At 45.4% G+C, this 72089-nt stretch overlaps 1 protein-coding gene across 2 annotated transcripts; it reads left to right on the top strand.

Annotated features, from left to right (window-relative positions):
- Positions 1-54921: 54921 nt before the first annotated feature.
- On the top strand, positions 54922-61885 carry LOC127297003 (UDP-glucuronate:xylan alpha-glucuronosyltransferase 2). 2 transcript variants are annotated; one of them, XM_051327254.2, is made up of 3 exons: positions 54922-55516; positions 55678-56305; positions 60582-61885. In XM_051327254.2, the coding sequence occupies exons 1-3, from the start codon at positions 55298-55300 to the stop codon at positions 61520-61522; spliced, it is 1788 nt and encodes a 595-aa protein (XP_051183214.1). In that variant the 5' UTR covers positions 54922-55297; the 3' UTR covers positions 61523-61885. The 2 variants fall into 2 exon arrangements, with proteins under 2 accessions (XP_051183214.1, XP_051183215.1); XM_051327255.2 differs by having other exon boundaries at positions 55387-55521.
- The last annotated feature ends 10204 nt before the right edge of the window (positions 61886-72089 follow it).

The following is a 72089-nucleotide window of genomic DNA, read 5'->3' as shown; positions in this document are numbered from 1 at the left end:
GCGCCAGACCCGCCAAGATCTGCTGCTCGCGGGCCGCGCAACGGCTGCGGCGGCGGCGGCTGCGTGGAGGTGCTGATGGTTGCCGCTGGCAACGCCGGCAAAGAAGCTGCCGCGGAGGGCGTGGGACAGACCAAGTCCACGCGGCCAGCCAAGCCTCCTACCGAGCGCGACGAGATCGTCGGCAGAACATCTGCAGCGCCACCAGAGACTCCACTCCAAGCGGCCATGAGCGTGCTGGCAATGCCCATCGCGCAGAACATCGATCCGGGAGCGGCTCAGGCGGAGCTTGAGGCGCAGCGGCAGAAGTTTCTCTCCGAAGGAGCGGACATCATCAAGGCTCAGCGCGAGCTGAACTTAACCCTACGTGAGTATAATGCTGCCCATGGTTTTGCTTCCGTTAGCGCTCAGCCTGCTAGAGTAGCGGAAAACCGGCTCAGAGGTCGTAACTTAGATCAGGATTTGCGCCGGGAGGTTCTTGCCGGAAAGAGTTCGTCGGTATCATTGAGCATCGTAGAAAAACCTAAGTAGAGCAGTCCGGATAAAACGATAAAAGTTGCTAAGGATGCAGTAGAGATGTGTGACTCGCTTACTGGGGATGCTCTAGCGAAACAACAAGATCGAGTTAGAGAGTTGCTGGAAATGATACAGGAACAAAATGCTGAGCTTGCTAGGGCAAACAAAGTAGCTGCGACATCGAAATCGATGTGTTCGGCAAAGAATGCCGGAAGCAAGTCCCATGGGCAGGCATCGTCCCCCCATCCGGACAGAAGAAGAGAAAAAGACGCAAATGCGCAGCAAATGACTGTGTATGATCCGGTACTTGCCGGAAAGCAGCAGGCCGGGCAATACGATGCCGGTAGAAAAAGCCAAGGGGCAGGTCGTGGCTATGTCGGAAAAGGCTATGCCGGAAATGCTTATGCCGGTAAAGGGGAAACCGGGCAAAATTATCGAGCTGCAAGGGCAGCATATGCTGAGGAGGAAATGCCACCACCAAGGTACCGGCAGGCAAGAGCCGCGGTACCGGAACATTACGATGAAGCTGATTCAGGAATGGAAAGGGCTGGAGTTTACCGGAACCCGTTGGGAGAACGTGTCGGAGAAAGACTCCTGCCAGACCAGGATGCGAGGCACAGGCTGGACAGAGTGCATCTCTCTGAGATAATCGAAGCCGAGGGTCCTCCGGGTCCAAAGTGCTTTGGCCCGCGGATAATGAGGGAAGAGCCACCGGTGCGCAACTTCCAGTTGCCCGTTGATACAAAAACATACGATGGCACCACAAAGCTGGAAGACTGGCTTGCAGACTATGTGACCGCGGTGTACGTTGCAGGTGGCGGAGGTATCGCCACAGGCGGAGGAAACCGGCACTGGGCCGTGAGAATCATACCGTCCTTTCTGGTAGGACCGGCACACATTTGGCTCAACAACTTGCCAAAAGGAAGTATAAATGGTTGGCTTGATTTTGAGGAAGCCTTCGTGAGCAACTTCAGCAGCACATACCTGAATGACCAGATAACCAATTGCCGGCTAGCTGGTTTGTGCCGGCTCAGCCTGAACTGTTGTGGTCAGATCAGGAAATTACCTGGTCATTCAAGGATCACCCAAAGATAATGTCAAACCCGGGTGGTTATGCTCTAGTTGTGGATCCAATCATGCATGGGCCGACGACAACAGTCAAATTCAGCAAAGTGCTGATAGATAACGGGAGTAGCATAAACATCATGTACCGACACGCCATGCGAACGCTGGGCATAACAGAAAACATGTTGCAGCCAACTCACACAACTTTCCACGGGATTGTTCCGGCCTTGTCCTGCTCACCTATGGGAAAAATCCAGATGGATGTGTCCTTTGGAGGACGTGACAATTGCCGGGTCGAGAATCTTCTGTTCGAAGTGGTGGATTTGGACGGTCCTTACCATGCACTGCTGGGGAGACCGGCATTGGCGGCGTTCATGGCCTCCACTTATACCGCGTATCTCAAGATGAAAATGCCGGCATCTCGTGGACCCTTAAATGTGGTGGGAAACTTTAAAGTATCACTGGAAACCGCTTCCACCGGATCAAACCTGTCAGAATCGCTGGTGATAACAAAGGACATTGTGCTGGACCCGGCATACCCAGAGCGTACCGTTAGTATCGGTGCCGGCCCGAGCGAGGCATAGGAAAGCGCGCTCGTCAGCTTCCTCCGTGAGAATCGGAATATCTTCGCCTGGTCTACCGATGACTTGGTGGGTGTTCCGAGGGAGTTGGCTGAGCACTCTTTAAATGTCCGGAAGGATGCGAAGCCGGTGAGGCAACCTTTACGCCGGTTTGCTGAAGACAGGAGAAAAATCATAGGAGAAGAAATGACAAAGTTACTGGTTGCTGCTTTCATCGTGGAAGTGCTGCATACCGAGTGGCTGGCCAATCCGGTGCTGGTCGAGAAGAAAAAAGAGGAAGACCCCAAAGCTCCAAAGGTGTGGCGCATGTGCATTGACTACACCAACCTGAACAAGGCTTGCCCAAAAGATCCATTCCCTTTACCCCGGATTGATCAGGTGATCGATTCTACTACTGATTGTGAGTTGTTGTCTTTTCTGGATGCTTATTCCGGTTTCCATCAAATCCCCCTGAAAAAGGAAGATCAAATAAAGACTGCGTTCATTACCCCGCACGGGGCTTATTGCTATGTTACTATGCCTTTTGGGTTGCGCAACGCTGGTGCAACGTACCAGCGCTGTATGCAAAAATGCTTGTTCGATCAAATCGGAAAAAATGTGCAAGTCTATGTGGATGATGTCGTGATAAAAACTAAGGTAAAAGACACCTTGATCGACGATCTGAGGCAAACGTTTGACAACTTGAGAAGATTCCGAATGAAACTCAATCCGGCAAAATGCACCTTCGGTGTTCCGGCCGGAAAACTGCTTGGCTTTCTGGTATCGAGCCGCGGTATAGAAGTTAACCCGGTAAAAATCAGAGCCATAGAGATAATGACCATACCGCAAGATCTTAAGGATGTGCAAAAGTTTACCAGAAGCTTGGCGTCGCTGAGCCGGTTCATAAGCCAGTTGGGGGAGAAGGCCTTGCCGCTCTATGCCCTAATGAGAAAATCGGATACTTTCGTTTGGACCCCGCAGGCAGACGCAGCGTTCAAGGAGCTTAAGCAAATGCTGGCAACAGCTCCGGTATTGGCTTCGCCCTTGGAAAGAGAACCCATGTTGCTTTACATAGTCGCAACAAACCGGGTCATAAGTGTTGTGGTAGAAAGAGATGGGGAAGGAAAAACTGTGCAGAGGCCAGTATACTACCTGAGCGAGGTGCTCTCCCTCTCAAAACAAAACTACCCTCACTTCCAAAAAATGACATATGGCGTGTTCATGGCCTCCACGAAGCTCAAGCACTACTTCGAAGATCATCCCATGAAAGTGGTGAGCGAGGTGCCTATCTCGGAAATTATGGGCAACAAAGACGCCAGCGGCAGGATTGCTAAGTGGGCAATTCAGCTGTCACCTTACGTACCGGTGTACGAAAGGAGAGACGCCATAAAATCACAAGCCTTGGCGGATTTCCTGGTCGATTGGGCGGAGATGCAGTACAAACCGCCGGAACAAAAGATAGAGTACTGGAAGATGCATTTTGACGGATCCAAGCTCAAAGAGGGCCTAGGCGCCGGTGTAGTCCTCACCTCACCTAAGGGAGATCATCTCCGTTATGTTCTGCAAGTACATTTTAGGCATCAAACAATGTTGCTGAATATGAAGCTCTGGTTCACGGGCTCAAGGTCGCAAAAGAAATCGGCGTTCACCGGATCATTTGCTACGGTGATTCAGATCTTGTGGTACAGCAATGTTCCGGAGATTGGGATGCAAAAGATGCCAACATGGCTTCATACCGGTTTCATATGCAAAATATTGCCGGATTCTTTGAAGGGTGTGAGTTTCACCATGTGTCGCGGGCAGAAAACGAAGCTGCGGATGCTTTATCCAAGCTGGGCTCGTCCAGGCAGGAAATTCCTCCCGGAATAGCCCTGGCTCACTTAAGGACACCGTCGATCAAACTGAGTCCGGAGTGAGAATCAATTTTCGTACCGGAATCACACATTGTGCCAATGGATATTGACAAAGGAAACCTGGGGACTGTTCCGGCGAACCCGGGGACTTCGGGGTCAAAACCGGAAGAAGCTATGCTGGTGGATAGCATGGAGATAGATGCGCCGGTATTTACGGTTCGAGAAGTACCAACTTGGGTTGAACCTATTAAGGAATTCCTGGTCAACGGCACCTTGCTGGTTGACGAAACTGAGTCAAGGAGAATCCAGAGGAGGTCCAAGGCCTATACCATCATCAACGACGAGGTGTACAAGAGAAGTGTTACCGGTGTCCTCCAAAGGTGTGTGGAACCGGAAGAAGGAAAGGAAATGCTTGTGGAAATTCACCAAGGAGAGTGCGGGCACCATGCCTCATCCAGAGCGCTAGTGGCAAAAGTGTTCCGGCATGGGTTCTACTAGCCCACGGCGCTGGAAAATGCAGAGGATTTGGTGTGGAAATGCAATGGGTGCCAGAGGTACGCCAAGCAAAATCATACCCCAACATCCGGTTTAAAACTATACCGATAACTTGGCCTTTCACTGTTTGGTGCCTGGATATGGTTGGACCATTCAAAACAGCGAGAGGAAGAATGACTCACATCTTGGTGATGGTCGATAAATTTACTAAATGGCTTGAGGAGAAAACTATTGCAAAATGCGATGGGCATACTGCCGTGAAGTTCTTGAAAGATGTTATTTTGCGGTATGGATACCCGCATAGCATCATCACCTACAATGGGACAAACTTTGCCCAAGGAGAATTTAAGAGGTTCTGTGAGGACAACAACATCCGGTTGGATTTGTGTTCAGTGGCACACCCATAGGGCAATGGCCAAGTGGAAAGAACAAATGCGCTGGTGCTTTCCGGTATCAAACCCAGGCTCATTGAACCACTTGAAAAAACACCGGGATGCTGGCTCGATGAGTTACCATCAGTGCTGTGGAGCATAAGGACAACACCGAACTGGTCTACCGGATACACACCGTTCTTCACGGTTTATGGAGCAGAAGCGGTAATACCAACCGACATTATCCATGACTCACCACTGGTTCAGCTCTATACCGAAGAAGAGGTAAAAGAGGCCCGAGAGGATGATGTTGATTTACTGGATGAACAAAGAGAGATGGCTTTGTCAAGGTCATCCATATACCAGCAAAACCTCAGACGCTATCATAGCCAGAAGGTTAATCCGAGAGTGTTCCGGGAAGGGGATTTGGTGTTACGCCTGGTGCAGCGCACTGAGGGGCGGCACAAGCTCTCACCTCCGTGGGAAGGGCCATTCATCGTGAGCAAGGCTCTGCGCAATGATGCCTATTACTTGATCGACGCACAGGAATCGAAGAAGGGAAAGGCGGACAGGTCCGGAGAGGAAACCAAGCACCCATGGAACATAGCCTTGCTGCGCCCTTTCTATTCCTGAAGATATGATGTAAGGCGTTCCTTTTTTGTACCTTATTTGCTATGAATAAAAGATGCCGACACCTCAAATGAGACTCGGGGACTGCCTCTACTGGAATTGCATGCAATATGTTTATTTTTTTCAGTATACCGGTTTGATTGTTGGACAATTTCTTTTCCGGTTTAGTAACGTGCTAAACCTACCGGAGTCTTCGACTTTGCTGCTGTCCGAAACCCGGCTTCATGGCAAGCAAGATAAACCGGAAGGATCCAAACACGTGAAAAATGCGAAGAGAAATCGAAAACAAACAATCCGAACGAGGTTTAACTAACCCCAGTTGTACCGGTTTTTTGTGAAAAATTTCGAATTCTTTCTAAGTTCAAGAAAGTGCTTGCTTGGCAAAAGAACTTTGTGACTCATACGCCAAAACACCCAGAGAGGTAGGCAGAGCCAAAGCAAAAGAACCAAGTGTGCATCATATTGGACGCGGAAACATATCCGGAATCTTCACTGTGCAAGATCAAAGCAAATAGTAAGAACAAACTGCTAAAGTTGCACACTAACATAACATAATAAACTACCGGTATATCATATAAGATACCGGTATAGTTAAGGTAGCACATCCAATAGGACTTAATGTATGACATTACATCACACACCCGGCATACCGGGGGAATTTTACGGCAATTGTTTTATCGTGAGACAGGCAGGTGTGGCAAACAGAAAGTGAGACATTTTAAGCAGCAGGAGCTTCCGGGGCTTGCTCTGGGAGGACATCATCTTCAGGGGCCTCCTCCTCATCCTCGCCGGTGTCTTCTTCCTCCTCATAATCAGATATTTCATCCGCTAGGTCAGCGGGAGGAGGGATGAAGGTGCTGGTAGCAGCGGACTGAGCCACCCGGTACGCGCGATCCTTGCGCTTGGCGGTCTTGGAGGGGTCTGTGTCGGTAGGCACCCCGCCGCGCAAGCTATGGAGGGCGTCAAGGTCCAGCTCCTCATACCAGGAGCAGGCAACGCGAAGCGCTGCATCAGCTCCGGCACGGGCAGACGAGTGTTTCCACTCGCTGAACCTCTTATCGGCATCCCTCAGGCGCTGGGCGAGGAGCATCAAGTTCTCCGGTACAGCCTCCCCGGGCCACAGGAACTTAAAGACCTACATGGCCACTTCCGGCACGTCGCCGAGGTGCCGGTTGACATCCTTCATGTGGGAGACCCGGGCATGCAGCGCAACGAGATGCTCATATGGGCTCCAGGGGCCGTCCGGATTGCCGGTAGCTTGTTCAGCCCGCAGCTCCATCACTTTCTTGTGCGCCTGTGGCTGGGAGTCCGGGAAAAGCTCTGAAAGAAAAGGGGAAAAAGGAACCGGTATAAGGACACACTGCCGGAAGATAAAAGTTAATGAGCGAGAGAGAGAGGAAAAAAGGAACTTACTGAGTGCCAGCTCATCGGCTTGGATAACCTTCCGGTTAAACTGGCCCTGGTCCGCCGCAAGGGTGGCGTTCCGGTCCTCAGCCTCCTTCAACAGCCTGGTCTCCTCCTTCATCTCCTGCTGCAGCTGCCCGCTAGTGTCGCTGAAGTCCTTTAGGGCCTCATCGAGCTTGGCCTCGCCGGTAGCCTTGGCCTCTTTGAGCTCCTGCGTGTGCCGGAGTTCAGCTTGAATGAGCTTCTCCTTCAGCTCAGCGGTGATGCTCCGCTGAGCATCCAGAGCCTTCCGGTGCTCGAGGGCGAGCTGCTCCTTCTCCGCTGCGATCCAGAAGAGCAAAAGTTTGATACAAGAAGCTAAAGTGCTCAAATAAAGACAGAAAAAATGAACAAGATTTACCCTTGAGGGCGGAGAGTTGGACGGTAAGGTCCTCAAGCAAGGCTTCCGGAAGGGCAGCTGCACAAAAGGACTTGTGAATAAAGTTTGCCAAGAATAAACCAGTACAAGGTATGCCGGCAAGGAGAAACTGACCTTGGCATTTGCCATGAGCGAGCTCGAGGCTGGCGAAGGCCTCGGAGAGGTGCCGGTGATCCCATAGCAACTCCTCGAAGAGCTGCTTCCGGAGGTCGAGGGTGCCCTGTACAAGTCAAAAGTTGCAGTTAAGCTATGATGGTTTTTTGTAGTTTCGCGCTAAGTACTTTGTGCTTAACCTGAAACTCGGGGACTAGCTACGCCGGTTTTTTTGCAGTTTCGTGCTAAGTACTTTGTGCTTAACCTGAAACTCGGGGACTAGCTATGCCGGTTTTTTGTTTCAACAAAGTTTCGCGCTAAGTACTGCGTGCTCAACCCGAAACTCCGGGACTATGAGGATATATCTATAAGTTCGGAGTTCGAAAACCGGCATTGTTGAAGAAGAAAAAGTTTAAAGTTTGAGTATGGAGTTTACCACCACGTTGGCGCTGGTGTCGTGCCAGGCCGTGTTGAACTCCTTTACGGCACGCTTGAGCCGGCTAAGATGTTGAGCCGTGCTCCGCGGTCCGGAGTTGTCCACGACCAGCAGCTTGTCCTTGCCGAGGCCGCTGGTGATGGCGGACAGGTCCGGCCAGTTCCATTTCTCCGCGTACTCACGCAGAGGACCCAGGTCAGCCTCGCCGCGGCTGAGCTCGACGATCCGGCCCAGCTGAGCTGAAGCCTTTTCGCCGGCGGCTATTGCCGCGCACCCAGTGTGCAACACCAACGACTGCGAGCCGGAAGGGGGCGCAGTCGCTGCGGTGACCGCTGCAGCAAGTTGCTGAGTGGTGAGGGCCGCGCCTTCCGGGCGAAATGGCTCGGGGGCAGGAGTTGTGTCACCGGTAGGAGGTGCCGGAGGTGGCGCGTCCTTTACAGGCGAGGAAGTTGTTGGCGCGGAAGCTTTCGGCACTTCTTTGGCTGGCGAAGAGGTGGCTGGCGCGGAAGGTTCCGGCAAAGTCTTAGAGGGGGAGGCGGTGGCCTTCTTCTTCTTCTTCTTGGGAGTGGGAGGAGCCGGAGGTTCCGCCCGCTCAGCATCTTCGGTGCCGGCGCCGATGTTACTGGCGCCGGTGTCTTCGATATCTGGAGGGGATGTGAAATCCTCCTCCGCGCGGGGGTGTGAAAGTTTAGGGGCCGCGCTCCCCACACTTGTGTTTCCTCCCCGAGGGGAGGCTGGAGATTTGCTGGCACCCGAAGGTACCGGATTTGCTTGACGAGGAGGGGAGGTCCTAGCAGCGCCAGCATGAGCTTCCGGCTGCATGCCTGGTGCACTCCTGGAGAGAGTCAGGGGCTCCGTGAGAAAGAAAACATTTGGAAATTAGTAAAAAAGCAATGAGCAAGGAAAAAGGTCAACCGGAAAATAAAAGATAAGACAATCTGGAGTCTTACCCGGTAGCGACCGACATCTCATGCCTCCGCTTCCTCCCTGCGTAAGGCCCATCGCTCCCCTTCTTCTTGCGCTTGGCGGGTGGAGCTTCACTGGGGCCAGCCTCAGGGGTCAGAGACTTGTTTTTCCGCCCCCGGGAGGCCAAGTTGTCCAGGAATTCCTGGCCAACCTCGGCCGTCAGAGGAGCGGCATGCTCAACGACCTAAGGAGTTTCACCGGCTGAAGGAGGAGCTACAGAGAAACAACTTTATAAGGAAAAAAGAGATGGACAATATACCTCGAGGATAACAACCACTGGGACTCAGCGGGTTCTGGCAGATCTGCTTGGCCTTAAGGACCAAGTCAGTAGCACTCAACGTGTGAGTCGTAATCCTTGTCGGGTCCTTCGGGCCTGACATATGGCTGATCTTGCGGGCGCGGCGCTGAAGGGGCAGCACCCGGCATGAGAGAAAAACCCGGACAAGGTCTTCCGCATAGAGGTTGGTCTCCTCCTTGTTCGTTTCAACAAAAAGGCCACCCGCTGGGACTCCTTGTGATCCTTGGGGTTGTGAAGCCAATTCCTCATGGAAGGAGGCCTGGGAACGTATTCCGGAAGGTTGATGAAATCTTCCGGGCCACCGTTCCGGACGTAGAAAAAGGATCTCTGCCAGGTCCGGATAGATTCCAGACCGGAGAGTTTGTAAAAGCAGCTCCCTTGGCGGGGAGAAAGGATGCAGCCCCCGCACCGAACGAACGGCTTGGGGTGCGGAAGATTCTTATCTTGGATAGAATATTTCCGAAGATAGTAAAAGAAAGAGAAATTATCTACGGAAGGAGTGATACCGGTGTATCCCTCCATAAAAGCAGTAAAGGAAGAAAGATAGAAGATGGAACTGCCCGGAAGGTGATGGGGCTGGAGTTCGTAAAAATCAAGAAAGCGCCGGAAGAAATTCAACGCCGGGAGGCCTAAGCCGCGCTCAAAATGAGCGGCAAAGACCATGTATTCGCCTGGACGAGGTACAGGCTGCCGCTCCTTCCCAGGGATCCGGCAGAACACCTCTTCCGGTATTCTCCGGGACCGGTAGAGCCTATCGATTTCTGCTTGGGACACGTCGGAGCCCATCCAGGCCCCGCGTGTATAGGAATCCAGATCTATGCCGGCACCCTGGCTCGAGCTGCAGGCTCCTCCTTGGTTACCGGTAGCTTGAGCAGAGCTACCGGTATCTGCTTCACTCTGGGCGAGGTCCCCCTCGAGCCCGTCGTCAGCCCGATCGACCGGAGTTTCCTCTCCGGAAGAAACAGTGGGGCTCTCGCTATGGTGGGTGCTGGCGGAGAGTTCCGGAAGAGATTCTTCAGAAGACATACTTGACTAAGTTCGAAACCTAGCTACAAACTGTTTTCCCCAAATCTAGTCCCTCGCGAAGATCTACGAGTAAGAGAAAAAACAAAAGAAAAGAGGAAGTAAATACTCTACTAGCCCAAGAATAATGTGGCGAAGAGGGAGAGGGGTACAACGTCCGCAAAACCAACCTGAGGACGACGGTGGACCTAGTTTATATTTTCATAAAACTCACCAAATAGCCAAATAGGATGCAACCAGATGCAGTAGCAAGCTACTGAGGTCACATACTAGCCCAGGAAGCAAACATGCCACACAGTCAGAGTGTCTTCATCACCACATAGGTTCAGACAAGTAGATTCATTCCAAAAGCATATTGGAATTCATTTAGGCAACTGTTTATGTAATTGAATCACTACCAACACATGGTTCATCAAATAAATATGATAGAAATCCATCCATGATAACAGCATGACATGCACAGAAGGATTACTGAAGTAATGCCCATGTGGCTATCAAAACCATTTAACCAAGTATTACTGTAAGCATAAGTAGCTAAATTAACCACTAAGCATGCACATAAGCCACTGGTAAAGCACCAGTAGCATCACAAGCCATTCAGAGTGAGAGATAACCACCAATAAGCATCACATGCTAACCAATTGGCAACCAGCAAAAGCTGGAGTGCTTAGCCAATGGCTAGAGCAACAACCAAGCAAGACAGAGAGCCTAGGCACTAGTATCTATTGATCCAATGGATCAATTGGATCATGTGAAAGACACAGAAAGGCACCACAAGCATCACAAGTGTCAGGTTAATAGCCAACAATGACATCAAGCGTCACCAGCAAACAATTGAATTGCAGTAGACCTAGAAAAGCAAGAACATGGCACCAGTAAGCCTAGGCAGCACATTAAACATAGCATAGCATAGCATGGCAGAAGCAATGGAGCAGAGCAACCATGGCCATGAACAGAAGTAGCATACTATTAATTGGCCAGTGACCAGTGATGGTTTGGCTGGCCAGGGCTTGCAGAGAGGAAGAATAGGATGCAAGGGCATCAACAACAATGTCATGCATGATCCTATGATCATCAGGAAGCTTGGAGAGAAGAAGAAGAGGAGCAGCAGAGGCATGGAGGCGCACAGACAAGGAGATGAAAGGGAGGAGGACCTGGAGGATGTACCTGCGCCTGGAAGTAGAAGCTACGGCATGGCAAGGGAGTGCCCGCGCGGCCACAGCTGCTGCAAGTCCAGGGAGGACGCCGGCGTTACGCCGACAAACTCCACGAACAGCACAACACCCTGGGGACGACAGCACAGGCGATGCCACAACATCACCCGCGCCAGGTCAGTCCCATGCACTTGGTAGCATTGACGGCGGCGACCGCAGCTCGCCGGAGATAGCCAATCGCCGGAGGCGATTCGTCTCCAGATCCAGCATGGAGGCGATCTGGAGAAGGAGGAAGAAGTCGACGATTCTACACGGATCAATCGGCCGATTTTCGCGCGTCGGTTCGAACGCGACCGGTGGCATGGTCGGAGGTGGCCGGAGTGAGCCGGAGCGTGGCGGCGATGGTGGCGGCGGCGATTAGGGTTAGGGTTAGACGTGAACGAGAGAGAGTGGAATGGGCCGACGCGGTCGTTTCAGGCCAAGCTGGTCCGGTCCAACCCATTTGGACTGACCAGTGGGACCCAGGGGGTATTTTGGTCATTTCACTTAGGTTTCAATTCAATTCAAATTTAAATTTAAACCCTACACTTCAAAATTTTCAAATAAATTCAAAAAAACTCTAAAAATTCAAGAACAATATGAATAATATTCCTTAACCAGAATAAACATGAAGTATAATAAATAAGGTGAATTCAAATTTAAGAATTTTGAGGTGATTTTAAAAGGTAAAATTCAAATTTGCAATTTTCCTTGGATATATAAAATCAAAGAAAATTCCAAATAATTATAATATTTTCAAAAGTCAATATTTCCAAAAAGAGAAATATTCTATTATTCTAAACCCTTTTCATTTAAGGGGAATATTTTCCAAAGGATAATTCTATTAATCCTAAACTTTTTCTTTTACAAGAAAATAAAAAAATAGGATTATAAATTATTGCCAAAGGCATAAATATTCCAATCTAAACCATTTAAATTTAATAAGTACTTCGGGGAAAGGGATTCAACATAAAATAATGCACCCATTCATGCATCATTTGGATTTTATAACATTGTCCTTACCAGATAATGATGCTTCTTTACAGAACCCGAGGTCCAGGTTCCATCCAAACCATCCAACTGCATTATCTCGCAGTCACGAGGCAAGTTCACTCTTGCTCATGCCATCTTGATTACTTTCTATCAATTTACTCGCAAAGCTATATACTTATCATTCCTGAATTGAAAATAAAATGTTACTTTTCCAATTGTCAATATGACTATGTGGTTGGCAATGGAACCATGGTATGCGTTGATGGTGGAGGTTCCACTGCAATGGTTCTACTCATCTAGGACTAATCACCAATGTCGTCTAGTGATTCTAGCGACGTACATTTCGCGTTAACCATGAGATCTATAATGGCTCTGGGGAAGTCAGCTGTATCTTTTCCCTCTCGCATATTGTAATGTCCCAGGTTAAGAGACGATCGAGGGGTAGATGTTAGAAAGGGATGTGCATTGCATAGTAAATTCTGGGGAAATTTCGCGCTTTTAAACAAAAACTGCATCAAAGGGGGACAAGTTTCTCTCTCGACACCTTACAGGGTTAGGGTTTCGAGAGTGCGACAAACTTGCATCTCACTTCATAGTTTAGGGTTATTTAGAAGAGAGGGGAGAATTGCATAATTGAATTCTTGACAAATGACATTGTTGAATTTAAACCAATGTGGAATTTGAATTTCAAATTCAAACATTAAATAATAAACCTCAATAATTCAATTATGAGAGAATACATTAAGTAAAAAATCAATAATAAACAATATGAACAATTATAATGAAGAAAAGCTCATTAGGGAAAACTTTGGGCTTTATTGATTTTCACACAATATACATTGTCAATTACAATATCCAATAATGGAATTATCAACATTACAACACTTTACAGAAATTAAAGAAAAAGAGAAATAAAAAGGAAAATGAAAATATACAAAGATGATCACATGGCTAAACCCTAAACTAGTTTCTTCATGCAATCATGATCATCTTTCAACACCTTCTTTAATCCCTGAAATCCCCGACCATAACCAGGGAAACAAAAGTTAGGCCAAGTGGTATTACCACTTGGCAGGTTAGTAAACCACCTGGCAATGATGGATACGATCAAGTTCTGCCGAGCTGATCCATGCCACGGCCAAGTTTCAGGCTGATGCAAAGCATCAGGTTACACACACACACACTGCTCACCGGGCTTGGTGCATGCAAGACACACACATAGTGAGTCACTAAAGTGACAAGCTGGAGCTGTCGACCAGGGATGCAAGGGAGCACCACATAAAAGCTTTTCTGAAGCAAACCCTAAGTCATTCTCATCGACAGGCTTCACTGGTAAGAACACAAGAACACATGAACAGCCACTGCTGTTCAAACTGCTAACTCATCACAAAGATCAATCAAGCATAAGCCACAAGGAGGAGCAGGGCAAGCCAAGAAAGCGACACAGAAGCAAAACCTCTACACCAACACTCATTTTCTAGGAGCTGGAGTGAGGTATACACAAAAGAACCTGAGCAAACACATGCTTTGCTCATCAATAAGCATACACATGCATCACAGAATCAAATAAGGGTAGAAAACCCTGGATGTATCATCACTTGGTTGCAAAACCATTTGGTGCCAGTAAATAAAGCCAAGGCTAGAAGGAAAATAACCAAGGGAACATTGGTTGTGTCAACACAGTGACACAACCAGAGAAATCCATCATGGATTTGATCCTATTTAGCCATTTCAACTTACCTAGCACTACATGGTGCAGTAAACCATCGGACAGAATAGGCATCTGTGCCTATTTTAGTTTGTCAACAGCAAAGAGCCACTGGCAGTCCAATAAATGGATCACCCAGGAAGCTTTTGGTAAGCAACGCAAGCCAACAAGCATGGGGAGCTACCGACAAAGCACCAAGTGGCTGTCAAGGCCACCTCAACCCATAGTAAACATTTCAAGCCAGCACAAGAACCACACATCATTATCCATTTTGGATTCAGTAGAGGGCTAGGGTACACAACTGAGGTTGTCATCCAGCTAGCCCTAGCTAATTTAATCAACATGATCATCACTGCCAGGCAGTTCACATCATTCATCCAAATAATAAGGCAAATGAAGCAGATAAATGAAACAGATAAGCTACTAATGCACAGGGACTTGCAGATGATCCAATGGACCATTGCAAGCATTAAATGATGCTTGAGCAAGCCCCATCACACATCAGGCCAAGCTTGTGTGATGAACACACATCACACAGAGGGCAACTTGATGAAGCATAGACAGAAATCCAACCAAGTCCTAACTGAATAATCAGATAACTGAATTAATGACTTTATAATTGTATCCAGAAGCACATCAAAGGCTTGATGAACCACTGGATCATAATACACAAGCAAGGCACAGATCCAAGCAACAATTGAATCACAGACTAAGTCATAAACCATGTTATGTTTGTATCCAGAAGCATTCCATCAAGGGATGGGGTTGCCAAGTCAGCAACAATGCTCAATTGAGCATAATCATGTAGTTATAGCACACAGAAGAGCACACTGGGGTACTGGCACTTGTTAATTTACAAGATTTACACACTGCAAACAAGCCAGAACACCATAAATGAATACACTTGAGTAATTGGTGAAGATAGCATTAAGCACAGAGACACTAGTACTTGCTTACTACAAGGATCATGCATAATGATCAAGCCAGGGTCAAGATTATGCACACACAGGATATCCTAGTGGCAGCAGTTATCACAGGAACAGGCCAGTAGGCCATGAGCAACCATAGATGCTCATGAGCAATTCCAGGAGGGCCACAGTAGGAAAATAGCACACAACAGTAGTGCATAGAGCAAAGTTAGAGGAGCAGCATCAGCTAGGATCCATGGCAGCACAAGCACGGCGATGGCGACGCGGCAGCATGCCTAACCTAGCACGGCACAACGGATAGCACAGCACCAGGGCTGGCATGACAAAGGGCCACAGGAGCGTAGCAGCAGCAGCACCTTGGCACGGCAAGCTTCGCCACAAGATGGAGCAGCCGTGGCTAGAACAGGAGGAAGAAGAGGAGAGCAGGACTGAGGGAAAGAGGAGGAGGAGATGTTACTCACCAGGAAGGTCGAGCAGATCGGCGCAGCCATGGCGGCCACGGCGGCACACGCCAGGCGCGGCGGCGCCAGGCCAAGCCAGGTCATGGCGGCGCCACAGCAACCACACCACCGTGGCGAGGCCCACGGCGGCGCCATCGCGCCTGGAAACCTTGGAGCAGCGAGATCACCAACGACCTGGCGCACTGGGCGACGATGGCGAGCGAACGGCGACGCCCGCGACAGATCGGCGCGGACCATCTGGTTCGCCGTCGAACGGCGACCCAGATCCACCGCATCTCGTCGCCGGCGACGGCCTGAGGCGGCGGGGATAAATCGGCGACGGCAAGGGCGACATGGTCGCCAGAGAGGAGGAGAGGATTAGGGTTCGAGGAGGCGGCGCGATGGGGAGTGGAGTGAGCGACCGCTCGGGTCGGTTGGACCCGAGCTGGTCTAGCCCAACCCACTGGGCTCCACTGACAGGTGGGCCCAGGGGCAATTGTGTCCTTTCACAATTCAATAAAAACATGAAAACTTTGAAATTCCATAGAAAATGATTAAAAGCTCTTAAAAATAAATTAAAAATATGAAAAAGGATCAGCATAAAATTCTCTATTTAAATAAAATTATCAAAGAGAATTTTTGAAGACATTGAAAAGTAAGTCCTATTTTGAGGATTTAAATAATCATTTAAATCACACACCTAATTTTCTATAAATGAAATTAAGTCCATTAATGTATTTGGATTTTTAAAAAAAAACACCTTGACAACATTTCAAGGTTGTATTTTACTTTAAATCAAGTATCCTCAAACCATTCTTAGTATTTAACCTCTCTCATAAAATAACAACGACATCGGAAGGGGGGAAAACAAACCCTAAAAATGGAATCATGCATAATTGCTTCTTTAACCATTGCCCTTATTGGACAATGATGCTATTTTTCAGAACCCGAGAGGACAAGGGTCAGTCCACACCTTCCAAGCTGCAAAACTTTGCGGTGTTCGTGCAAGTTCATCACTTGCTCATGTCATTTGAGTATTTTTATCAAATTACTTGCAAAGTATTATGGTTATCACTATTGCACAAAAATCAAAACCACTACTTTCATAACTATGAATATGACTATGTGGTGGGCAATGGAACCATGGATTGTGTTGATATGGTGGAGGTTCCATTGCATGGGCTTATATCCATCTAGGATTAAACAACAAATGTCGCTTGATTCTTGTGCCGTACTATCCGTGTTAACCATAAGATCCGGAGTGGGACGGAGTAGTCAAAAGTGTTTCCACCTCTCGTTCATCAACGGATGCGCTTTACCGTAGACACTTGTATCTGTCAGGGCAAGCGGTGGGCTGGGGAAGCCTAAAGTCCCCACGGCATAGTCCGTAGACACTTGTCGCTCGAAGTGCAAGCGGTGGGCTGGGGAAGCCTAAAGTCCCCACGGTATTGCGGTCTATGATGGGTTGCAGCTACCGGCGAAGGAGTTTGGTTCGATCCCAAACTGTCGTCGTGGTCGGGGTCCATCCTTAAGTGGTATAAGAGGACCGACGAGGACCCAGGGTCGGGGTATGCAACAAAGGGTGGGTGTTCGAGGTAGCGGAGGAACATGATTGGCTAGACCTTATACCGGGCCTCACACCTAAGGAAATGTGGACGGGAAAGCTGCCCGGTTGGCACCAAGGTTAAGATCTCTTATGGGTAAAGCAACACACCTCTGCAGAGCGTAAGAACTGTGACTTGTCACTCCCTGTTCCGGGATTGAGGAACTGCGAACGCGGCCGGAAAGGAGCTCCATGAAGTTCTAGTAAACCGGTGAAGGCTGACGGACATAGCTCTTTGAAATAAAAACAATCCCTTGAAGAAATGTTTATCAAAACTTGCATTGGTATTAGACTTTCTGGTCTAGTATCGTAGCTAGTGCATAAAACACCTCTTATCTAAAATGAACTTGTTGAGTACGCTCGTACTCATACCACTCTTAAACCCCATGCTTAGATTGTCTGAACCGTCTGGAGGAGGAGGACTACGACAGCAATGATGGAGCCGAGATCATCGGCTACGAGGAACCAGACCTCTCAGGAGGTGTTGAAGGCGTAGACTACCTCATTGTCTACGGATCCGGGGAGGCTTCCGGAGGAGAACAAGCCTAAGGATATCAGGAGGAGTAGTAGTAGCTGAGCAGCGCGAACTCTTACTATTTAGCTGCTCGTTTAAATAAATGTTTAGTTTAATGAGACAATGGTATTGTAAATTAAGTTGGGTTCGCCTCGAACCCAGGAGTTATCCTCTCAGAACCCAAGAGGAGCTCCGAGACGACTTGTGTATGATGATTGTAATAATATGTGAATGAGTTATGGACCCTGCTATGTTCTGTTGTACTACTCTGAGGGATGTAATATTTGCGGAATGGTACTTCGCGAATGTTATATCAACGATCATACTACAACATGCAGTGGTATGCAGGGTCACCACAGTTGGTATCAGAGCAAAAGCTTTGACCTTAGGTTGGAACCTAGTAAATGGGACCAAACGTTAGGAGTCAAATAGGATTAGTAAAGAATTCTCTAAAAATATGGTGTATATTCAATTGAGAATACAACAATCATATTTTTTAGTGCGATAATTCTTTATTATCTCTATTATGATGCATTATTACTAATCTTATAATCTTTCTATTTCTACAGCCAACATGGCAAGTGCACGACCGGGAAGAAACGTGAAAGTTATGGATTCCACACTGAACGAATATAAAGGAGGACTTGCTGATATTCTACGAGCCATGTTGCTGGAATTTGGGTGTGATCCCCAGATTCCAGTAAAGAAGTACATGTTCTATGATGGACCGGTGTTGGCCAAGTGCAGAGTAGGACTGCGACTTCCCGAATCTTTGGGAATGAGCATAGTCATGCCAGCTGGAGAAGCTAGGACAACCAACACAGCCTATCATATAGCTGTTATGAGAGCCATAACCGACATACGGGAACATAAGACAAAAGAGCTTATGGATTCCGAGTTCTCCCATATTCCCCATAATCAGGAGGAAGAAGATCCCATGCTCAACCACTACAAATACGCCAAACGCAAACCCATAGCAGCGGCAAAATATATGGATAATAGCCGTAACTTCATATCACTACTCTTTCAGCTGAACCATCATCTGATAGGAGCTATTGATACGATGTTAGAGGAATTTACCGAACCCAAGGAGGAGAGTAGGGGGAAAGAACCTATGGAGAATGTAGTGCACACACCAGTTTATTCTGCTGGTGACTACATCAGCTTTGATCCACTTGCACGTGAACCTACACCTGCTACACACAGGAACTACGAATAGTTCCTATGGGGGATACGATGGCGGAGCGGAATCCGGAAACAACCAGCGTTCCGAGACTCCGATCGAGAATTCTAGGGGTTGGCGTTGGGGTAGTGATACTGGAACCCATAGTACTACTGAGTATTATGATGGAGAGATGAACGATGATGCAACAACCCCGGAGGGCAGAGCTATCCTAGTAATGAAGGAGTGGATGGAGGATATCCGACACAGGTTGAGTCGGGTATGAGTTTTGGTAACCCTTATGGTGGGCCTACAGGAGAGTACACCCGATGGGTGGATTATGATGCACTCAACGATCAGTTTGTGAACAGTGATTTCTCCTTAGGGTCATCATCGGATTCGGATTACAAGCCAACGGGGAGACCTTATGTTCCAGGGTCTATCAGGAGGACGACACGTTCGACCGGATGGAAGCCTGGAATGTATAGGGAGTGAAGACCGAATAGAAGTCCACCAAGGGAGGCGTAGCTATAATACACAAGTACCACGTGTATTATAGTTTGTAATATCTGTATAAATTTGTACATATACTTTAATAAGTGAGTTTGCATACTCACATCGACTCAAGTATTGTAACAAGACCACTTATGTATGTATATACAGGGTATATGTTTTGTATGATTTGGATTTGCTTCTTGATTTCCATTGCGTGACTAGTTCTGTGCACAAAGTTGAGCTCAGAAAACTTGCGCATGGAGTAATTATGAGTATCATCTTGTGTTGCGTAACTAGGGGATTATGTCGGGAACGTTAGGAAACGAGACTGAAGCACAGCGCATGGAGCGCGAAGCCAAAGAAAAGGAAGAGGCTGAGGGTGCAGCCAGAGATCAGTTTCCACCACCACCACCACCCATGACTCAGCAAAACTTTATCCAGTACATGCAGCTGGCGGAAGAGAGGCAGCGTGTAACACTGGAGCTGCAGAACAAATTCCTTCAGGATCTGATGCAGCAAAATAGGGTGGATAGACCTGAGAACCAGGGAGTCACATTAGCAGACTTCCAAAACACCAAGCCTATATCTTTCGCATACGCGCCCGAGCCAATGGACGCGGAAGATTGGCTGATGGATACTGAGCGCAAGCTCAACACTGTTGGATGTAATGACCAAGAGAAGGTTCGTTATGCTACCCATCTGCTTTGTGGACCTGCCGCATCATGGTGGGACAACATTGTAGCCGTGTATCCGGCAGGAAAGGTATTCACCTGGGAGGAGTTTGCAAGGAAGTTCAGGGAATCCAATGTCCCTGAAAGTATTGTGGAACTAAAGCGTCAAGAGTTCGAGAGTCTCGAGCAGAAGGATAAGGCAATCCTGACCTATGTCAGGGAGTTTTCAAAGCTGTCCCGGTACGCTGTTGAAGAAGTCAACACCGAGGACAAGAAGAAAAAGAGATTTCTGAGGGGGTTAAGTCCCCAGTTCAAGGTACAGCTACGGATGATGAGAGCAACGGAATTCCAAGAGTTGGTGGATGCAGCCATCACTCTTGAAGATGATTTCAAACAACTGCAAGAAGAGAAGAGGAAAAAAGCCAAGTATGAGCCTAAGAGGTTTGTTAGTAACAAGCCCAATACCAGCTTGAGTTTCAAGCCACGGTATAACAACAACAACAACAACAACAACAGCAATCAGAGGAGGAACCAAGGATATCAGTCTGCAAATCAGATTATATGCCATTCCTGTGGTTTAAAAGGACATGTCATGAAGGATTGTAGGAAACCCAAGATCATATGCTTTGGGTGTCGTCAGGAGGGGCACATGCTGAAGGACTGCCCCAAGAAGAATAGTGGAGGAGGAGGAAATCGAGGAAACACCGGAGGGAATTGGAAGAATAAGAAGCCCTTCGGCAAGCTGAATTGTACCAGTCTGGAGGAGGTGGTCAACTCTGACCAGGCGGTGATAGGTACGCTTCAGATACTCACTCATCATGGCAAAGTACTTTTTGATACTGGTGCAACTACATCATTCATTTCTCAACAATTCATCATCAAACATGGGATTAGTTGCACTAAGTTAGATACACCCATAACCATACTTTCTGCGGGGGGAACGATATTAGTAACCCATGCCAAACAAAAACAAGTCATTATGATCAATAAGTGCGCGTTTGATGCGGACCTGTTCATTTTACCGATGAATGACATTGATGTCATTCTTGGTATGAACTGGTTAGAAGCTAATGGAGCATTGATCGACTGTGTAAACAAGACGGTGTCACTAAAAAGTCCCGATGGAAGTAGAATGATCTACCAAGGCGACAAACATACACAGATTGAAGTGGACCTACAGCTGAATAGCATGAAGGAGGTTAAGTTAGAAGATATACCTGTAGTAAATGAATTCCAGGATGTGTTTCCTGCGGAATTACCTGGTATGCCACCAGATAGGGAGATAGAATTCACTATCGACCTAATCCCAGGAACAGCTCCGATTGCTAAAGCACCATATAAAATGGGGCTTAAGGAATTGAAAGAACTCAAGGAACAACTGGATGACTTGGAACAGAAGGGATTCATTCAGGAGAGTGTTTCACCATGGGGATCACCTGTGATCTTCGTGGATAAAAGGGATGGAGGAAGAAGGATGTGCGGAGACTACAGAAATCTGAACAACGTCACAATCAAGAACAAGTATCCACTTCCAAGAATACAAGATCTATTTGATCAGGTTAGAGGAGCGGGAGTCTTTTCCAAGATTGATCTAAGATCCGGTTATCACCAGATAAAGATCAAGAAGGAGGACGTTCCGAAAACTGCCTTTGTCTCAAGGTATGGACACCATGAATACCTTGTAGTACCTTTTGGATTGACCAATGCCCCAGCAATATTCATGAATCTCATGAATAAGATTTTCATGCCATATCTAGACAAGTTTGTCATCGTATTCATCGATGATATCTTGATATATTCCAAGAACAAGGCAGAACATGCCAATCATTTGAGATTAGTGTTGCAAACATTAAGGGAACACCAACTTTATGCAAAATTCAGTAAGTGTGAATTTTGGCTAGATCAAGTGGAATTTCTTGGTCATGTCATTAGTAAAGATGGAATCGCTGTCAACCCGAGCAAGGTAGCAGCAGTGTTAGAATGGGAAGCACCCAAGACTGTCAAGGAAATCCGAGGATTCCTTGGAATGGCAGGATACTATCGGAGATTCATTGAAGGATTCTCTAAGATAGCAGGACCAATGACAAAGTTGCTAAGAAAGAACACACCATTCGTGTGGTCAGAGGAGTGTGAGAAGAGTTTTCAAACTCTGAAGGAGAAACTCACCACGGCACCGGTGTTAGCAGTTCCGGAAGTCGGCAAGGATTACACCGTGTACTGTGACGCATCCAAACATGGATTGGGTTGTGTACTCATGCAAGATCGGAAAGTGATATCCTATGGATCGAGGCAACTTAGACCTCATGAAATAAACTATCCAACACATGACTTGGAGTTAGCAGCGGTCGTATTTGCACTTAAAACATGGAGACATTTTCTCTATGGAGCTAAGTGTGAGCTCTATACAGACCACAAAAGCCTCAAATATTTCTTCACTCAGAAGGAACTCAACATGAGGCAGAAAAGATGGCTAGAATTGATCAAGGATTATGATCTGACAATCAACTACACACCAGGGAAGGCTAATGTAGTAGCAGATGCCCTGAGTAGGAAGAGTACTGGGGAAGTGGAACAAGAAATATCACCGGAATTGAGGAAGGAAATAAGCCAAGCTCAAATACAACTTTGGGAGAAGGATGCCCATGAAGGATTATCGGCGTTACAAGTAGCCGATGAGTTGAACGTCAACCTGAAGAATGAGATAATGATGGGTCAGTTGGACGATCCATTCATTGTAGAAGAGATGAGGAGAATAGATGAGGGAAGACCATCAGAATTTCACCGTGGAGAATCTGGCTCTTTGTGGTTCCAGAAGAGGATTTGCGTTCCGGATATTGCTGAAATCAAGGAAGTAATACTCCGGGAAGCTCATCAAACACCATATTCAATACATCCGGGAAGTACAAAGATGTACATGGATCTAAAGGAATTATTCTGGTGGAATAACATGAAGCGGGAGATAGCACAATATGTGGCAGAATGCCATACCTGCCAGCGAGTGAAGGCTGAACATCAGAGTCCCGCAGGGAAGTTACAACCTCTACCGATTCCAGAATGGAAATGGGAGGAGATAGGGATGGATTTCATCACCGGACTACCCATGACCAATAAAAAGAAGGACATGATATGGGTAATCGTGGACCGGTTGACGAAAAGTGCACATTTCTTAGCGGTAAACCAGCAGGATAAAGGAGAGAAACTTATCGATCTTTACATCAAAGAGATCGTAAGTAAGCATGGAGTGCCAAAGAAGATCGTATCGGATCGAGGATCCGTGTTCACATCAGCATTCTGGAAGCAACTTCACGAAGCTTTAGGATCCAAGTTGGAATATAGTACCGCGTATCATCCACAAACAGGTGGACAAACTGAGAGAACCAATCAGATCTTAGAAGATATGCTTAGGGCTTGTGCCCTAGACTTCGGAGGATCATGGGAAGAACACTTACCACTAGCAGAGTTTTCATACAATAATAGTTATCAAAGCAGTATCAAGATGGCACCATTTGAAGCTCTGTATGGAAGGAAGTGTAGATCACCAATATGTTGGTATGAAGCTGGAGCAAGCAAAGAGTTCAACCCTGATTATGTCAAGGAAAAACAACAAATCATTGACATCATCAGAGATAGGCTCAAGATAGCCCAGAGTCGGCAAAAGAGTTATGCTGATCAGAAGAGAAGGACTTGGGAACCACAAGTTGGAGACATGGTTTATCTTAAGGTAAGCCCGATGAAAGGACTCCAGATATTTGGAGTTAAAGGAAAACTCAGTCCTAGATATATAGGACCTTTCAAGATACTGAGTCAGAATCGAGGTTTAGCCTTTGAATTGGATTTACCCGGAAGGCTAGATCAAGTTCACAATGTATTCCATGTGTCACAACTTCGGAAATGTTTGAAGACCCCAGATGAACCAATATCACATGAGGAGCTTGAGTTACAACCAGACCTGACATACATCGAGAAGCCAGCCAAGATTCTCGAGGGGAGCTGGAAACAACTCAGAAACAAGGCGATCAAGTATTGCAAGATACAATGGAAGCATCATCCCGAGAGGGAGGCCACCTGGGAAAAAGAGGAAGACCTGAGGAAAACATACCCCGAGCTGTTCAGGTATTACCACCACAACTTCGGGACGAAGTTTTCTTTAAGGGGGAAAGGCTGTAATGTCCCAGGTTAAGAGACGATCGAGGGGTAGATGTTAGAAAGGGATGTGCATTGCATAGTAAATTCTGGGGAAATTTCGCGCTTTTAAACAAAAACTGCATCAAAGGGGGACAAGTTTCTCTCTCGACACCTTACAGGGTTAGGGTTTCGAGAGTGCGACAAACTTGCATCTCACTTCATAGTTTAGGGTTATTTAGAAGAGAGGGGAGAATTGCATAATTGAATTCTTGACAAATGACATTGTTGAATTTAAACCAATGTGGAATTTGAATTTCAAATTCAAACATTAAATAATAAACCTCAATAATTCAATTATGAGAGAATACATTAAGTAAAAAATCAATAATAAACAATATGAACAATTATAATGAAGAAAAGCTCATTAGGGAAAACTTTGGGCTTTATTGATTTTCACACAATATACATTGTCAATTACAATATCCAATAATGGAATTATCAACATTACAACACTTTACAGAAATTAAAGAAAAAGAGAAATAAAAAGGAAAATGAAAATATACAAAGATGATCACATGGCTAAACCCTAAACTAGTTTCTTCATGCAATCATGATCATCTTTCAACACCTTCTTTAATCCCTGAAATCCAAGACAATAACAAGGGAAACAAAAGTTAGGCCAAGTGGTATTACCACTTGGCAGGTTAGTAAAACAAATGGAAATGATGGATAAGATCAAGTTCTGCCGAGCTGATCCATGCCACAGCCAAGTTTCAGGCCTGATGCAAAGCATCAGGTTACACACACACACAGCCTGCTCACCAGGCTTGGTGCATGCAGCACACACACATAGTGAGTCACTAAAGTGACAAGCTGGAGCTGTCGACCAGGGATGCAAGGGAGCACCACATAAAAGCTTTTCTGAAGCAAACCCTAAGTCATTCTCATCGACAGGCTTCACTGGTAAGAACACAAGAACACAAGAACACATGAACAGCCACTGCTGTTCAAACTGCTAACTCATCACAGCACTGAATCAAGCATAAGCCACAAGGAGGAGCAGGGCAAGCCAAGAAAGCGACACGAAGCAAAACCTCTACACCAACACTCATTTTCTAGGAGAGCTGGAGTGAGGTATACACAAAAGAACCTGAGCAAACACATGCTTTGCTCATCAATAAGCATACACATGCATCACAGAATCAAATAAGGGTAGAAAACCCTGGATGTATCATCACTTGGTTGCAAAACCATTTGGTGCCAGTAAATAAAGCCAAGGCTAGAAGGAAAATAACCAAGGGAACATTGGTTGTGTCAACACAGTGACACAACCAGAGAAATCCATCATGGATTTGATCCTATTTAGCCATTTCAACTTACCTAGCACTACATGGTCTGTAAACCATCAGACAGATAGGCATCTGTGCCTATTTTAGTTTGTCAACAGCAAAGAGCTACTGGCAGTCCAATAAATGGATCACCCAGGAAGCTTTTGGTAAGCAACTGCAAGCCAACAAGCATGGGGAGCTACCCTGACAGCACCAAGTGGCTGTCAAGGCCACCTCAACCCATAGCAAACATTTCAAGCCAGCACAAGAACCACACATCATTATCCATTTTGGATTCAGTAGAGGGCTAGGGTACACAACTGAGGTTGTCATCCAGCTAGCCCTAGCTAATTTAATCAACATGATCATCACTGCCAGGCAGTTCACATCATTCATCCAAATAATAAGGCAAATGAAGCAGATAAATGAAACAGATAAGCTACTAATGCACAGGGACTTGCAGATGATCCAATGGACCATTGCAAGCATTAAATGATGCTTGAGCAAGCCCCATCACACATCAGGCCAAGCTTGTGTGATGAACACACATCACACAGAGGGCAACAGTGAAGCATAGACAGAAATCCAACCAAGTCCTAACTGAATAATCAGATAACTGAATTAATGACTTTATAATTGTATCCAGAAGCACATCAAAGGCTTGATGAACCACTGGATCATAATACACAAGCAAGGCACAGATCCAAGCAACAATTGAATCACAGACTAAGTCATAAACCATGTTATGTTTGTATCCAGAAGCATTCCATCAAGGGATGGGGTTGCCAAGTCAGCAACAATGCTCAATTGAGCATAATCATGTAGTTATAGCACACAGAAGAGCACACTGGCATGCGGCACTTGTTAATTTACAAGATTTACACACTGCAAACAAGCCAGAACACCATAAATGAATACACTTGAGTAATTGGTGAAGATAGCATTAAGCACAGAGACACTAGTACTTGCTTACTACAAGGATCATGCATAATGATCAAGCCAGGGTCAAGATTATGCACACACAGGATATCCTAGTGGCAGCGGTTATCACGAGAACAGACGGTGGGCCATGAGCAACCATAGATGCTCATGAGCAATTCCAGGAGGGCCACAGTAGGAAAATAGCACACAACAGTAGTGCATAGAGCAAAGTTAGAGGAGCAGCATCAGCTAGGATCCATGGCAGCACAAGCACAGCAGTAGCAGCGCAGCAGCATGCCTAACCTAGCACGGCACAACGGATAGCACAGCACCAGGGCTGGCATGACAAAGGGCCACAGGAGCGTAGCAGCAGCAGCACCTTGGCACGGCAAGCTTCGCCACAAGATGGAGCAGCCGTGGCTAGAACAGGAGGAAGAAGAGGAGAGCAGGACTGAGGGAAAGAGGAGGAGGAGATGTTACTCACCAGGAAGGTCGAGCAGATCGGCGCAGCCATGGCGGCCACGGCGGCACACGCCAGGGCGCGGCGGCGCCAGGCCAAGCCAGGTCATGGCGGCGCCACAGCAACCACACCACCGTGGTGAGGCCCACGGCGGCGCCATCGCGCACAGAAACCTTGGAGCAGCGAGATCACCAACGACACGGCGCCTTTGGGCGACGATGGCGAGCGAACGGCGACGCCCGCGACAGATCGGCACGGACCATCTGGTTCACCGTCGAACGGCGACCCGGATCCACCGCATCTCGTCGCCGGCGACGGCTTTGAGGCGGCGGGGATAAATCGGCGGCAGCAAGGGCGACATGGTCGCCGAGAGGAGGAGAGGATTAGGGTTCGAGGAGGCGGCGCGATGGGGAGTGGAGTGAGCGACCGCTCGGGTCGGTTGGACCCGAGCTGGTCTAGCCCAACCCACCGGGCTCCACCGACAGGTGGGCCAGGTGCAATTGTGTCCTTTCACAATTCAATAAAAACATGAAAACTTTGAAATTCCATAGAAAATGATTAAAAGCTCTTAAAAATAAATTAAAAATATGAAAAAGGATCAGCATAAAATTCTCTATTTAAATAAAATTATCAAAGAGAATTTTTGAAGACATTGAAAAGTAAGTCCTATTTTGAGGATTTAAATAATCATTTAAATCACACACCTAATTTTCTATAAATGAAATTAAGTCCATTAATGTATTTGGATTTTTAAAAAAAAACACCTTGACAACATTTCAAGGTTGTATTTTACTTTAAATCAAGTATCCTCAAACCATTCTTAGTATTTAACCTCTCTCATAAAATAACAACGACATCGGAAGGGGGGAAAACAAACCCTAAAAATGGAATCATGCATAATTGCTTCTTTAACCATTGCCCTTATTGGACAATGATGCTATTTTTCAGAACCAGAGGACAAGGGTCAGTCCACACCTTCCAACTGCAAAACTTTGCAGTGTTCAGGCAAGTTCATCACTTGCTCATGTCATTTGAGTATTTTTATCAAATTACTTGCAAAGTATTATGGTTATCACTATTGCACAAAAATCAAAACCACTACTTTCATAACTATGAATATGACTATGTGGTGGGCAATGGAACCATGGATTGTGTTGATATGGTGGAGGTTCCATTGCATGGGCTTATATCCATCTAGGATTAAACAACAAATGTCGCCAGTGATTGTTGTGCCGTAATATCCGTGTTAACCATAAGATCCGGAGTGGGACGGAGTAGTCAAAAGTGTTTCCACCTCTCGTTCATCAACGGATGCGCTTTACCGTAGACACTTGTATCTGTCAGGGCAAGCGGTGGGCTGGGGAAGCCTAAAGTCCCCACGGCATAGTCCGTAGACACTTGTCGCTCGAAGTGCAAGCGGTGGGCTGGGGAAGCCTAAAGTCCCCACGGTATTGCGGTCTATGATGGGTTGCAGCTACCGGCGAAGGAGTTTGGTTCGATCCCAAACTGTCGTCGTGGTCGGGGTCCATCCTTAAGTGGTATAAGAGGACCGACGAGGACCCAGGGTCGGGGTATGCAACAAAGGGTGGGTGTTCGAGGTAGCGGAGGAACATGATTGGCTAGACCTTATACCGGGCCTCACACCTAAGGAAATGTGGACGGGAAAGCTGCCCGGTTGGCACCAAGGTTAAGATCTCTTATGGGTAAAGCAACACACCTCTGCAGAGCGTAAGAACTGTGACCTGTCACTCCCTGTTCCGGGATTGAGGAACTGCGAACGCGGCCGGAAAGGAGCTCCATGAAGTTCTAGTAAACCGGTGAAGGCTGACGGACATAGCTCTTTGAAATAAAAACAATCCCTTGAAGAAATGTTTATCAAAACTTGCATTGGTATTAGACTTTCTGGTCTAGTATCGTAGCTAGTGCATAAAACACCTCTTATCTAAAATGAACTTGTTGAGTACGCTCGTACTCATACCACTCTTAAACCCCATGCTTAGATTGTCCGAACCGTGCGGGAGGAGGAGGACTACGACAGCAATGATGGAGCCGAGATCATCGGCTACGAGGAACCAGAACCTCTCGGGGAGGTGTTGAAGGCGTAGACTACCTCATTGTCTACGGATCCGGGGAGGCTTCCGGAGGAGAACAAGCCTAAGGATATCAGGAGGAGTAGTAGTAGCTGAGCAGCGCGAACTCTTACTATTTAGCTGCTCGTTTAAATAAATGTTTAGTTTAATGAGACAATGGTATTGTAAATTAAGTTGGGTTCGCCTCGAACCCAGGAGTTATCCTCTCAGAACCCAAGAGGAGCTCCGAGACGACTTGTGTATGATGATTGTAATAATATGTGAATGAGTTATGGACCCTGCTATGTTCTGTTGTACTACTCTGAGGGATGTAATATTTGCGGAATGGTACTTCGCGAATGTTATATCAACGACTGGCATACTACAACATGCAGTGGTATGCAGGGTCACCACACATATCAACGAACTAGTGATAAGGGTTACATGTATCAGTCTATCCATTGGTAAAGGTGAGGACGGAGGTCCGGAACAGTCTACCAATCGATATAGGAGAGGGCAGACTTATTAAAGGTCTATGATGGATTGTAAGGGTTGTCCGGGTTAGTCTATCTATAGTGTATAGGATAGGGCATAAGAATTATTCGGAACAGTCTACCTTAATGGTATAGGTGAGAACAAATGCCTGGGTCAGTCTACCTATAGATAAAGGACATGACAGACTTACAAAAGAGTGGGTCTGCGAGATCGCGGAGAAGGCAGTGATTGACTTGGTTCTTATGTCGGGCCTCACACAAAGGAAGTGTGGACGGGAAAGTGCGCCCGGTTGGCAACAAGGATAAGTTCTCTCATGGGAAAAGTAACGCACCTCTGCAGAGTGTATCAAATTATGGCTTGTCACTCCCAGTTCCGGGAAGGGAACGACGAACGCGGCAGGAAAGGAACTCCGTGAAGTTCTGATCAACCTGTGAAGACTGGCGGGCATAGTTTTCATAATAAAATAATTTTTTTTAAGAAATGTTTGCGAAACATGCATTGACCTGAGATTTTCTGATCAATGGTCGTAGCTAGTGCATCAAACACCTTTTCTCTTTTGAACTTGTTGAGTACCTCTGTACTCACTTTCTTTCGACACCCTTGCTAGACTGTGACAGTGAAGAGGAGGCCTGCACCGGAGCACCGGAAGGGGACTACGAGTTGGTCTACGAAGAGCCTGATCTATCAGGAGGAGTAGAAGGCCTGGACTATGGGATAGTCTACGGAGTTGACAACACCGAAGCGGAGGAATAGAGTCTCACCTTAGTTATATCAGAGCCGAGCAGCGTAGTGGCATACTTAAATAAGTTGCTGAGCTCATAATGTTTCTTAACTTAAGTTGTAAGAGTACTTTAATACTATCGTAGGGTGTTCTCATCGGACCTGTGAGAATACCAACTTGTTAAGACCATGTTTGTAATATAATCTGGAGTGTTATGACCTGCAATGTTTCTGTTGTACCACTCTGAGCGATGTGATATTTGTGAAGAAGTCCCTTTATGAAGATCATATCAACGACTTGTATACTACAACATGCGCTGGTATGGTGGGTCACCGTAACAGCCTCGCTGACGAACAACTCTTCATGCTGAAGGCTGGAAACTCCAATTTTGAAGGCAAGCTCCATAGATGAAATGGGAGGTCCATGCCAGTTTGTCTTTCGGGAGTTGCGAATAATGGCAAGTGTGTGGCGGCTTCTGTGTCTACTACCTCGCTTAGGCTCTTGGCGATCACACCATACAACACCAATCCGTGGACTCCATGGGGTGCAGATTGTGGAAAGGATTCGCAGGTTGTCTCCTGGGTTGATGCGTGCCTCACCCCCTTCGATGTCGGATGCTGAGGTCACTGCCACTATTTCGGTTGGGCCGATTCCTGCATCGATTTGGGCTCGTGGTGCCCCATCCTCGCTGGACGTTGCGCCGGATGTTGGGCTGCAACCGGCGGAGAGGGAGTTGGCTAGGAGCGCACCAGCCCATGGGAATGCTGCCTCATCTCAGGCCTAGGGGAGGCTGCTACATCGCCATTGTCTCCCTTATGGCCGCGCGTGACAACCCTAGTAACAATTCATTAGTCCATAACGATTTTAGTTCGTCAGCGAATGTGCAAAATCGTACTAGCGCAGCTATGCTCTCTCTGCCTAGAATAAGATTCAAGGTTGCGCGCTGAGAGAGCAAATATTATCAACAGGCTTGCATGACTACTTTCCTGAATGGAGGGACAGCGAGATCAGAAAAAAAAAGATGTATCAGGCAAAGAGAAGGGATAAGAGAAGATAAACAATGGTATGCAAGTAGTGCACTGAATGACTGAACTGAGGCAGACCTTGTATCATACACAAATGAGATAAGACTGAAGAACCAGTCACAATTTCAATACTATTTTTTTTGGTGGATACAAAATAATAATCCCCTGATTTCTTAAGATAAAAGAGTGCCACAATCAATTCATTAGTTCCTGCTTCTGTTCATACTACCAAAACAAACAAATAACATATCATAGAACCAAAGCATAACCCAGATTGCAGACTGTAGACGCCACTGATTTTTCGAGTGTATGCACTACTTGTTTCTAATCATCCAGCTTGCACATGCCTTCAGTGGACCGATCCTTCAAACATCAGATAGTTTGCTATGGAATGATAAGCAAGATCCTAGTCAATTTTTCACAACACTGATCCATCAAGCATCTTTACTTATATAGATAAAAATTGCAAGCCCCTGCGTTATTATTCATAAGATGGTAAAGATGTGACGAAAGTCACGAAACTCCTCTCTGTCAAGTTGTTTTTCAGCAAACTCCCTGCCCTGCAGCTCCTCCTTGGTAACACTAGGACGAACAAACTCCTCGCTGCTAACGGCCTTGCTGACCGAGAAGAATTGACCACTATATGGGTATCCATATTCCATCCAAAACACTGGATCTACTATCATACGCTCGAGCACAATGGCATTCCCAAGGATGTACAGCGCCAACTCGGCTATTCCCATGAATTCACAAAATCCAGTAATGTGGACACTCTTGAGATGGCGATGCATAGGCCCTGGAACAGCTGTCACTGTCCTATCAAGAAGGCCAAATCTGTTACAAGCTATCTGCACACATTTATCCAACAACCCATTAGTTTCAATACAGCTATCCATTTGACAATACGACTTGAATCACTTACGTGCAGTTCCAGTTCTTCTAAGAGAGGTGCTAATTCCAAGATGTTAACCAACCCCATAACCCATTCAGTATCCTCTTGACTGAATATGATATCAATGTTCAAGTTCAGATGCCTCAGATTGATGAAAGTGGCATGCGTTTTACTGAATGTTTGCATCTGGAACAAAAATAAACATATCAGTATTACATGGATCGAGCTAGCAAGTCAAGAGCTCAACATGCACGTGAATGTAGATATTGTGATAGCCAAAAAAGAATAAAATAAGGCATGGAGCACACCTCGTATTGAACAACCAAATTCAGAAAGAGTTTATGCACATAAGGAAGAGCAGTTGGAAGCTTAGTCAAGATATAGTCGAGCTCATCAGTACACCAGTTGTACGACATGTGCTTGAACACGACGGTTGCGTCTACCAGCTTTGAAGATTTACCGAGCATAATTTGTGTCCGACAATCATCGAACTCAAATGTGGTAAGGTTTGGAGCTTGCAACTGGATTATTCTCAACGCACACTCGCACACACTGAGGTGCTGCAACTGAGAGAGGTCCTCACATACAATAAGACTTGACATGGGGCAAGAATCCAAGCTTAAGCTCTCGAGAAAAGCACAAGTTACCAACAAGTGTTGGAGATCATCTGCATCGATGGACACCGTATGTAGCTTGAGTTTCTTAAGGTTTGTGATCCCACGGAAACCAGGAGGCAGCTTTAAACAGACAGAAGCCATGTCAAGAGACTTGACACAAAAGCCATTTGGGCCACTGAGTTTGCGCAACGGGACAATATACTCGTCCTCTTCACGGACGGCTTCTCCAGAGAGATCAAGACCTATGTGCTTGGCCATTGACGCGGCGGCAAAGTCAATCCATCTATCAATGTGATGCATATGGTGTCTATTGAGACCAAATTTGACAACAAAGTTATCCACCGTGGTAGTTGTCATTGTGGAAGTAGACCACATCGGGCGCAACACATTGTTCACTCCGGTAATAAATTCAGCAGGCACATGCTCCGTGTTAGTATTCATGGCTATGCTGCTGCCAAAAAAGGTGTCTTCGGTGAACACCAGGTCAGGGTGGAATATCCCTAACAACCTCCATTCACGAGAAAGTATGTTCATCCTCACGGCTTGTTTCAGTGATAGCCGTGACAATATGTCACGCAGAACATCCTGTGAGTATGATAAGTTCGAGTCAAGTAGTGGAGTGGACTAGGTGATTGGTATAAACAAGGCATGGTGATCCTTACAGTCGGCAGAAGGTGAAGCTGCACTGATACATTCGATCTCACCATCCTCTTGGAAGCATCCATTTTGTTTTGGATGGAGCCTTCTTGACTTCTTGGTTTGTCCATCAGACTAGACTTGATGAGATGTATCTGCGCATCCGCAAAGAAGTATGAACTGTTCAGCGAGGAGCAATGGATCTCTGCAGGAGTACGAACTGGAAATGGGGGCAATTTTGTTTTCAGGCTGTGACGGTATTGTTTGTATTGTTTCAGGTATTTTAGCAAGAAAAGGTGAATTATTAGTGAGTCTATCGATTTGCAACAGGGATCTGGGAGTAGAAAAGGTGAATTATTAGTGCCTCAAAGTAAATTTCTGACTGGAAGTAGAAATTACTCACAGATGTCAGCATAGGACGGAGTCGCCAGAGCCGATAGGGCCAACGGAATCTAGAGTGAGGCTCCTCCACAGAGTGTAATAGATAATTCCTATCTAAACCCCCTAAATATAAATACGTTGTTCAATGGAAGCAATCAACTGAACAAGCAATCAAAGGACTAAGTAATGAGAGACGAGAATAGAGTAGATTAACCCTTGTGCTTTATTGGCTCGTTCCTCCGCTCGTGGCCGTGCAGCCATGGATCGGTGAATCCGTCCTCTTCTAGTCTTCGACGGGGAGAGAACGAAATTGCCGTAGGCCTCGGCGGCGGGCGTGGAACCCGGGCATGAATTGCAGGAAAATGGAACGATCTCCATCGCGGTTGTAGACTTGTAGCCTTGTAGGCTTGTAGCCGTAAAAACTTACAAAGGAAAATCTAATAACATGTCCAGTTGTTGTCCTCCGATGGTGGGCTACAGGCCTACAGCCTCCTGGGCTAGTTTTCGGTCTGATATAGATGAACTTGCACAGTTGGAGAGTTGGGCCTCATCGTTGGTGGTGGCGAAATTAGTTGTTGGAGCAGTTTTCAATGTTCGAGATGATGCCACGTGAAGATATCACACGCATATACTCCTCGCCCTATGGGCAATTTGGCATGCGCGGTCCATGAAGATGTTTTTCAAAGCCATATAGCAACGGTGGGTGATATATCTCAAACGTATCTATAATTTTTGATGTTTCATGCTTGTTTTACACCAATTTATATATGTTTTGCTGATGCTTCGTTGCACTTTTATACATTTTTCGGCACTAATCTACTAACAAGATGCCACGGTGTCAGTTTTCTGTTTTCTGTTTTCTGTTGTTTTGTATTTCAGAAAAGTTGTACAGGAAATATTCTCGGAATTGGACGAAATAAAAATCGAAGTTAATATTTTTCCGTAACGATGACAGAGTCCAGGGGGGGGGGGGGGGGTCGAAGAGAGGCAGCAGTGCGGCCACGCCATCCCTAGGCGCGGCCTAGCCCTGGCCCACGCCTAGGGGTGGTGTGGCTCCCTGGCCTCCACCGACATCGCCCCTCTGCCTATTTATTCATGATCTCAGGAAAACCCTAAAGATCCGAGCCTCCATCCACGAAAAATTCCATCTCGGACACCATTGCAAACCCTACCCCGGGAGGGTTCTGAAGCTCTTCCCGGCACCCTACCGGAGGGGGAAATCATCGCCGAAGGCATCTACATCGCCATGCCCGCCTCCGAAGTGATGCATGAGTAGTTCATCCCTGGATTATGAGTCCATAACAGTAGCTAGATGGTTGTCTTTTCCAATTTGTACCTCATGTTTAGATCTTGTGAGCTGTCCTACATGATCAAGATCATCCTTATGTAATGCTAGTTTTCTCGAAGAGTGAAAATAACTTCTAAGATTGTAGATGTGTTGTTGCTACTAGGGAAAAAACGACAATGTTTTATCCAAGGGGTAATTCTATTGTTTACTTTACACACATTGCTTAATGCGATAATCTGTTGCTAGCAATTTAATACTGGAAGGGGTTCAGACGATAATCGGAAGGTAGATTATTAGTCATAGATGCAGTTGGATTACGGTCTATGTATTATGTTGTAATTTCCAAACGAATCTCATAGTAATTATCTTGTCATGTATGGTCGATATTCTGTCAATTGTCCAGCTGTAATTTGTTCACCCAGCATGTTATTTATCTTTATGGAGCGACACCTCTTGTGAACTATGGACCCCGGTCCTTTCCTTTACAGTGATAAATTCAACCACTACAATCATGTTCTGTTTACTTTCTGCAGGCACTATTCTCTTTAATTACTGCAAGCATCTTTTTCCACTCGATACGTCTAATCCTTTGTGTTCAGCAAACCGGTGAGATTGATAACTTCATTGTAAGTTGGGGCAAAATATTTTGGTTGTGTTGTGTGCAGGTTCCACGTTATTGCTAACGCCGGTAGTGCGCCTTGTCACTAGTCAGCTAGCAACACCTTCAGAAGTCATGCCTTTCTTCTACTGGTCGATTAAACATTGGTTTCTTACTGAGAGAAAACTTGCCGCTCATCACACCTTCCTCTTGGGGTTCCAACCGCTTCCATCAAGCACCGTCAAGATTTTCTGGCGCCGTTGCCGGGGAGAAAGAGGATTTCTGCAACGGGAGTCTCCCATCTCCAATCTCTTTACTTTGTTATAGTTTTGCGTAGTTTACATTATTTTATTTTGTTTTCTCTATTATATCAAAAACACACAAAAAATTAGTTTCTATTATAACTGCTATTTTTGTTGCTTAGTTTTAATTTTGCTAAAATGGGTTCCGCTGAAAATACTAAGTTGTGTGACTTTACTAGCACAAACAACAATGATTTTATTTGTACACCTATTGCTCCACCTGCTCCCGAAGCAACCTTCTATGAAATTAAACTTGCTTTATTAAATCTTGTTATGAAAGAGAATTTTTTTGGTGTTAGTACTGAAGATGCCGCTTCTCACCTTAATAATTTTGTTGAACTTTGTGAGATGCAAAAATATAAGGATATAGATGGTGACATTATAAAACTGAAATTGTTGCCTTTCTCTTTGAGAGATAGAGCTAAAGATTGGTTGCTATCTTTGCCTAGAAATAATATTGATTCTTGAGTTAAATGCAAAGATGCTTTTATTAGAAAATATTATCCTCCTACTAAGATTATATCTTTGAGAAGCGATATAATGAAATTTAGACAATTTGATAATGAACATGTTGCTCAAGCTTGGAAAAGAATGAAATCTTTGGTAAAGAATTGTCTCACACATGGACTGACTACTTGGATGATCATCCAAACTTTTTATGCAGGACTAATTTTTTGCCCAGAAATCTTCTGAATTAAGATACTGGATGTACCTTTATGTCCATTAATTTGGGGGCTGAAACTAAATTAGTTGATGATATGATGACAAATTATTCTGAATGGCACACCGAGAGAGCTTCATGAGGTAAGAAGGTAAATTCTATCGAAGAATCCTCCTCCTTGAGTGATAAAATTAATACTATTATGTCTATGCTTGTCAATGGGAAAGCACATGTTGATCCAAATAATATTCCGTTAGGTTCTTTGGTTGCTTAAGAAGAGCATGTTGATGTGAACTTCATTAAAAACAACAATTTCAACAACAATGCTTATAGGAATAATTTTGGTAGCAACAATTATAGGCCATATCCTTCTAATAATGGTAATGCTTATGGCAATTATTATGGTAATTCCTACAACAATAATAGAAGTTCATTCTCTGATCTTGAAGTCATGCTTAAGGATTTTATTAGTAGACAAACTGCTTTCAACAAAACCGTTGAGGAAAACTTTGGAAAAATTGATGATCTTGCTTCTAAAGTTGATAGCCTTGCTCATGATGTTTAATTTCTTAAATTAAAAGTGTTGCCTCATGATGTTAAAGAAAGTAAAACTTTGAATTCCATTCAAGTTAGAATTGATGAAAATGTTAGGATGTTGGCGGACTTGCATGCTAGGTGGGAAAGAGAAGATAAAATTGCTAGAAAAAATAATTTGACTAAAGTTTGTACCATCACCACCACCAGTAGTAATAAAGTTTCAAATGCTAGCCACTCTCCTACAATTAATGGTAAAATAATTTGTGTAGGAAAAGTCCCCGCTACTTCTACAAAATTGCCTAGAACAACTGAAACTGCTCCTGATAAGTTTGCTGAAATTTTTCGGAGTATGGGAGACAAGAGTCCTTTTACCTTTGATAATAATGACTTTGATTTTGATGATTGTAATATCTCTGAAGTAATTAAGTTCTTACAAAATCTTGCTATAAGTCCTAATTCTAGTGTTATAAATATGGCTTTCAAGAATCACATTACAAATGCTCTTATGCAAATTAGAGAAGAGAAATTAAAACGTGAAGCTTCTATTTCTAAAAAGTTAGAAGATGGCTGGGAGCCCATCATTAAGATGAAATTGATGGCTTTGATTGCAATGCTTTATGTGATCTTGGTGCAAGTATTTCTTTTATGCCTAGAAAAATCTATGATATGCTTGACTTGCCACCGTTGGAACAATTTTATTTGGATGTTCATCTTGTTGATATTGCTGCAAATAAACCTTTGGGGAGAGTTGATAATGTTCTTATTATGGTTAACAATAACCTTGTACCCATTGATTTTGTTTTTTTGAATATTGAATGCATGCTTCTTGTCCAATTATTTTGGGAAGATCGTTTCTTAGAACTGTTGGTGCTGCTATTGATATGAGAGATTAAATATCAATTCCCACTCAAGAAAGGTTTGGAACACTTCCCTCGGAAAAGAAAGAAATCACCTTATGACTCCATTATTAGAACAAATTATGATGTTGATGCTTCTTCACTTGATATACTTGATGGTAGCTCTTTTTCTGCGCCTAGCTGAAAGGCGTTAAAGAAAAGCACTCTTGGAAGTTATTACCTATTTAATGATCTCTCCTTATTATTTTTATTTCATTTTTGCCAAGAATAGCCTCTAATGGGAGAAAGTAAGATTTGGGGAAGTTGTTGTCCTGAAAACAGATTCTGTGCTATCACCATAAAAATCCTTATAAATAGCCAGAGCGGAATTTTGATCTGCCAATTTTTTTTTGCGTATGACCTAGGTTATTATCTAACTTTTGTTAGTTTATCACTTTTCGAAATGAGCAACAGAAGATTTTCAAAAAAAATTGATTTTTGCATGTTGTTTTGTTTTGACAGATTTCTGTCACTATTTGCATTTGCCTCTTAATCTTTTTATTTTTGAGTTCTTTTGATCAAAAGAGATTTTTGAAGAGTTGCTACAGTAGCTAATGTTTTAACAGATAATTTATATATGTTATAACTGACCCGAAGTGGATTTGTTTATTTTGATTGTACTAATGCTGCTAATGGAGAATTGTGTGAAGTTTTGTATGAAGGAAGTTTTCAAGTATAGGGAGAGAAGAATGATGTGATGAGATGAAGAATGGACAAAAGCTCAAGCTTGGGGATGTCCCTGCACCCCAAGAAATATTCAAGAGGTACAAACGTCAAAGCTTAGGTATGCCCAAAGCATCCCCTCTTCATCAACAAAGCAACATGTCATCCCTCTATGCGCTACATTTTTATTGCTTCATACGTATGTGTTGTTCTTGGAGCGTCTTTATTTTTGTTTTTGGTTTAGTTTTTTTTGTTTTCTGTAGCATATGTTTGATTCCGGCACATTTATTTTGGAAAAGACCCGCTCCGTTTTAATTGCATAGAACACTCTAGTTTTCACTGTTATTGTTCTGCGAGTGGTCTAGCTTGCTAGTACTGCGTTTAGCTCTTGTTATTTCATTTGAATTTTGTTTAGAGCTCGTTAGTATTCTTTGTTTATGTATGATTAGCTCTCTGGTCTATATTTTCTTTCATATTTGAGAGATATTTCAAATAAGTTGATTGGTGTTGGAGACGAGTAAAATGTTTCATGACTATAGTGATGCAAGGAACCTTGTCTAGACTATGTCATAGATTTTGGCCTGTCATGTTGGATGTTATTCTTGTCATGTGCTTAGTATTTATTGTTGTAGCATGACTTGTTTCAAATAGCTGAGAGTGCATAATGTGTCATTGAAAGAATCATGTGTTGCTTCCATCATAAAAGCATAACATTGTGGTATTCTACTTTGATGCTTTATTGGGTTGACTTGGTGCATGCTTATACCATGTTATGACTATAACCAGTCAACTAAAGCCTCTATGATCATTTAGTTGTTGACTTCTAATATCACTTTATGCTTTGATTGATAATGTTTTGTCGCTATGCATGATTAAGACCATTATTCCTCTCTTAGTTGGTCGTGATGTCTACGGGTGCTTCTATTCTTGTAGACAGTGTTGGGCCTCCAAGAGCAGAGGGTTGTAGAACAGCAGCAAGTTTCCCTTAAGTGGATCACCCAAGGTTTATCGAACTCAGGGAGGAAGAGGTCAAAGATATCCCTCTCATGCAACCCTGCAACCACAAAGCAAGAAGTCTCTTGTGTCCCCAACACACCTAATAGGTGCACTAGTTCGGCGAAGAGATAGTGAAATACAAGTGGTATGAATGAATATGAGCAGTAGTACGGCGCCGAGAAAAAGTGCTTGCTGGCGTGCGATTGATGGTAGTAATATTGCAGGCGATAAACATGTAACGGAACGATAAACAAGCAGCGATAGCGATATTTAGGAACAAGGCCTAGGGATCATACTTTCACTAGTGGACACTCTCAACATTGATCACATAACAGAATAAATAAATAGATGCTAGACTCTACACCCTCTTGTTGGATGATGAACACCACTAACTGTGTAGGATTACACGAACCCTCAATGCCGGAGTTAACAAGCTCCACAATATTCAATGTTCATGTTTAAATAACCTTAGAGTGCATAACAGATCAACATAACCAAACCAAGTACTAACATAGCATGCACACTGTCACCTTCACACTACGAAAGGAGGAATAGATCACATCAATACTATCATAGCAATAGTTAACTTCATAATCTACAAGAGATCACAATCATAGCCTACGCCAAGTACTACACGATGCACACACTGTCACCATTACACCGTGCAGGAGGAATAAACTACTTTAATAACATCACTAGAGTAGCAAATAGATAAATTGTGATACAAAACACATTGCAATCATAAAGAGATATAAATAAGCACTTCACTATGCCATTCATAACAGCGAATAAGTATTCTGTGAAATATAGCCTAAGAGACCCACACGGTGCACACACTGTCACCTTTACACACGTGGGACAAGGAGTCTCCGGAGATCACATAAGTAAAATCCACTTGACTAGCATAATGACATCTAGATTACAAGCATCATCATATGAATCTCAATCATGTAAGGCAGCTCATGAGATTATTGTATTGAAGTACATAGGAGAGAGATGAACCACATAGCTACCGGTACAGCCCCGAGCCTCGATGGAGAACTACTCCCTCCTCATGGGAGACAGCAGCGTTGATGAAGATGGCGGTGGTGTCGATGGAGAAGCCTTCCGGGGGCACTTCCCCGTCCCGGCGGCGTGCCGGAACAGAGACTCCTGTCTCCCAGATCTTGGCTTCGCGATGGCGGCGGCTCTGGAAGGTTTTCTCTGGTTTCGTCGAACGTATAGTGGTTTTTAGGTCAGGGACCTTTATATAGGCGAAGAGGCGGAGTCGGAGGGTCGACGAGGCGATGACACACTAGGGGGGCGCGGCCAAGGCCTGGGCCGTGCCACCCTGTCGTCTGGGGCCCACAGGGCCCTCCTCTGGCGGCTCTCGGGTGTTCTGGAAGCTTCGTCCAAAAATAGGATGCTGGGCATTGATTTCGTCCGATTCCGAGAATATTTCCTTACTAGGATTTCTGGAACCAAAAACAGCAGAAACAGAGGCTGGCCCTTCGGCATCTCGTCAATAGGTTAGTTCCGGAAAACGCATAATAATGACATATAATGTGTATAAAACATGTAGATATCATCAATAATGTGGCATGGAACATAAGAAATTATCGATACGTCGGAGACGTATCAGGTCGCTCTGAGTCTTTTGCTAGCTTTCGCCTGTACTGAGTATGAACTATACTCATGCATCCAACCACCATAAACCAAAGTTTGCCAATTGTGTCCACCATATCTACCTAGTAGCATTATTTCTATTCCAATTATATTCATCATATTTTTATTTATCTTCCAAATTAAATTTTGGCATGAGAAAATTAGTCAGTAAAGCTCTCACGAACTTGATGGCGCATTTATTTTCTTGCACTTAATAAACTTGATCATTGTGACTATATTATGAAGTTTATATGTTTGCATTTTGTAAGTAGGGAGTTAGCATAACCATGCTTTCATGGGGAACGCTTTCAACATTCCACTTATTCATCTTTAGTTGATGTCATGTTCTTTTGCTTATGTATGCCTAGCTGTGCGAAATAAAATGGAAACTTGTAAGTCCATAGAGTTTGTATATGAGTTAGAGAAACGCCTGGGCCGTTAATCTAAGCCCTGCATCATTCATGGTGAAAATTTACAGCGAACCATAGTGAGCATTCTATGAAGCATTTTCAATAAAAGGCTATACCCATAGTAAATAAAAAATTGTTGAGATGCTCATTATTGCCTGTTTGTCTTGTCAATTTGGCATGGGATTGCTCCTACAAGAGTACTTCCATATCATCGGCAAGAGGTACCCCGTTGGCGGTTCTCGATGATACATGTATACTTACAATGACAAGAACTTATTTGGAACCTGAGTTGAGTAGCATGAGGTTTAGGTACTCGTATTCAAGGGGCATGAGATTTTCAACTTGTGATTTGTCAAGCAAATAGCTCATATTTGCCATCACATTAACTTTAACCATTCAAGATGCTTATGATATGGGCAATGAGAGCTCAAAGCTAATAAGTACCATACTTTTTGGAAGGTTTATAAAACTTGTTAATCTTTCTTACTCTGCAAAGAGTCTCTCTTTTACTATTTATGTTGAGTTTTCATCTTCTACTTTATGCACCAATTAAGAGAGCATAGTTGTCATTCTTAGTGCAATGTGCATAGTCCCAAAATTATTATTGATTGATTCATGATTAATGCTATTACTTGTTCTCAAATTACTTGTATCTAGTTGCCCTCTGAACTTTAAAGGTGTCTGATGTCTACGCACGCTTCTATTCCTGTAGACAGTGTTGGGCCTCCAAGAGCAGAGGTTTGTAGAACAGCAGCAAGTTTCCCTTAAGTGAATCACCCAAGGTTTATCGAACTCAGGGAGGTAGAGGTCAGAGATATCCCTCTCAAGCAACCCTGCAATTACGATACAAGAAGTCTCTTGTGTCCCCAACACACCTAATACACTTGTCAGATGTATAGGTGCACTAGTTCGGCGAAGAGATAGTGAAATACAAGTGATATGGATGAATATGAGTGGTAATAACAATCTGAAATAAATATGGCAGCAAGTAAACATGTAGCAGAACTTGTTGGAAACGGTGCCAGAAAATAGCTTGCTGGCGTGGGAGGCAATTCTCTATGGTGTAACTTTTCTATTCGGAAACAAGGCCTAGGGATCCTACTTTCACTAGTGGACACTCTCAACAATGATCACATAAATAAATAACTTCTCTTCCTTTGTGCTACATACACTCTTTTGTTGGATAACAAACACCATTCATTGTGTAGGGCTACAAGAGCTCCCTCAAGCCGGAGTTAACAAGCGCCACAACATTCTGTGTTCATATTTAAGTAACCTTTAGAGCATAATAGATCATTGCAATTTAGACCGAGTACTAACATAGCCTACACACTGTCACCTTTAAGCTATGAAAGGGGGAATAGATCACATCAATACTATCGTAGTAATAGTTAACTCCATAATCTACAAGAGATTACAATCATAACCTACGCCAAGTACTACATGATGCACACACCGTCACTTTTACATCATGAAGGAGGAATAGACTACTTTAATAACATCACTAGAGTAGCACATAGATTAATAGTGATACAAAGCTCATCATATGGATCTCAATCATGCAAGGCAGTTCATGAGATCATTGTATTGATGTACATGAGAGAGAGATTAACCACATAGCTACCGGTAGATCCCTTAGCCTCGATGGAGAACTACTCCCTCCTCATCATAGGAGACAGCAGCGGTGATGAAGATGGCGATGGAGTCGATGGAGATTCCTTCCGGGGGCACTTCCCCGTCCCAGCGGCGTGCCGGAACAGAGACTTATGTCCCCCGAATCTTGGCTTCGCGATGGCGGCGGCTCTGGAAGGTTTTCCGTATCGTGGCTTATTCGTCTCGAAGTTTTAGGTCACGACGACTTATATATGCGAAGAAACGGAGTCGGAAGGGGTCTGGGGGTCCCACACACCAGGGGGGCGCGCCCTCCCCTCTGGCTGCGCCGCCACCATGTGTGGAGGCCCTGGGCCTCCCCTCTGGTGCCTCTCCGGTGTTTTGGAAGCTTCGTGGAAATATAAGATCGTGGGCCTTGATTTCGTCCAATTCCGAGAATATTTCCTTACTAGGATTTCTGAAACCAAAAACAGCAGAAAACAGGAACTGGCACTTCGGCATCTTGTTAATAGGTTAGTGCCGGAAAATGCATCAAAACGATATAAAGTATGAATAAAACATGTAGATATTGTCATAAAACTAGCATGGAACATAAGAAATTATAGATACGTTGGAGACGTATCAGTGTCCTAGTATTTATATTTTACTACTTCATAAAGGACATGTTGAGTACCACTTTGCTATGTTTTATCTACGCTCATAACTAAACAGTTGCTTTCAATGCACTATTATTCATGATCCTTTGTTTGAGTTACTTCTCATGTTATAACATAGTTGCTAAGTTTCATTGTTTGAATTATATATATCATGCCTATGTTTAGAGTACTTAGATCCCAGCTCACAATGCTTTACAATGCCTTATCAAGATTGTGTTGGCTTCATGTCACCTCAAAAATTATTTTGTTATCACTTAGCTACTCGAGGATGAGCAGGAGTTAAGCTTGGGGATGCTGATACGTCTCAAACGTATCTATAATTTTTGATGCTCCATGCTTGTTTTACAGCAATTTATATATGTTTTGTTCATGTTTTGTTGCACTTTAATACATTTTCCGGCACTAACCTATTAACAAGATGCCACAGTGTCAGTTCCCTTTTTTATGCTGTTTTGTATTTCAGAAAAGTTGTACAGGAAATATTCTCGGAATTGGACGAAACAAAAGCCGAAGTCAATATTTGTCTGTAATGAAGACAAAGTCCATAGGGGGGGTCGAAAAGAGGCAGCAGGGCGGCCACGCCAGCCCTCGGCGCGACCTAGCCCTGGCCCGCGCCTAGGGGTGGTGTTGGCCCCCTGGCCTCCACCGACATCGCCCCTCCGTCTATTTATTCACGATCGCGGGAAAACATTGAAGACCCGAACCTTCATCCACGAAAAGTTCCGTCGCGGCCGCCATTGCAGACCCTAGCTCGAGAGGGTTTTGAAGCTCTTCCCAGCACCCTGCCGGAGGGAGAAATCATCGCCGGAGGCATCTACGTCGCCATGCCCGCCTCCGAAGTGATGCGTGAGTAGTTCATCCCTGGACTATGGGTCCATAGAAGTAGCTAGATGGTTGTCTTCTCCAATTTGTGCCTCATTTTTAGATCTTGTGAGCTACCCTACATGATGAAGATCATCCTTATGTAATACTACATGTTGTGTTTGCTGAGATCCTATGAATATTGTGTACTATGTTGAGATCGATTATATATTCTTATCATATGTTATTTGTGATCTTGCATGCTCTCCATTTTTAGTAGATACTTTGGCCAAGTATATGCTTGTGACTCCAAGAGGGAGTATTTATGCTCGATAGTAGGTTCATGCCTCTAGTTTTCTGGAAGAGTGACAATAACTTCTAAGATTGTAGATATGTTGTTGTTACTTGGGAGAAAACAACAATGTTTTATCCAAGGGTAATTCTATTGTTTACTTTACACATATTGCTTAATGCGATAATCTGTTGCTAGCAACTTAATACTAGAAGGAGTTCGGACGATAACCGGAAGGTGGATTATTAGTCATAGACGCAGTTGGATTACTGTCTATGTAATATGTTGTAATGCCCAAATGAATCTCATAGTAATCATCTTGTCATGTATGGTCGATATTCTATCAATTGTCCAGCTGTAATTTGTTCACCCAGCATGTTATTTATCTTTATGGAGAGACACCTCTAGTGAACTGTGGACCCCGGTCCTTTCCTTTACACTGATAAATTCGACCAATGCAATCCTGTTCTGTTTACTTTCTGCAGGCACTGTTCTCTTTAATTACTGCAACATCTCTTTCCACTCGATATGTCTAATCCTTTGTGTTCAACAAACCGGTGTGATTGACAATCTCACTGTAAGTTGGGGCAAAGTATTTTGGTTGTGTTGTGTGCAGGTTCCACGTTGTTGCTGACGCCGGTAGTGCACCCTGCCACTAGTCAGCTAGTAACACCTTCAGAAGTCACACATTTCTCCTACTGGTCGATTAAACCTTGGTTTCTTACTGAGGGAAAACTTTCCGCTGCGCTCATCGCACCTTCCTCTTGGGGTTCCCCAACCGCTTCCATCAAGCACCGTCAGTGGGGTTTGTGAACCACTTTCTCGAGGACCTGGAAGCGAGCAGACTTTATCGAATTCACCTGGCAAAGTTCTGCCACCAGAGAAGATGAAGATGAAGTGGATTCTTCCACCGTCGGGATCAGCGAAGATCAATGTCGACACGGCCGTGGTGATGACAAATGCGAAGGGCGTCATCGCTGCAGTGTGCCGATCGGAGAGAGGTGTTTTCCTAGGTGCGTCAGCTATGGTCTTTGAGGGGATATCTCATCGAAAAACTCTTGAAGCCCTAGCGTGCCGGGAATCTCTTGAACTTGTTGAGGATCTATAGGTAGGACCTGTGAAGGTAGCTTTGGAATGCCTCGAAGTGATTAATGGTCTCCATGGAGCTAACTTTGGCATCTACGGAAGCATTCCGATGGAGGTCAAGGAGCAAGCTAGGGAGAGAAGAATGACATCGTTCGTTCATGAGCGGAGGGAGATGAATGGTGAAGCCCATAGAATGGCAAGGTTTGCTTCGTCCTTGCTTGGAGGTAGACATGTTTGGTTCTTAGAGCCACCAGCTGTTTTGAACATGCCTGTAACTTTAAACTTGCATGAATAAAGGTATGTTTGTGTATAAAAAAGTTGCTGGAGCAGTTTAACTATGATCTGGCACCCCTAAAAAACTGCAATCTGGCTATTCTCAAAAAATAATACTCCCTCTATCCCTAAGGTATTTTTCCCAAAAAAAACTCCACGAATTCCCAACAAAAACTAGAGTCTCTCCTTCCCGGCCATCTTCGTGCCATGTCCGCATGGTCGCATGTGTCACTCCCTCGCTGGTCACCACGTGTCCACGTCGCCGCCTGTGCTGCTCGCCGACGCTCCCTCACTCGCCATCACGTAGTCGCCCGCGCCGCTCCCTCGTCGTCCACCAAGCCCTCTCCCGTGCAGCTCAAGGAGCTAAAAATCAAGCCACCCAAGATTCAGCTTTGGGAATTACATAGGGGGGATACCACTTGGACGTCCATGGAAGTTGTGGGGCACGACCACCATGTTGAGCCGATTTCGAAATCCATGGAGGCCGTGGCACAGCACAGCTACCACCTGGAGCCGATTTGGAAATATGTATGAGCTCCTGCCTCCGTAGCTGCCGACCGCGGGAAGACGCCTTGTTGGTCTGCTCCAACACTAACCCAGACATGGTGTCCCATCTTGATCTATGTGAGATTTGAAGAACGGGGTTTGATTTCAGAATTAAACGATAGAAACGGAGAAGATTTGACTTCCTAGGGTTTTTTTAGAAGTTATATAAAGAATAGATGCTCCAACATCCATTAATGGATAGAGGAAGTACTAACAAAAAAAAACTACGATTTGGTTAATCATTATTGTCAAGTAAAAACTAGAACGCTAGGAGGGTCTTGCCCCCGCTTGTCCCTCCCTCCTAATCCGTTCCTAGGGGCGTTAGGAAGGAAAAAAAAACCTTCTTGTAACCCTGGCTCTCAACCGCCACGTGACAACGCCTTTGGTACATCACCGGGACCGGACCTCATCGAAATTGCCAGGTCACAAAGCTAAGCTGTCACTGGGGGGAGGGGGTAGATGGCCGGAAGGAAGGAAGAATGAAAATATACCATGGGGTTATTGCGATGGCCGGGGTCAATCTGGACCGCACGTTTCACATCCAACACCATATTTTGTTTTCCACTGGGTTTGTGCAATTTGTATTTATCTTCTCCATTGCTATTTCCAGGTTTCTATTTTTAAGTACTCCTTTGAAGTTGCACCTGGTAATTTTGATAATAAAATATTTAGAAATTCGAAGTTGCACCGGGAGCACATTTCCTGACTGGAAATTTATAATGTTTCGAACATGCTAAAGAATATATGCATGTATATGTTAATGTATTTTGCATGCCTGGAATTTCAAGTATAAAACACTGACTATGTTAAAATGAGTATTATGCTCTTCTGCTAACTTTTTTGAATATTAAATATTTTATTTCACAAATTAATATTTTTTTCTCCATAAAAGGTGGTGTTTTTCTTTCATACAAGACACTAGGGATAGAGGTACAAGCAGTAGCCCGCATACAGGGGTTCTAAAAGTCAACCTGGTGCACTTTTTTTGTTTGAGATCAACACATTTTTTATTTTTTAATATAGACCTTTTTTGATAAAAAGTATATATTAATATCATGGAGATACCAATTACTAGAGCATATTTTTAGGTATATTTTTAATATACCTAAATACGGGTTTAAGAGATGTCCGCCTCTGGATCCTAACTAGCGGTGACTTTTTTCCGCAAATTAACTAGCGATGACTTTGTCAATCTATGTTTTTGTTTATAGTTAGCTCACGGACCGCTCGGTATGACTTTGTCAATCTATGTTTCACAACTCTAGTACTACAGTCCATTTTTAGATGTCAAAAGTTTGTCTAAATTCGGATGTATCTAGACACTTTTTAGTGCATAGATACATCCAAATTTAAACGAACCTCCTGACAACTATTAATAGACGGAGGGAGTAACATTTTTGTGTTTAACAATATTTTCTACTGTAGAAAAAAAAAGAGGGAAATCACACTTCTGAAAAGTTGTAGAGCGCACCGCACGACCACGTGGCTGCCAGGTGAAAAGTAGCGCCGCAACTCTACTGATCAGACGCATGCGTGACCGACCCACACCTCGAATCCTCGATCGATCTATCACGGCGGAAGCCGATCAAATCCGTAGCCATATGCACGCCAGCTTCGGTCGGTCGCGCCGCCCGGGCGGCCGGATGAGCTCGAGCGGCAGGTGCGCCGTCGGCGAGATGGGCTCGCCGCATCCATCCGTCGCCGTAAATCATGAGATCGCGCCGGGGCCCCGCCAAAGATGCCCAAAAGCGACCACCGAGCGCGGCAGCGAGATCGATCGCTCTGGCGCCGTCGCCGTCGGACAGGAAACCGATCCATCATTTTGGGTCCCGATGCAAAACGGAACGGATCCAGCGAGGCCAGCAACCGTACCAGCGTCCTCTCCCGGTTCAGGCTCTGCATCTCTGCGTTCCGGCACAAGAATCATTCGCAACATTGCTAAGAATCTCTCACAAATTAGCATTTCTGCTCCCTGTCCCTGAATTCTAATTCTAGACCAACAAACTGAATACTGAACACTATGGATGGCCTGAGTGACTCGAGACAGATTGCACGAGCACTGATTCTTCCCTGAAGTACGATCAATGCAGTGGTGGTGTGTGGAACATGAGCTGCATACAACTAGATCTCCACTAACATAACAAAGAAAGCCTTTAGATCCCTCCCTCAATCCTAGCTAGCCAAGCCAGTAGGTCAAGCGAGCCATCAACCACCCATTGGAACGTTGGAAGAACCCAGCAGTGAACTTCCCATCAGAACTTTCTTAACTGAAAGACAAAGGAATCCATCGGAGATTTGGTGGGAAAAGGAAAGAACTCATCTCCAAGTGACCGATCATCAATGGAAATCGAACTCGGCGTAGTAGGTGGTCAGGTTTGGCCATGGAGTTGCCTTCAAGGCTATGTAACCCTGCTGCTGCTGCTGATCCTGATCCTCTACTAGGTTAATATGCGCATCCATCTCATCTTCATCTTTTTAAGTTTCTTTATTTAAGAGGCACACTCACCTTTTTATCTAACTTTTGGTGTTAAATCTTGGGCGCTCTAGAGGGACCTGCAGGACTGGCCAACAAACCAATCATGTTCGATTGCGTTCTCATCTTACATGCCACGAAGCAGCTCTGTAACTCTAACACTGTTAAAGAAAATCTTTTTCCTAATAATTCCAAATGCTGGTACAGTGTCTTCAAGAAGACATGATTAAGGAACGCCTTTTCTCTCTTTTGGCCTAATCATTAAAAAAAACTAGTGAAGTAGACATGCTAGACTTGATCAAGCACTAGTCTGAAATTCACCTGGTAGCTACCATGCTGGGTTTCTTTTCCTTGGCGCTTTTCCAAGAGATATTGTCGGCCATGTACCATGCTTGCTTCCCAGCAACAGTGCCACAAAACTGATATAGAAACATTAGAGAGTAATCAAACACCATAGGTAGAGTAAGACCCAGTAACAGTGCCACAAAACTTTAGGGAGTGATCAAACACCATAGGTAGAGTAAGACCCAGTAACAGTGCCACAAAACTAATATAGAAACATTAGGGAGTACTCAAACACCATAAATAGAGTAAGACCCAGTAACAGTGCCACAAAACCAATATAGAAACATTTGGGAATAATCAAAAACCAGAGTAGGAGGACAACATGAAGTGCAGGGCAAGAGAAGCTAATTTTGACAGAACGCTAGTACTAACTAGTATTCCTTGGGTGAAAAGACATGGAATAATTGGTGTGTAAGCGATTTTTTACAAGACAATAGCTAGTAGCTAGCGCTCTAGATTCTATGATCCAGATCACCGCTCGTTTAAAAAAAATGATCCAGATCACCACTTGAGCCTCCCTTTTCTAGGTGAGGTGTAACATCACTAATTCCACTAATTCCTAAACTTCAGATAGGAATATATTGGTCCATATGTCGCAGGAATCTTTGTTACATTACAGCAGAGTAAAGTTTTCTGAAAGTGCTGCTGGATACCGAAAGGAAAGCAGAAAACGAAGCCAAAGTGAAAAAAGAAAAGAAACCTGAAGAACACGCTGGCTGAAGGGTTCGTCCCAACTAATAAAACAGCTCTCCTTTCTGCTCATTTTGCTTGCTGACTGAATCAGGTCTGGATTAATCCTCGCCAGCGTTGCGCTTCGTCATGTTTCCACGTGTGAAAACCACGCGGCACTGAATTGACGATTCGGCTCTGAAAGATCGTTCCACTACCGGCGTGCTCTGTAGCACGGATGGGAGCAGCTGATCAGATGATAGTATTTTATAGAGAAAGGCCAGATCAAACGGCATTTGGGTTGCACTACACAGGTTTTCAAAGTTCAGAAGCTTTTGTGTTGAGCACACTCGCATGATAATTTTATTCTCCTGGTCAATAGCAGTGATCATACATTGATCATTGAGTGCGACCGAGAAGAAATGAGTGGAAGAACAAGATCAAGCTAAAAAAAGACAAGATACGCTAAATTTCTTGACCTTTTTGCTGCGAATACTAGATGATCACTAAGCATGTGTTTTAAAATGTGTACACTTGCCCTGTGCTTCTAGTGGCATGTCCAATCAGGTTGGTAGTTAGGAGTATGTGAGATGAAACGTTCCATTTCCTTATCGATCATAGCTGGCTGGATGGGTGGATAGTTGTATTATCAGGCATAATATGTGCATTAATTGGCATGGTTTTTTGTTTAATTCTGATCGTTACAGATGGGCTGTGCTGTGCATACGGATGGATTATGTTTAATTCTGTTGCTGTCTCGTTTCAAATTTAAATTCGGTTGCGGTCACATACATGCATGTCAAGGACAATTAGGAGGTTAAAATCAAGCCCCACCATTAAATTGAGTGGCTAACTGTTAACTGTGTCGGTTGATCCTCTTCATTCATTCCCCAACGTTGAAAATACGAAATACAGTCCGGTCGACTATCATTGTCACTATTCATTTCGATCTTATTCAGTCTCTCTGTACTTCGAACACGGCCGGGAAATCTCTCTGCATCCACGAGCTGCTTCTTCTGAAGCTCTGCACGGAACTCTAGCCTGGAGAGGGTTCATGTGTCCTTGGCAGGTCCAGGGTTCTTGATCGAGCTGGGGTAACCAAAACCGTACCGTGGTGAACAACGGAGATCGACAGCACCGCATCGGCAATCATATCCCAGCCTGACGAGTCCACGTCAAACACAGTACCATGGATTAGCGATCAGATCAGGTCGTGCATCATATAGAATGTTAGAAGAGGCATGTCCATCGACGGAGTTAGGCCGGCTGGCTAGCCCTGGTGTGGCTACTTCTGGAGGATATGGGCGCAACAAACTCAACAAACGGACAGATCGTCTCTATCTGGGTCAGTGTGCTTCAATACTTCATTATTAGTAGAACATAAATTATAATATTATTTGTAGTAGTATTTGTGAAGCGTGACAAGATAATATAGATGGCTCCACCACATGGTAGGAAGGGTGTGCCATACTTGAAGCTACACTTCGAGAGACTTTAAGTTGGGATACAAATTCAATCATTAATTAATGTTTTTTCTTTTTAAATTTTGTACCGATTTAAGTACTAAGTGCATTGTCGATGCGTCGACTAACTCTAGATATTGGGTTTTCTTAGAGACCGGGTGTGATGATCATATTCAAAATAAACAAACATTTCAATTTCCATCATACTTTGATTAAGAGCTTATGACATTCTTATGTACACACATGTGAATATGCTTATAATTTTTAATATCTCCTAACATGTATAGTTCAAATTTTAAGGAATTCCGGTAAATAGAAAGAAATCCATTTGAATTGAAAAAAAAAACAAATATGTTTTATAAAATCTCAATTTTTTTATAGGATTATAATAGTCTCAGGCCTCCATAAGTATTTGGGGTCTCTTTAGATAATGAAAATGGTAGTTTCCTTGCTATATGCCCCAGTTAGTTAGTTAGTTAGTTAGTTAGTTATAGAAATAATAATGTATATCATAGCATAGACGATGAAAAAACCTATATACAAAAATTATGATAGAATTTTGAATCAATATTTAAAAAATCAAGGAAGTTATTAGTCACTTTCAATCTAGCTAGAGAGTATGGAACTGATTATTAACATCGTTCACATCAACACAAATCGGAACAAAATTATTGGTTTGAATTTTCTTGATGATATTTTGTGCAACTTACTATTACATAATTTGGTATTCGTCCGATTCAGATATGTTATTAAAGTCTATTTAGGCATACCATTAAATAAATTAGGGAATAAAATCCCTAAAGCAAAGAAACATTTTTAATTTTCCAACACACTTTGTGTAGGCCCTTAGAACATACTTATGTACACATATATGCATTTTCTTGTAAAACTAATGAGGAGTATTTTATTTAGCACACACACATAATTCAGATAAATAGGCATACATCCATTTAAATTGTAAAAAACTATGAATTAGATTTCATGAATCTCATTCTTTTTATGAGATCAACAATGCAGCCCCAATCTCCATAAATGTTCTGGGTTCTTTAAGAAAAAATTGAATGGCACTCCTTTCATCCAAAACTACATCACATAAGAATATCGTTAGAGGAGTCGAAGGTTTGTAAGTTCTACCAAGTATATATGCAAATATAGGAAGATCTACAATACCAAATCAATATCAATATATCCACCATTAGATATCATTTCATTGTGTATTTTCTTCTGTATTTAGTTGTTGATATCCCCTTCTGTATATTTCGTCAAAATCGTTCAGCTTTGACTTTTGACTAAATTCGTATCCCCTATATTTCTGGACGGAGAGAATAGTTTTCCCGACCATATGCCATAATTAATTAGATTTAAAAAAACCAAAAATATATCATTGCAAAACAATATGAAAAGATGTGTTGTACAAACATATATATGGACACAAACACATTAAATTTTCAAGAATAAATGACAACATAATCTATTACGTTGATTTTGGATGGAGGGTATACAAGTGATTATGAAGATATTCTATTGGATGAACACCAATTGAAACAAACTAACTACCAATTTTAACTTTTTGATCGGATGGTTGCTATCATGTTGTTATTACGTATTTTGGTATCCTTCTGGGTTTCCAGATTTTGAAGCTTATTTCGGTATTACTGAAAATACAATAACGTTAAAGAAATAAGTAGACACGATCCTAAAGTATTTTTTCCATCATAATATCCATAAAAGTTAGAATATACACTATACACATACATGTCAAATTTATTGTAATTATAAGATCCTATTTAAGACATATATGAGGAGGATGTGGTCTCATCCTCACCGTGTATGTCGTAGTTGTAAAAGAAAAATCTGAATATATGTGTATGAATGTGTGTTTGGTTATATGCGTATGATATGAGTATGTGGTGTAAATGTAACGTTAAGAAAATTGGTAAAAATGTGGAGAATTTCTGAATTGTGACAATTATGTTTAAATATGAAAAGGACACCAGTGACAGGCTGAAAACAAGAACACGTCGATCGAAACCCATCTAGGGGTCTGCTAGCTAGGACTTCCAACTAACAAGCCAACCCGTTAGTAGAGGGCTATTTCTTCAACGATTCTAACCCGTTATTAGAAGTTTGACTTCCTCTAATGGAGCACAAACCCGTCAATGGAGGGGGCTAAGGACCCTTTAGTAAATGGGTTTCCGCATAAGTGTCAGCTACATCCTTCGTTGTCAATTCTCACTTAATTGTGAGATTACGAGCTTCTGACCATTGCAACATAAAAACTTCGAATGCAACTTATATATGTGTTTGCAACATTGTCCCAACATTTTAACATGAGGTATGTAGAAACCATGCAAAAAAAACCTTTGCAATATTGTTAACAAATCCATAGCATGGCTATTGGAGTATAAATCAATAACTAAAAACGTGCAAATAGTTTGCGTTTCCACTAGAATATGTGTGTGTTCATCAATCACCCTATAGACTATAGTGTCGTTGTGCAACCATTGGCTCATTGGGAAAAATAATATCAAAGATTATATGCGAGGAATGTGCCCACTTTAGGGTCTTAGCAACACGGCAAAGTAATTAAAGTTGCCAAGGTTATTTTCTTGTGCGGAAATACTTTTATACTAGAGACATGGGTGGATGTTTCCGTCACCTTTTGTTTTACTTTGAGATTCGGATAAAATGAGAAGAAAGATAGCTACTTTTTCATCTACCATGGCCTCGCAGCTCTTGTTGTTTTCAAAAAATCAAAAAAGGCGTGGACCATCGGTACCCTATATGCTTGGCTAGGATAACGTCGTGCGCCGCCATGCGTAATTCCTAACATTCGACGCCATTTATGTTCAATAATGTTACTTCCTCAAACTTTATAGAGTTTGAGTTTAACTATATATAAAGACAAATACTACTATATTAATTCATCAATATCTAATGCATACAACATGACCATATATTTCATGATGATTCTCGTAATACAAGTTTGGTATTGTAGACATTGACACTTTTTCTTTGAGAGTTAGACATTGACCCTTTTTCATATATATTTGAAAAAAATCAAAATAACTTTAACTTGAAATTATATAATTTGGGACGAAGGGAGTGCTTCACACACGAAGCACGTCATAACTACTCACGGCCCCAGGTCGCTCGATCGGCAGGGGCTGAAATGGCGCGCGAACCAAACCACACCCTCGCGGAATGGAACTCGCCGCGTGGCCCCTGAATTCCTTTCATGCGTCACTCTCCCTACTACCCTTGCTCACCGTCCCCAACCACCGACTACTGGCCGCCGCAGCAGCGCGCACTGCAGCCCCCCTCACAATCTTAAGCTTGCCGATCACTCACACCTCCGGTCGACCACCGCACAGCGCCACGCCGCGTCCACCCACCCGCCGAGTTGGCGCGCGCCACCACACCCAGCCCTATATATCGCGCGCATGCAACGCCGTCTCGCAGCCCCTCCATCGACCAAACCTCCTCGCCGCCGCCCGCCCGAGCGTGCACAGGCATAAGGACACGGTACGCCGTACACTCCTGAGACCTGAGAACGCCACAGCGTCCGCCGTCGCCGAATCACCATGAAGACCGGCGAGGCCGTCAAATCGCCGCTGGCCGGGCTGCGGGCGGCGGCTATCATCAAGCTTAACGCGGCCTTCCTCGCCTTCTTCTTCCTCCTCTACATGGCCCTCCTCCTCCACCCCAACTACTCACACATCCTCGACCGCGGCGCCGCCTCCCTCGTCCGCTGCACCTTCCGCGACGCCTGCCCCACGTCCACCCAGCATCTCACACGGAAGGTAAGGTACGTCAGTCCCGCCCACCGGCCGCCACCGACGGTGTACTACGTCTGGTGCCATGCCATCCGGCGGCATTAATTCTGGCTGGCCGGCCGCGTCACCGACCATGCGCGCGCGCGTTCTCGATTGACGTCGACTTTCATGTGCGTGTGTGTGCGCAGCCGGGAGGAAGACTAGTGACGGCAGCGAGCAAGGTGGCGGGGACGTCGACGGAGAGGATCGTGAACGCGGGGCGCGCGCCGACCATGTTCGACGAGCTCCGCGGCCGGCTGCGGATGGGCCTGGTGAACATCGGCCGCGACGAGCTGCTCCCTCTCGGCGTGGAGGGCGACGTGGTGGCCGTGGACTTCGACCGCGTGTCGGACGCGTTCCGGTGGTCGGACCTCTACCCGGAGTGGATCGACGAGGAGGAAGAGGACAGGGTCCCGTCCTGCCCGGAGATCCCGATGCCGGACTTCGCCCGCCACGACGGCCAGGTGGACGTGGTGGTGGCGGCGCTGCCGTGCAACCGGACGGCCAAGGGGTGGAACCGCGACGTGTTCCGGCTGCAGGTGCACCTGGTGGTCGCGCAGGTGGCGGCGCGGAAGGGCCGGCGTGACCGCCGCGGCAGGGTGCGCGTGGTACTGCGAAGCGAGTGCGACCCGATGATGGACCTGTTCCGGTGCGACGAGGCGGTGGGGAGGGACGGCGACTGGTGGATGTACAGCGTCGACGTGCCGCGGCTGGAGGAGAAGCTCCGGCTGCCCGTCGGCTCCTGCAACCTCGCGCTGCCGCTCTGGGGACCAACAGGTACGCAGCGGTTTGACCCATCTCGGGATAACGTGTGCTTTATTTGCTTTCTCGTGTTGATCTTGTTGCAGTTGCACCGCGCACCCATATGCATGTAATGTAAGTCAAGCGTGTTGTTGCACCCATGCTAACTAATAGCCACTACTAGGAGTATCATCAACCAAAAAAGAGACTACTAAATCAACGATAACTAATAAAGAGTAAGAAAACCGAAAAAGGATACTAGATGTGGAATTATGGATACGGGCACCACTTACGGGGTTGATATATGCATACATGCATATGCAAGAAATACTCACAAAAATAATGCCAATTGACGTCAACATATGAACAAAAAGCAAAATCTCTCTTCAGCTAAATACAATTTCAATGATAGGGGAATCCAGTCGGGAGGACGTTTGAAAAAAAAAAACATCTTCCATTTTGGATTTGATCATAATCAAATTCCCTCTCTGATATACTTGAGGAGTAGCATATTTTACAACATTTGCTATATGCTAATTCTCAGTTGCCTGTATTTTCTGTAAATCTGAAGCACCTAAAATTGCATTTTCAAAGTGATTATTCTAGTGTGATGTTACAAAACTTTATTTTCTGGGTTTTACATATGAAATGAACAGTGAGATAAAAAAAATTGTCAGATGTTGATGCAATAGCTTAAAAAGGTGGCTGAGATGTAAACATTTCTAATCAATTTACAAATATACAATCCCATTTTGTATATAGCTAGTGGTCAAAGTTGTTTTTTAAGACCACATCAGTACTTGATTTTTTTTTTTCCAAAATAGATGGAAGATTTTTTTTTGCCGAGAAATAGAAGGAAGAATTTGGAGACAACATGATAGTACCAAGAACAATATTCATGAAAAAAAAAATATTAGAGCATTAGCATCGGATCCCTGACCTGTCCTACTATTTCGGCGTGTGATACAACTGAGTTATAAGAGACATAACACGCCACCTAATAGAATTGTGGCGACAAATACAGCGCATAATCAAGCTTCTTTCCTCCTCCTTTGCACCATCTGAATGCGGTATATGATCGGTAGGGACCACGGCATATGTGTAGGACAAGCCGTCTAGAAGAACATAAGAATCCGGTCGTGGAATATCGCTGCGTTGCTGCTAAGGGCCACGATCTAGCTGATAATGCATCGGTTCGCAACTTCGCACCATCACTTAGCTTTCCGTAGGGCTGGCTAAACAATGTTCAGTAGCCCCAGTCTCAACAGACTTAAGAATCTGATCGAGGCATATGACTATTAATTGATCGAGGCTGGCTACGAAGAAAGCTTCAACTGGAAGCCTCCGATCACTTGTTTCAGTTACATGTTTATGGCAAACCATTCAAGTGCGTATGTCAGTCTTTCTGAATAATCAGGGTGAATGAATAAAGTACTCTGTTCTTAGGCAACTATATGTCCAAGGCACATACATCTGAAACCGTTAATTTGCCACGAAGTACGACAGCATTATGTTCCACCTACATTGTACAATTTGTGATCCTACATGCTAGCAAAAATCTGGAATAGTACCTAGCCTTAGCACTAATCAGCACGAGAGCAAGTCCCATCAGAATGGAAACTTCTGCACGAGAGCAAGTCCCATCAGAATGGTAATCATGGACCTATCAGTGTCATTGTCACCACTGTTACCCAAAAGAGACTCAGAATCTATCCTCGCAACAAGCAGATAGATCTAGGTAGGTGTGGGTGTGACTCCATTCCAAGCTCTTCCCAACTGATCAGTTCCCTGTTCATGCTGCTCGACAAGATCGTACCAAGAGATGAACTATGCACATTCGTCTACATTGGGATATATTGGAATGAAGCTTGAAAAATGACCAGCAGTGGCTGGGGCCTCTGCACCTAACGTTTAGAGCATCTCCAACAGGTGATGTATCCAGCGCTGTATCTAAAAAAACAACTAGTTTAGCGCGCGAGAGGCGTAAATTGTTGCTCCAACAGATGTTGTAACCGGTGTTGTAAAGTGGAGCGCGTTGCAAAGGGCTATCTGGTGCACTATATTTAGGGGGCCGGAAAAAGCACGATGTACAAATCACGCGCGGAAACAACTACCCAATTTTACAGCTCCAAAATTTAGAGTTTCTGCCGGAGGAGAAGATGACCTCACGCGCGAATGTGCTGCAAAGTGCTTTACAGCGCCAAAATTTAGCGCCGCGGTTGAAGATGCTCTTATGGTTGCAAGTCTATCCATCGATCTCATCCGCCCGATCCATATTCCATCGCGGCGAGCACTGTGATGGCAGATCGAGACGTGTAGATTGATCGATCGACACGACGGATTAAACTTTGTTCGGTTGGTGTGACCGGGTAGCTTAACCAGCTAGCTAGCTTGTGCATGCACCAAAATCATACTTGCATGCTACTACATTCTACCTGCGCGGTGGACTGAATGGATGGCCAGTCAGTCAATCCACACCAACCGTACGCAACGTCCCGCGAAACGCAAAGTACCTATATATGTGTGGATCGATATATAGTATGTATGGCTTTGTTAATTCGATGCCCTTTTTGTTGTTGTTGGTTTTGACTTCTCAAAACACTTGTAGTTTGTTTCAAGCTAGGATGTCCTACCTCCCTTTATAATATAATAATATAATCTAAAATGTTTTGGTAGGCTAAACTAGCCTAGCGAAAGGATTTATATTTTAAACAGAGGCAGTAGTCGATAGTGTTTTGTAGAATTCCATATGTGCATATTCGGAGAAGAAGAGAGTCGCACACTAAATGGTTGTTACTACCAAGCATGCACGTGCAATGCGCCTCTTTGTCTCAGTCAGTATATATTCAACAACAGAAAACACATTACATGTCTACTAATAAATTAAGTTAAACCCGTTTTTATCAAAACTGTTTGTGGATCCACAGTGGAGTTGTTTTAGATTCACAACATGGATCACTCAAGCCATGTACTCGTACCCGAATGACGACAATAACAAATACATGGCTCTGAAGGAATGAGTAAACAATTGCAAAAGTGAGTAGTATTTCATTTTGACAGAGAGCTATAAATAAATTTATTCAACAACCTCCGTTTGCATGATAAATCTGCAATGACTTAAGCAAAGAGAGGGTGTTCTGATTATATGTTCTCTCAAATATTGCCATAGTTTAGAGATGGTCCCTTAACTCTAATGAACGTAAATTTTAGTCTCATAAGACACACTATCAAATCTCTATATTTGTTCCTTTAAGACATTGAAATTTCTTTTAACAATGATGTATCGACAATTTCTGACCCACAAAACATGGTAAGAAAAACATGGTCAAAGAAAAATTCTGACCCACAAATGCCATGTTGGTGTGATAATATGCCGAAACAACAAGGAAAAATGGGAAAAGGGACATTTTGTAAGAAACTCAAAAGAGTAGAAGAAATGGATTGGGAGAACATATTTTTGGGAATATAGTAGGAGAAAATTCTTTTTCAGGACATCATTTTTTAACTAGAACATTCCAATAAAAATAAGCAAAAACCGAATAAAGTAACATAGAAATAAATCAAATTTATGAAAATCACTAACATTCCAGAAAAATATTAAATAGTATGTTTTTTAATCTTTTAAAAGAAAAGGAAAAAATCATGGTTTCCTGTGATTTACCGAGTTTTATGATTTTTCTTTTTGGAATATTCTTAAATATTTTTAAAAAAATGGAGTATTTTTATTTACCTATTTATATTTTTTCTTTGTTCTCCTCTTGAATTTTTGTTAGTAGTCTTTTGGGTGCTAAACTGAGTTTCCATATGTTGAGTTTTCATATGCGTGAAAGCACCATCATATGTCCATAACTCCATATCACCAGCAAACCCCTTAGATCTCAAAAAAAAAAAAAAAAAAAAAAAAAAAAAAAAAAAAAAGCAAACCCCTTGGCACTCAACTGGTCATTGGTATTAGAAGTTTAGAACTGAGGACTAAAAGATACTCCCTCCAAAGGCATATAATTTTTTTAAAGGTTAAGATAAGTAAGAAAGTTTAACCAAACTTTTAGAAAAACATATTTATATTGATACCATATGAAAATGTACTTCATCATGTATCTAACCATGTTGATTTTGGATTGTACATATTAATTTTTTTTAAAAAAAATATGGTCAAAGTTTGCTGACTTTGATTTTTGAAAATTAGAAGTAAGGACGAGTGAGTACACAGATACACCTAGAGGATATTTCATTTTCTTTGTTCGGTCACGCTGGATAAACTAAGTTCTCATACATTTCAAAAAAACTAAGTTCTCATATGCATTTCGTGCAGGCATCCACGAGGTGTTCAACGCATCGGACCTTGCAGCGGTGGACTCCGGCAGGAAGCCGCAGAGGGAGGCGTACGCGACGGTGCTGCACTCGTCGGACAGGTACCTGTGTGGCGCCATCGTGCTGGCGCAGAGCATCCGGCGGTCGGGCTCCACCCGCGACATGGTCCTCCTCCACGACCACACCGTCACCAAGCCGGCCCTCCGCGCCCTCGCCGCCGCCGGCTGGATCCCCCGCAGGATCCGGCGCATCCGCAACCCTCGCGCGGAGCGGGGCTCCTACAATGAGTACAACTACAGCAAGTTCCGGCTGTGGCAGCTGACGGAGTACGCGCGCGTGGTGTTCGTGGACGCCGACATCCTGGTGCTCCGCAACCTGGACGTGCTCTTCCGGTTCCCGCAGATCTCCGCGGTGGGCAACGACGGGTCCCTGTTCAACTCCGGGATCATGGTGATCGAGCCGTCGCGCTGCACGTTCGACGCGCTGGTGCGGGGGCGGCGCACCATCCGGTCGTACAACGGCGGCGACCAGGGGTTCCTGAACGAGGTGTTCGTGTGGTGGCACCGGCTGCCGCGGCGGGTGAACTACCTCAAGAACTTCTGGGCGAACTCGACCGGGGAGCGGGCGCTGAAGGAGCGGCTGTTCGCGGCGGAGCCGGCGGAGGTGTGGTCGATCCACTACCTGGGGCTGAAGCCGTGGCGGTGCTACAGGGACTACGACTGCAACTGGAACATCGGGGACCAGCGGGTGTACGCCAGCGACGAGGCGCACCGGCGGTGGTGGCAGGTGTACGACGCGATGGGGGAGGTGATGCGGGGGCCGTGCGCGCTGTCGGAGCGGAGGAAGATCGAGCTCGCGTGGGACAGGCACGTCGCCGAGGAGATCGGCTACGCCGACCAGCACTGGAAGATCAACATCACCGACTCCAGGAAGTGGGAGTAGTACATGATGCGGCAGATGGATGGATCTTACCAGGCCTAGTTTAATTGGCCGCAATGACCGGCCGGAGCGGCAGGCCGGCAGCAGCTGATCGAGCTCGCCGCATTTTGGTTCTCGCTTTCTTTATTTTTTTTTGTCTATATAACTCGTACATATCATAAGCAGGATCGTTGCACAAACTTAATTTGGTGAATAATGAGTAGCGATTCAGCTAATCCATGTTTTTTTCCTTTTTTGAGAGGGAAGATGTCACCCATGTTAGGTGTTAACATTATGCACGCTTAGATAGTTGGAGAAGACCATACTTGGTAACAACAGTTCAATCATTAACGTCTATATTTTCAATCAACATATTACATCAGACTAGCTATAAGATTCGAGGCCGCCGCCGCTCTAACCCTAGCCGCCTCCAGTTCATCCTCCTCCATAGATTGGTTCCTCCTCCTCCGGTCGGCTTCGCCGGCGTCAGGAGGAGTGGGGAACCCGATCTATGCGTGGAGTTTTGAAGAAAAGTACTGTTTTCATTAGATTATGTTAGGATTTTGGTAGCCGCCTTCTTGTTGGTTTCCCCTCAATGGAGATGGCATCGTATGCAATAAGTGATCTTCGGCCTTTCGTTCGGCGACGAGATCTTCTTCCCGGTGTCAATGGTGGTGTTGAACAATCACAATTTTCTAGGTATGGGTCTTCGGATCTTGCTTCGCCAGATCGATTTTGGATCTTTTGTCGTTGTTGCCGCGAGGAGGATTATCCTCGCAGTTTTTGTCCCGGCTGCTACGTCCTCGACAATGGTGATTCGTACTCTCGGCTCTCCATCGATGACGACAAAGCTAGTTGGTTATTATTCCCTGATATACTGGTGTTGGTACTCTTGCCGATGTTGTATGACTGATTTAATGGTTGCGTGCGTGCACGCAGTCTTGGCATTGCGGCTCAAAAAATTATGGGAGAACTTTCATCGGTATCTACAGGTCTATGGTTCGTTATGTATCTTTGGCTGCCTTCACAAGAGTACAAGATTGTGTTCTGCAAGAAGAAAGAAATTGAAGACCTCGAAGATTTGTTACTATCTTTTAGACTTTATTTTGTAATCGTTAGAGTCAGTTCATGTATCTCTACCATGTACTATTTGTTACTATGAATATATGTGGTATTGATTGTCAAAAAAAAAGCTATAAGATTCGAGGCCATCAGATACATCTTGCTCACCACGACAGGCTGGTCCGGTCACCTCTTCTACGGACGCGATACTGTTCCTTGCAATCTCGCGTCTAATACTCGGTCTATGAAGTTCGTGTAGTCTATGTTCTGTTGTTTTACGTTGGGCTAGAAAAATGCCATCACAAGCACAACTAGAAGAGCAAGGAAAACCAGAAAAGATTTTCTTCTGTGCACGGGACATTCCGCGCACGTGGTTGCCCTCCTATTCGATTTGTCTTTTGCGTTGTGATTCGTGCTGCAAATAACATTATGTTTTGTTATGTTTTGAAAATCCGAAACATAATGGTTCGTGACGAAATACAATGTTTTCATACACGGGATGTCCTGTGCACAGGAGAATCGTCGCTCTCCGAGGAAAACACACGCTCCATCATGCGAGAAAGAGCGGGTAACGCGAGTAGTGGATCTCGTTTTCCTGTCTTCGCATGTTCATAATCTATGCATCACCGGCTCGCTGAGTCCTCACCACCTGCTCGGAAACCTCACGCCCTGCTCGCCCCTTTTCCCCGGTAAGCCCATAAACCCATGATTTGCTTCCTCTTCTAATCCATGATCTAATCCTTCGATTCATGTCTTTTTAGCCAATCTTTGGAGCACCAAGCATGTTAGATTAAGGTTCTAATTTCATGTATTTACTTCCTTCACAATTATAGGTGTTACAATGTTGGCACAAAGCCATTTGTCCGATGTTGCGAAAAGGAACAAAAGGAAATTAGTGAATTAGTCTATTGAATCATGAAAAGTGATTCAAATAAGTACTTTCAAACAACAACTAGTGTTGACGTAAATAACAAAAATCAAAGGAAAGAACCTAAACCTAGACATGATGATGATTAGAATTCAAATGCATATCTTGAGGGCAATGAACAGTCTTGGGATGGCCTTAAGTAACTATTTCTTTTTTGGAGAAGTAACTAACTAAAGTTTGTTAAATTTAAATGCAAATCTTGGTTTTAACACTTGAAGGCGGAAAAATATTCTGTTAGCAATTTTGTACTTTCAGGGAATTTCGGGACATGAAAACGAGAAAGGTTAAAGAACGCGCTTAGAAATTTTTGAGACACATCTAACAAGCTAAAGTGGGCCAGAAGGAGACCAAAAGGTTGCAAACGGGGGCCCATGGCGCGGGTAGATTCCCCCTCGTGCCATGGGGGCCCATTTGCATCTCGAGCGCCCCATGTCATCCATCTTTGCGTCAGTCTCTTTGCCTTAACATAAACACCTATATTTATGTCTTCCATCGCGATCTTGTGAGGGATGGAGGCGGAGATCGAAAACCAGGAAAAAGAAAGTTGTAGTCCGCCGCTGACGGAAGATTGGGTGGGGAACCTGGAAGGACACGGATGTCGCCTAGAGGGGGGTGAATAGGCGATTTAAAACTTTTACGAGATGGGCTTAACAAATGCGGAATAAAACTAGCGTTTACTTTGTCAAGCCCAAAGCCTATATACTATTGTTCACTTATGTGAACCAACAACTTATTCTAAGCAATGGTTCACCTATGTGCACCAACAACTTATGCTAAGCAATACAAGTGAATGGATCGTAGCGAACAAGAGGGGGGGTGAATGGCGCTACGGAAAGTTTTAGTCTTTTTCAGTTTTTACGCAACGGAAGGTAAAGGTGAGAACTTTAGCAATAGGGGTGATCCTACAATAATTATCGGACAAGTGCAACAAGTAAAGGAATCAACAAGATAACGAGAGTAAGGAGCGAGACAACCGGGGGCGCGAGTGTTGCGGTCAGAAACCCACCGGCGAGCAGCGACGGGCAACACAGTAGAGCCGGGAACAACTTAGGGCTGCGGCTGGCCCTGGTCCCTCCGAGCGACGGCCCGCAAAGCCTCCGGCACGCACGTCCGATGCTGGTGCAAGGGTGTGCCACCTGACCTATACCTGGTCAGGAAGGTGATGGAGATGCCTCGCTTAGTTTCCTGCATGGCATACACGTAAACATTAAATACGAGCCTCGATCGGCTCTCAGGTTATCCTGTGAATCGGCTCAAGGAGCCGATCCACCCATGATTCGTACGAGGTGTACGAATATATGGTGGTCCTGCTTGATCAAGATAAAGCTAAAACGATCTACGACGATTTAGGATTTTCACCGCATAATCGGATCATCCTACTCACGATTGGGCCTCGCGGTCACGTACGGTGATCGTAAGCCGATCCTAGACAAGGCCTAAAAACCAACACGAGGTTGATCCCCGGAACATCCTGTCTAGGGCTAGCAAACTACACCCTACGCGTCGCTGGATCCTCCAACCCTTTGTAAGGCCTAACTATTGCAGATATTAAACTAATCCTTGAAGAACAAGGAGCAACCGTAACGGATCGGATCTACTAAATAATGATCAAGCGGGGTGCCGCCCCTACACCTAAGATAGGTGTAAGGGCGGCTAGATGTATAAGGGTTGCACTACGACAGCATATGATACGAAGAACAATGCTAACCCTAACACATCTAAGATAACTACGTTGCTCGCCATCAAAAAGGCTTCAGTACGAGCAACGCATGGTAACGAATAAACTTGTACTGCCTAGATCAGGAGTTTGGCGATTCGCCTAGATTGATTTGTGTTGAACGATGGTTGTTGTTTATTTCATAAACCCTAGATACATATTTATAGTCCAGGGGACTTTCTAACGTGGGAATAATCCCCACCGTGCACGAGACAAACTCTACCTAACCGACACGTATCCTACTATATTACAGATACACGGGCCAACTAGCCCAAACTTTGCATAACAGGCCGATTCACGTGTTTCTTCCTTGTATATTCTTCAAATCCATCTTGATCGCGGCCCACCTCTGACTCGGTCAAATTCTGGTGATAACACATGCCCCCCTGGTTTTGGAATTGATAATTCCAAAATCACTCTGCTTTTTCTTCGTTGGGTCATGTCGTGGCAGAACCGTCGCAGTATCCTTCATCATGATGCCTTGCCTTCTCAACTTCTCCGCGTGACCTGGCAGTTTTTTTTTTCTTTTAGGCACCACTTCCTCGGAAACTGCTGTGGCATTGAATTTCCACCATATCCCCTTTTATTTAACCGCTCCGAACAGTTTACTTCCGCATCCCCTTCGCATTAGCACTCCAAAAACCCTCCTGCGCCACCATGTCTTCTTCCTCCTCTGCTTCATCGGATCTTTCCACCCAGTCCTCCTCTTCCCGCGAGCCGACGCCGGAGCCGAACCAGGAGGAGGTCCACGCGGCGAACACCCGCCGCGCCATCGAAGCCGGGGAGGAGTCTAGCCACGACTTCTCCGTCTGGTCTGAGGATGACAAGTCCTTGACCGACGGGGAAAGTGACCTCCGCTTCCTTGCCGACGGGGAAACGGAGGAGGAGAGCGATGACGATCGCTTCTCCTGCGATGACTTCACCTCCCCCGAGGAGGAGGAGGAGAAGGAGGAGGAAGAGGAGGAGGACGACGCCTCCTCCGACGAGCCGCCGGCCAAACGGTTCTGCCCCTGGCCGGGGAACCTCAGCGACTTCGACAGCGACGATGATGACGCTGACGAGGAGGATGAGGACAATGAGGGCCCGGCCGGCGGCCGCTGGAGCAGCGACGACGAGCCCGCCGGGAGTAGCGCCGACAGCGGCGACGACGGCGACGAAGAGGGCAGCGACGGCCCATAGATTAGGACCATTAGCATAGGATCAGTAGTAGTAGACGGGGCAATGTATCCCCTAGTACTCCCTTTTGAGAGCAATCAGCTCTTTATGTAAGAAATCTTGCTTATCAATGAAGAATTTCCCCAATTTGATTTTGCCGATTTCCCTTGAGCCAATTTAGCCGATTTCTCCTCATACTGATTTCGCCGATTCGTCCCCTTAGCCAATGCTTACTAGGCCGATAGCAACGCATCGATCCTCCACGATCCATCCTCCAATTCTTCAACTGATGATCTTGAGATCTGGTGGATAATGTAGAGTCTTCAAGAGAGCCTTTGAATTCTTCCAACCAGGCCCAATGGTCTTCTTCGAGCACTCATCATTTTGTGAAGAAGGTTGCGACGAAGGATCAGCCGATGGTACCCCAATCGGCTCCTAAACAGAGCATCTACCAGGCCTGCTGCCCCCCGAGCCTTACTCAAGGCGAGAATACCGGTGAGGATGCACCAAAGCCGATCACCTTTCTTCCCTCGAAAGCCGATATATTTCTTCTGACAGCACTGCTGAACTGGCACAAAGGGTTGAAGACTCTTAGTTCTAAAGTCGATGTCCTTGCATCGGCTGTATATCGTGATGCTGATTTTTTTTTACTGGCCGTTTTTTTCTAATCGGCCCCCAATGTTTCACTGCACACATGTTTATCTGCACATGTTCATCTGACTAGGTGCCCCCGAGCCGAATCTGTCAGGTAACTGCAGATATCGGCTCTGTAGTTTAGCCAAGGCACTGTATTTGCACGTCGGCTTCGGTAGGACCAATGTCGATTCTTCCTAACTCATCAGCCGACGTAAAACTGCCGCCCAGTAGATCGATGTTGAACACAAGCAGAACATGTGGTGAGGATAATTTTGGCCGATTGCTGGAATCGGCCTCCATATTGAATCGCTCAAATGAAGGTTTTGTAATGTTCCTTCATAGATCTTTGGGGCCGATCCCAAGGATCGGCCTCGCCACGTTTGCTCATTGGTTTGTTCTTGCTACAGGGTCAGGCCAGTGGATAAGACCAACCTAACCCCATCCTGTGTCACGTTGATGTGCTCGCAATCGTCAAAATTGGGTGCCTCGTGTAATCCTGGAGCACTAAACTCCGTCGGAAGGACGAGCACCATGTTTGTGCCAGCCGATGTTTCATCATCGGCTTTCCTTTGCTTGGGGCGCCACACCATTTTTTGTGGTGGACCCTCTTCATCCAGGGTTCGCTGAATTTTCGCGGCCAGATCAGGCCGCGCCTTTCTTAGCGTGTGCAGGTATAACCTTTCGGCTTCCTCCAAGCAGCGCAATCGCTGAACCCTACGCTTTTGGGAACGGCTGAGTCCATCAGGGCACCACCTTGGCCGGTGGTACCTGTCTTCTTCTTCTTCTTCTTCTTCGTCTTCCGAATCCTCGAGATCTTCCACCCGAGGGGACTCAGCGCGTTTGCTTCGAGGTGGGAGAGGCCCTAAGCGTTGGAACATGGACGCGTTAGCTGCCTCCTTCTTCTTCTGGTTACATTCTGGGCAATTGCCGATTGTAGGCAATCGGCTCATTCCTGAATCCCAGCAGTGTCTGAAGAAGGGGCAGTCCCAGTGCCTATCCTCGTCGTCCTGCTCCCTCGACTTTTCCTTGGCACGGCGCTCGTACTCCTCCTCATCGCGATCATGCCGACGATGTCTCCTGGCGTCCCTAGCCAGACGGTCTCTATCATCATCGTTGCTGGATCGTCGGCGTTGGCTATATTGACTCACATACTTATTGAGGAGGTGATCAGAGAGGGGTCGCTGATATCTTATGTTCTTCACTTCTCCCTCTGTGACGTAGCGCTTGCCATCGTGACGGAGCCGATCGCGTGGAGCGGCCTCCTCTGTGTCCTTGCTACGAGAGCAGCTGCCCTCGTCTCCATCCTTGCCAGAGTGGTGCCCAGGTCCTACCATGTTGATGCTGAACGAGGATCCTGGCTGGCAACCTTCAGGGTAAGTGCACTCCACCATGTTAACGGCGGGGAAGGGGTGGGTGTCGACCTTCATGGCGTACTGGTTGAAAATCAGACGTCCTTGTTCTATCGCCATTTGGATCTGCTGACGCCACACCCTGCAGTCGTTGGTGGCATGGGAGACCGAGTTATGCCATTTGCAGTATGGCTTTCCGTTCAGCTCCTGTACCGTGGGGATTTTGAGGCCTTCGGGTATCTTCAACTGCTTCTCCTTGAGTAAGAGGTCGAAGATTTGCTCAGTTTTGGTCACGTCAAAATCGAACCCTCTGGGCGGACCTGGTGGCTTTACCCATTTGCAGGACACGGGGGTTGCCCCCCGAGTCCATTCAGCCACTGCTACCTCTTGATCTCCCGCAGAGCCTTCGTCTTCATCTGCCTCAACCAGGACTACCGCACGCTTGAATTTGTCCTGGTACAAGTCCGGGTGGCGCTGTTCATATGCTGACAGTTTCTGAACCATGTGCGCCAGTGAAGGGTAGTCTGCTTGGGAGGCCATATCCTTGATTTGTGAGGCGAGGCCCACCACTGCCAACTCGACTGCTTCTTTTTCAGTCACACGAGCCGAATAACATCGGTTCCTCAGATTTCTGAAGCGCTGGATGTATTCGACACTTTGTTTCTCCACGCTTCGACGTATTTGAGCTAGATCGGCAATGCCGGCCTCGGAAGCTTCGAGTGAAACTGCATATGGAACTGTTCTTCCAACTGCTTCCAAGTCCGGATCGAGTCCGGTGGCAACGAAGTGTACCACCCGAAAGCCGATCCCGTGAGGGACTGTGCGAAGAACCTCACGCGTAGTGGATCCGACGCTGAGGCCGTTCCTAGCTGTGCCAAATATCGGCTCACATGCTCGATGGAGCTGGAACCATCTGATCCACTGAATTTGGAGAAATCAGGGAGCCGATATTTGGGTGGTAGCGGGACCAATTCGTACTCGTCGGGGTACGGCTTGGAATAGCCGATTGTCCTCCTTTTCGGTACCATGCCGAACTGGTCTCTCAGGATCGTACTGATTTGATCCGCGGTGCTGGCTGCGGGAGTCGAACTCTGAAGATTCGCCGGGGTGGCGTACTTAGCCAGCCATGCTTGCTTTTCCAGCTCTGAGCCAACTGCAGGAGCTGAGCTCTGGAGGTTCGTCGGGGTGGCATATTTAGCTAGCCACATCTGCTTCTCAAGATCTGTCGCTGACGTTCCTCCTGCTTTTCCAGAAGTCCCTGCTGTCGCGGCCTGGTTTGTGAGTGCCCAGTTACGCGATGCGGCACATATGTGCACATGTACCCGTGAGGATCTCCTTAGGCGCCTCATGCAAGAAGCGGCGATCGCTAGGGTCACCACCGATCTTGTAGACGACGAATGCCGGTGAATTCGGCACTTCTGGTGCTGCCAACGCAAATGGCAGCGGTGGACGGGACTGGAGTGGCATCTCTCCCTGGTATGTCCCGAGAGCTGGTCCTGACGGAGAGTACTGGTGTCTCATGATCTCCTGGATCACCCGGAGAGCGACACGCTCCAAAGTGTTCACCAGGTTCTCAGAGTGGCGGTGCAGCGAGTGAGCCACCATGTAGTTAATCTCCTGACGCAGGGACCTGGTGCGTTCTTCTGACGGGGCGGACAGGTCTATCCCATCGAGCGCACCATCAGGCGAGAACCCCTTCCACCTGATGCCATGTGAACGGGTTCTGTGAAAAGAGCCGATGAGGTCGGCCTCGAGGATAGCTTTGACCTCGTCATACTTCTTCTTGAGCTCGTCGGTCAGATCCTCGTACGTGACTGGGGTGCCGTCCGCCATCTCAGATGTAGATGGCGATGTGGTTGACGTCGAAGATTGTCCCACCGGGCGTGCCAGAATGTGTTGCGGTCAGAAACCCACCGGCGAGCAACGGCTGGCAACACGTAGAGCCGGGAACAACTTAGGGCTGCGGCTGGCCCTGGTCCCTCCGAGCGACGGCCCGCAAAGCCTCCGGCACGCACGTCCGATGCTGGTGCAAGGGCGTGCCACCTGACCTATACCTGGTCAGGAAGGTGATGGAGATGCCTCGCTTAGTTTCCTGCATGGCATACACGTAAACATTAAATACGAGCCTCGATCGGCTCTCAGGTTATCCTGTGAATCGGCTCAAGGAGCCGATCCACCCATGATTCGTACGAGGTGTACGAATATATGGTGGTCCTGCTTGATCAAGATAAAGCTAAAACGATCTACGATGATTTAGGGTTTTCACCGCATAATCGGATCATCCTACTCACGATTGGGCCTCGCGGTCACGTACGGTGATCGTAAGCCGATCCTAGACAAGGCCTAAAAACCAACACGAGGTTGATCCCCGGAACATCCTGTCTAGGGCTAGCAAACTACACCCTACGCGTCGCTGGATCCTCCAACCCTTTGTAAGGCCTAACTATTGCAGATATTAAACTAATCCTTGAAGAACAAGGAGCAACCGTAACGGATCGGATCTACTAAATAATGATCAAGCGGGGTGCCGCCCTTACACCTAAGATAGGTGTAAGGGCGGCTAGATGTATAAGGGTTGCACTACGACAGCATATGATACGAAGAACAATGCTAACCCTAACACATCTAAGATAACTACGTTGCTCGCCATCAAAAAGGCTTCAGTACGAGCAACGCATGGTAACGAATAAACTTGTACTGCCTAGATCGCAAGATGCGATCTAGGCAGCATGATGCTTACCCGGAAGAAACCCTCGAGACGAAGGGTTTGGCGATGCGCCTAGATTGATTTGTGTTGAACGATGGTTGTTGTTTATTTCATAAACCCTAGATACATATTTATAGTCCAGGGGACTTTCTAACGTGGGAATAATCCCCACCGTGCACGAGACAAACTCTACCTAACCGACACGTATCCTACTATATTACAGATACACGGGCCAACTAGCCCAAACTTTGCATAACAGGCCGATTCACGTGTTTCTTCCTTGTATATTCTTCAAATCCATCTTGATCGCGGCCCACCTCTGACTCGGTCAAATTCTGGTGATAACAGCGAGGCGAGTCGAGGTTTGTTTCCGGCAGTTCCTTCCACAATAGGAAGTACGTCTGCGTTGAGGAGGTGCTAGTCTCACACAAGAGACTAGATGGCCACACCACGAAGGAAGGCCTCACCTTCTTCCTCGAGAGAGCTCCACGAAGGTGCTCTCCCTCTTCCACTAAGGCACCGGTCGAGGCGGTGATTCCTTCACAAGGTTGAGGCGAGCTCCACACACAAGGATGCTCCCAACACCCTATGGAGCTAGTACATCACCAAGCTAGACTCCATAGCTGCACATCTCCAATGCTTCACCATAGGAACCCATCTCCAATGCTCCACCATAGGAACCCTTCCAATGCTCCACCAAAGGAACCCTTCCAATGCTCCACCAAAGGAACCCTTCCAATGCTCCACAAAAGGAACTCTTCTCCAATGCTCCACTAAAGGAACCCTACCACCAAGATCCACTAAGGAATAGCTAGTATTGGTGAAATCTCTCTCGGTAGAACTATAGATCGGGGTCTCCTCCACCAATCCTCAAAGTTTGGGCAAGATTGGTTGGATGGGGAAGGAGATCCTCAAGGATTAAGCTCAGCAACAATGGATGAGAGAGAGGGGGAAGAGATAAAATCGTGTTGGGGAAGAAGGGGCCCTTAAATAGGCTCCTCCAAATCCAACCGTTATGTCCAGATTTGGCCTAAGCG

Source organism: Lolium perenne, chromosome 4 (assembly GCF_019359855.2).
Source record: "Lolium perenne isolate Kyuss_39 chromosome 4, Kyuss_2.0, whole genome shotgun sequence".
Lineage (NCBI taxonomy): Eukaryota > Viridiplantae > Streptophyta > Magnoliopsida > Poales > Poaceae > Lolium > Lolium perenne.
Note: the sequence above shows the minus strand (reverse complement) of the source record. Positions and strands in the feature narration are given on the sequence as shown.

Excerpts from the sequence above, each read along its gene's own strand:
- LOC127297003 (XM_051327254.2), top strand. The coding sequence starts at position 55,298 with ATGAAGACCGGCGAGGCCGTCAAATCGCCGCTGGCCGGGCTGCGGGCG. Across the intron at positions 55,517-55,677 it reads CCCAGCATCTCACACGGAAG|CCGGGAGGAAGACTAGTGAC; the intron begins GTAAGGTACGTC and ends GTGTGTGCGCAG. Across the intron at positions 56,306-60,581 it reads GCCGCTCTGGGGACCAACAG|GCATCCACGAGGTGTTCAAC; the intron begins GTACGCAGCGGT and ends CATTTCGTGCAG.